Raw genomic sequence first — 72,089 nt, forward strand, 5'->3', positions numbered from 1 at the left:
TACTATAAGAGGTTTTCACTTCTGTCGGCACTCCCACGAGTGCCTTCAATTTTTACTATTGGGAAATAAGCCACAATTTAATTTAAAAATGATTTTTTTTGTAATTAAGGGAATAGAGCCAGCTACAATAAAATTCTTTCGTTGTGGATTATTTATTAATAAATAAAATCAAAGTAGATGCTGTATATGTCAATCGACAACATATCTACATAATGTAACTTTTTTTTTTCATTATTAGGTATAAAACATTGTTTAGGAGCCACGGAGTATTGTTTATATCTTCAATAGGTTTGTTCCAACACAACAAGAAAGAGTCCAAGTCACGATCACCGTCCTGCGCAGTAACATGGAACGTATTATTTCGTTACCATAGAACCCATGGAACGTTAATTACAGTTGAGTCCGCGAGTCTTTACCCGTGCGTCATCATTTAAAGCATACGAAATAAGTCGGAAATCTATTTCACGCAACAACAAGTGACAGAAAGTGGCTGCTGTTCCGATTACGGGTTTTATTATAAAATTTGACGTTATCAAATATATAGAATGTCAAATGTAAGTTTTGCTTCAAAATTTTTGTGCAGAATTACAGCTATGTTTGAAGTAGCTTAATAAATTTTTTATTATTATTGAGTAATAAATAAATAAACAATTTATAAAAAAATTCAATAACATATTTTATTTTTGTTATTTTATTCACTTTGACGGAAATCTAAACACAATCATTTCTTTATTGTGTGAATGACGTTAGCTTTGTATGTTTTAAATATTAATTGCCAAAATATAATTATTTACCTTAAAAGTTCAAAGCCAAATATAAAATTAGTTGTGAAAACAACTGTTTGTGTAATATAAAGAAACTTCAAAACGCAAAAATTCGACAAAAACCGCAAAAAATTCAACTGACTGACAGCCATAAAAGTAAACAAAGCAGAAACGTCAAACAAATTGTGCTTAAAATATGAAAACATACCGAATCGTCTTTTTTTGTACCTATCTCTTTTCAATGCACTGAGTCTAGATGGTTCATAAAAATAACATGTGTTTTTACTTAATAACAAACGGCAGCTGTTTTGTCATGAGTTTCATGCGTGGAAGAGAATGATGCTAGATAAAAAGTATGTGTTTTATCTCGCCAGGTATTAATGACGCACGGGTAAAGACTCGCGGACTCAACTGTATATAGTAACATGATCGTTACATTACGGTTCTTCGTTGTGTTGGAACAAACCTAATACAATTCTCTATTCCTTTTCTAAGATCTTTCAAATCCGCTCCAGTTTTAAAAATCGATTTTTTAAATGTGGCCACAGAAAGAAATCGCAACCCTAACAACACACAACATTCCAGGAATGTACTACCAAAGTTCTATCAATATTTGAATGTCCTGGACATTTAGGGAACATTCGGTGAACATCTGTTTAAAATATTCCTGGAATGTTACCATAAGACATTCTGTGAACATACTACCAATGTTCCTATATTTTAAGTTGCGAAATAATACATACGTGTAAGAGATACAACATTACTTATAACATACCAGACAAACTAAGTGACATTTTAGGCCTACAGTGCAATAATATGTCAAATTTAAAGAGTTTCCCAAGATTATAAACATACAAATGTAATAAAAATTATTGTTCGCGAATATTCAATTTGGAATGCGATTTTGTTAATAAAAAAATACTTATAACTTATGCAAAACCCAAGAGAGGCATTTATATTTATTTCTTTTGCGTTCATTTTCAAATTCGCCGTGCATATATTTTTGTGCATGGCGCTTGAGAGGGCATCACGTGACTAAAAACGACCAACCAACGACCTCGCTTCGGCCATCTTGGCATCTTCATCTTGGCGACCTTGCCTTGCCGTGGATTGTTTTTAGTTGCTTGTATTATTTGTGCTTTTTAAGAATATTTTTTTAATTCGGATACTTTTATAATAGCTTTAATAGTATTATTAACATAGTGCATAAAATGGTGTCCTGTTTTTAACGCAGTTGGAGTAGCAGAAACAAATGTAGATAAAAAAATCTGCAGGAATAACGTTTCAATTATGACAGAAGCTCAAAACAAATGACTGTGAATGAAAAGCCCTATTAAAAGGTTAGTATGCAAATATGTAAACGAAAGCATGCCCTGTATTTCAGAAAATAAATTAATACTATTAATACCCTAATAATACTATTCATAAAAAATCTTTTAAGTAACGTAGATATAACAAAGTGAATAAAAGGCATAAATCAGAAGAATTATTATTTTATTTTATAAGTTAATAATTGGTCATATCCATTTATTTTAATAATAATTGTGAATAAGCCACAAACTTCGCTTATTCCTAACTAAAATAGTAAATAGAGATAGGTAATAACAAAAGGATTTGTAAAACTAAAATAATTCTTTTTGCGTTTTTGCTAGTGTATGCCTTTATAAATAGGATGGTAGACCACACACTATAATATGCAGTACCAACTAATGAATACACAGAATATTATAGTCGATTTGCTAAACTCAGTCTCAGTACTAATTACTGTAATTTTGGCAAAATTGGCCAAAAACAAAAAAAATTACCTACTAAAATCACTAGCCAGTTGTGTCTGAGTTTGGGGAACCGACTATACTAATAAACAATTTCTAAGCTGTTTTATAATAATTTTGTGAGTTCATTAATCATATTTTTTATTTAAAACTAAAATTTGTTAATAATGCTTAGTAATGCATATATTTTGTATTTTTAGCTTTCCAGAAGATCCTGCGAAGAAGACATGAAGTATAGATCAGATTTGTTAATAGAGGAGTATGTTCAAAACACTTTTTAGAAAAAGATATTGACAGAACTTCACTTTCATCTGTTCGTTTGAGAGACTGTGCTGTTCCAATAGCTTATGTCACACAGGTATATGCATAACCTAATTAATAATACAGTCCGTACAATATAGATACTGTTGTAATTCATTATCTACATCGGAGATCTAAGTTGACATTGTTGCCCAACTACAAAAAATTTTTGAATTCATTTTAAGTCAAATATATCACATAATTATTGCGAAGTAGATTATACAACAAAACAGATTAATATTCAATGTAAATAAATAAAAACATCAGAAATCGAAAACAAGAATTAAGGTATAATCTTATGTTACAGTTATTAAGGTACCAAGGGTATTATAGGGATATACGTTGACCGAAAGCGTTATTATTATAATACCTGTGGTGCCTTCAACGTTTAATGCCCGACTAAATTATTCTTTATATGCGAAAAATTTGAATGAATTTTGAATTGATTAGTTTTTAAATAAGTACATTTACCAGTAACAGTAGTAACGTAATTGTGGTAACCATAGTTTTACTTAGGTTGATATTTGTCAACTTGACAGTATCTAAGTCGTTATTTAAATTTAATGCCCAAGGGCGTTATATCGTACTTAACAGACTTCGAAATGTCATTATTTGTCAAATAATGTACCAGTAGGACATTAAAGTAAATAATAAAAACAATAAATATAATGAATACTAAATACTTATTTGTTTGTGAAAAATCTATTTCTTTGTGGCTTTTTTGTAATTAATTATTCTAATGGGGAAATAAGCCACAATTTACTTGAAAAAATAATTTTATTAAGGTTTCTACTTCCACATCGGATGTCGTTGTCAAAATACAAAATGTTCATTATTATTATTTTATTTATTAAATATTATTTATTATTTATTTAAATATTATTTAATATTTATTTTTTTATTATTATTATTTATGCATATTATTACCTGTAAATAATATTTCTTCTGATTGTTAATTGTAAATATAGAAAAATTACCTTTTATTTTATTTTCTTTTAGAATCAGCTGAGAGAAGTGGTCTACAAAAAACCAGAAAGGAAACGGAATATGTGGCTACGAAAAGCAAAAGAAAGGTTTACAAAGCAAATGTGACACATTTTTTTATAATATTTAGGAATGTCAGCAAATTACATTAAAAAAATGTATATAAAGATTTTTTGCAATAAAAATGTTTATATTTATCAAGGATGTATTATTTGGTATGGCCATATATCGTCAGTGATGTGACAGTACCTCCTATCTGTTTTTTTCAAGAGATTTGTAAGATAGACTAAAAACTTGTTTCGGCCACCTCCTGTTTTCATATATTTTTTGACTTGTTTTGCAGTAAATTCAACTATCTATTTACTACAAAAAAAGTCAGAATACATACGAAACCAGAAAGTGACCTTAAAAAATGTTTTTCGTCTCCTGCAAACCTCATGAAAAAACATATAGGAGGTATTAGTCACATTACTGACGATATATTTCAGTGAATGTCTAAAAAATATACTGTGAATGTTCAAAGAACGTTCGTAGACATTCATGGAATGTTCTAACAAGACATTCAGTCTAAAAATATACTGTGAATGTCCAAAGAACATTCATGGAATGTTCCAACAAGACATTCAGTCTAAAAAATAGACTGTGAATGTCCAAAGAACATTCGTAGACATTCATGGAATGTTCCAACAGAACATTCTAAGAATATTTAAAATGCTGACACAGCACTTTCCTGGTACTTTCCAGGGACATTCGTGTGCATTTGGGGACATTCCAGGAATGTTTTCAATGTCCTGTGTGTACATTCTAGGAACATTCATGGAATGTTTTGTGTTATTAGGGAAGGAGTTAATTCATAGGATCGACGGGGGATATAATAGGAGTATTTAAACTTATGTGATTTATTGTCGAAAAAGTCCATAATAAAATTCAACTTTTGCAGCGTTGTATCAATTCGAGCCCCGTCTTGCTGTAAATATCCTTCTATGAATTCATCATCCATCAATTGATTTTTTGGATCGGTGGATAACATAAAACAATACATCTTAGTGAAAAACACTCCCAATTTTTTTGTATTTATTTAAAACTAATAAATCGATTTTTTCCACTATGTATATCGAAAACTATTAGAGATTTTTTATTGAAAATGGACATCTGGCATTCTTATAGCAGGAATATCTTAAAAAAAAACAACAGTGAAATTTGTACAATCCATAAAAATTTTATGGGGTTTTGATCCCTTAAAACCCCCCAAACTTTTGTGTACGTTCCAATTAAACTATTATTGCGGTACAATTAGTTAAACACAGTGTTTTTAAAATTTTTTGCCTGTTAGTATTTTTTCAATAAGACCCCTTTTATCGAGATGTGGTTTCTTGTTTAATATGCTTCGAAATATACCTAATAATGCAAATTATAAATAAATTTTCATATTATTACCAGGTCTCCATAATCGTACTTAACCATATACAAATATGTGGTGGATTTGTCAAATATTCAAAATATCTCGATAAAAACTGGCTTTTAGAAAAAGTACTAACGCTCAGTTTCATAATCAATTGAAGTGGCCTTTAAATTTTAAGTTGGTACCTTTATCAATGCAATTCATATGGGTAAATGTCAACTTTAAAGTGAATCACTTTAAGTTGATTATGAAACCGGGCGTTAGAGGCAAAAAAGTTTTAAAAACATTCTAATGGTAGCACAATAATAATTTAATTGGAACGTACACAAACAAAAGGTTTGGGGGTGTTTAAGAGAACAAAACCCGCATACAATTTTTATGTGGTGCACAAATTTCACTAGGTATAATAATAGTCTCCCGTTTTATACCGCTCACGTGGCTTTGGGAGTATAGCAGGGTAGTCTGCTATATCTAGGGCCTACGGTATACAAGGAAGGTAACAGGGCCAGTGCTACGCTTCAACCGCCTATTATTACCCCTGGTTTTACCCAAGGTACTCATTTTATTCAGGCTGAGTCGACCTGGGGCCTATAAACATTTTTAAAAATGTCTAGTTGTTCTTGCCGGCGGTAGGATTTGAACTCCGGACCACCGGCACGCTAGCCTAGCACATTACCACTCGGCTACGCCGGCCCATATCACTAGGTATAATTTTTTTAAAGATGTTCCTGCCATAAGAATGTCACATGTCCATTTTCAATAAAAAATCCCTAATAGTTTTCGATATATTGGAAAAAATTTATTTTCATTTTGTAACTTCAAAGGGCTGTAATTATTTTATGTACAAATTTGTACTAAGGTAAGTTAGGTTAAATCAACCTATTTTTGACCCCAGAATCTGTGGTATAATTTATGACCAATCTTTTAGGGACACCCTGTATAATTGAACGTTGTGCTGAAACGTAAACGCCAAATCAGTTATTGTCGACGAATTGAAAAGAAAAACACGTTATAATTGATCATTTTGAAAAAAAGGAATCTTTATGACCGAGCGTAATATGATAGACTATAGGATGCATAAAGTCAGGGCCCCCGCTACCATATGTGCAAAGTGTGCAATGCACACGGGCGCTATCCTTTAGGGGCGCCAAAACCCGGGGTCAAAAATTGCAAAAAAAAAACAAACGAACAAACAAGCAAAAAAACAAAAGTTAATTTTAAAATAAAAGTTGAGAAATCAAATAGGATTAAGAAGTATAAACACATACGAAATTTTATTAGTATACAGTTAGTAATGAGAATCCTGCCGATTCTCATTTGAGAGAACATGTCAGAAGTAAGGCATTTTAATTTATTTTGTTATGATTTTGTTCAGTTTGTTTCATTTTGATATTTTAGTCTACAAATAATAGTGCATTTACTCACCGTTTTTGCTGTGAATTTTAAAGAAACGCTTCGATTGACATGAAATTTGTCATACACATAGCTAATAATAAAAGAAGTGATATTGTGCCGATATGTGCTTTTGCCCTGGGGGAAAAAGTGGTATTCTCGAAGGAATACCTGGGAGTATTCTCAGGTGTGAAAATCATACGTTCAAAATAAGTCCGGAATTGGATAAACTGACTAATTCCAAGCAACTTTTGTTTTTTCGAGTTATTTATGAGTGAATATCTTCATATTTCAACAAAAAACACAGTTTTAGACAGTTTTCCGCAAATAATTCAAAAATGAATTATTTTATCGAAGAAATACTCTTAACAAAAATATAGCTTACAAAAAAGTGAAAAAAAATATTAATATATGAAGTTTGCAAACCCATTAGAAGCAGAGTTGTAGCTAATGAAAAGTCAAAGGTCTTATTCGTCAAATTCCAAATCGAATATTTCAACCTGAAATAAACAAAAAATTAAGCAGTTTTCGGGGAAAACTCATTACAACTTCTATTAAAGTGTTTAAAAAAAAGCTCGGTATATTTTTTATTTTTAAAAAAGTTACTAGCAACAAGAACAAGCAACCTTTTTTCGTAAAAAAAAATCGTAAAAATCCCACCCTAATTAGCAGTCCAAATGAAATTAATCGTTAACGCTTTACCATTTACTTCATATACTATGTATTGTTTACCTACATGATCTTGTAAGCTTCATCGGTTTAAAGTTCTCATTTTTGAAGAAATTTGATTTCAAATTATTTTTTTTAATCTTGAAAAAATTCCTTTTTTCCAAATAACTTAAAAATTATTAGTGATACCAAAAATCTCAAGCAGTAAAAAAATGTAGGTTTTGCTTTTTTGAATATTTTGGATTTTTATTTTCTTGTAAGACACAAATTGATTAAGATATGGCTGTTCAAAATTTGCATACACTCGTGATTAGTGACTCGTTCAATGCCTTTGAACCACAGCCTTTTTAAAAATAAGCACTTTGAACCGATGAACCTTCAGATTACACAAACAATACATAAAGTAACTTGTGGTGAAGCGGTAACGATTAATTTCATTTGATATGCTAATTAGGAGGTGATTTTAATGATTTTTTTACCAAAAAAAGGGAGCAACATTATTTTGAGAGTAACTTACTTACTTTTTTTGTTGTTAAAAAAAATATCGCTTCTTTTAAACACATTAAAATTATGAGGCGTATTCCCATACGAGTGCTTGATTTTTTGGTTATTTCACGTTAAAATATTTTATTTGGCATTTGGCGAATAAGAACCTCCTTTTACTATTACAGCGTTTTTTTTTCACTTTTTTATAAGCTACATTTTTTTTCGATAAAATACTTACTTTTGAGATATTTGCGAAAATCCGTCTAAATACGTGCTTTTTTTTGTTGAAAAATGAACATATTTACTCGCAAATAACTTGAAAAGTATCTATTGAAAAGTATTAACGTAGTGAAAAAATTTTATAGAACAAAAGTTGTTTAAAATTTGTCATTCTATCCAATTCCGGACTTTTTTGAACGTATGTTTTTTCACCCCCGAGAAGGGGTGTAACTCACATTCAGGGCAAAACACACATCGGCACAATATCACTTTTTTCTTTGACATGTTAGCTCTGTATATGCCAAATGTCATGTCAATATAAGCGGTTCTTTGGAGGTTTTACGATATTTTACCTTAAGTGAATGGACTATAAATATGACTTCTATTTTGGTGTATTTCAAGCACCTTCAAAAAATAATTAAAAAAATATAATCCAAAATGCCCTAAAGGGCGCTAAAATCCTTTTTGGCACACAGGCGCCAGTAACCCTTGCGGGGGCCCTGCATAAAGTAAAGTGTCGTAATATTCCTCACAGTCGGAGGTTGATTATTTTGCGCATATAGAACGTTGTTCCATGGAAAACCCACATATGAAAGTATTGGAGGCATGGCGGCATTTGCCCCCTATAATATTGGAATTTACAAAAAAATAAATAAATTTTATTACTATGATTTATTTGTAATAATTGGGAACATAAACTTTATAATATATACTAATGGAACAAAACGGTTCATTACTAATGGAACAAAATAACTACAGTGCATTTCATTGTAACGTTAGTATAGTAATGTATGTTTTTCATTTCTTCTCTTTCAAGCGCCATCAACATAAGTGAGGACAATTTCATCAGTAGAAATTCGCAGGTACCCTTCTACTGTTTTTAGCACAGAGAAAATCTTCCATTTCCATCTGTTGTGATAGACAGTGTAGCAAAAATATGCAGCAGTTTTACCCTTCTGAGTATGCCACTGGACGCTGTCTGAGAGATTCGAGTAGTGACAAAACGGAGTCTCCATCGCATGTTTGTAAATGGTTCTTGCTTATATGCAGTTGCAGATGTAGAAGTTGTACATTTAGAAAATCTGTGTATTTTTATTTTTATCCTTGCCCCTCTATAAAAATTTGAAAGGACGCCCCTGATTGGCGGTTACAACGTCGTGCCAGCATAGCTTCAATTTTTTTTACATTCTTGCGTAAAACTAGTTTTTATGACTAGTTAACAGTCGGAAACTAGTTTCTTTTTCAAAAAAAAAAACGTCGGTTTTTTTCGTTTTTTTCCTGAAGGTCCGGAAAAAAACAAAACGTGGAAAAATTCAATAATGAATTTAATTGCCGGATTCTCAAGGAAATAAGGTTGTTTTTGAATATTTTGAAAGAGTGACGTATGAAATAGAAAAATCAGGTAATAAAAAATCAAATTATCAATATTCGTATAAAGAAAACAAATATAACGAAATAAATATTATTGTCATTAAAACAAAATAAAACCAATAATTGCATTAAATAAAAAATAAAATAAAATACTGTTTCTAAATCAATACTTTTTAATCTGAATTTTCCTCTATATCAGAAATTGTACTTGCAGATTCTTCATTGCCATCGCGCATCGTCAAAAGTCTCATTCTCTTCATGATCATTAATTGCATATAGATATAGTAAGTCTTCACCTTCATCAAACTTTTGGTGATCACTTCAAGTGATGTGGCTTTTATATTTATGTAGTATTCGCAATCTTTAGTGTCATTTTTTTATTTTTTCCTGCACCGTTTCGATCCGAGATATATATGTTACTGCGAACTGCAATAAGTTTTCAAATGATGACCAATTTCTTTGACATTCAGAGGAAGTTGGTACCAACTAAAGCAATCGTACTGCAACAGGTTGCAAGGGCTGATTAGTGCAAAGACCTTGTCACCACACTAATGGTTAATGGTTGGCAGTCTATTTCTGCAACTTCCCATAAAAGAGATCTTGAGAAAAATCCTGTTTTCGATTTATACATTGCTGCATTAGTATCTAACAATTACACTTGCCTGTAGATTGAGATGAATTGCAATTTGATGAATAGCTTTCATCCAATTTAAACTCTCCTCGTCGAAAAGGCCTTCTCTAAATCGGGAATCCACAAAAGATGCAGCTTTCTGGATGTCTTTGCGGCAAAAACTTTTTCTCTTTTTAAGATAATTGATGATTATTTTGTACTTAATGATAACATTATAGGTATCTACATTACATTAAATAAATAGCAAACATGAATTTTTCCGATACAAACCGCATTTAAAAAAAACGGGTTTTTTTCCTGTTTTTTTTTTCATCGATTTAAAAAACCGGTTTTTTAAACAATATTTATGACACAACGTTTTTATTTGCACTATCAATGTGTACCATCAAATGTGTTTTCAACTCAGTTGCACTACTAAACTGCTCAAAACAAATTGCACACTTGGTGCATTTTTCCCCAAAGTGCACGTTCAAATGTTCTTTCAAATGATTTGGCTGAATAAATGGCTTAAAACAAATTTCACACTTATAAGGTTTTTCTCCAGTGTGTACCCTTAAATGATTTTTACAAGCACTTATTTCAGAAAACTGCTTAAAACAAATTTCACACTTGTAAGGTTTTTCCCCAGTGTGTACCCTCAAATGTTTTTTTAAATCACCTGCTCTACTAAACGGCTTAAAACATATTTCACACTTGTAAGATTTTTCCCCAGTGTGCACTATCAAATGTGTTTTCAAATGACCTGCCTGAGAAAACTGTTTTAAACAAATTTTGCACTTATAAGGTTTTTCCCCAGTGTGCACTCTCAAATGTGTTTTCAAATCACTTGCACTAGTACACTGTTTTAAACAAGTTTCACATTTGTAAAGTTCTATCCCATGGTGCACTCTCAAATGTGTTTTAAAATCACTTGCACTAGTACACTGTTTTAAACAAGTTTCACATTTGTAAGGTTTATCCCCGTTGTGTACTCTAAAATGCATTTTCAAGTAATATTCACGAGAAAACTTCTTAAAACAAATTTCACACTTGTGAGGTTTTTCTCTACTATGCATTACAGAATGCAGTTTTAAATTATCTGCTGTAGTACACTGTTTTAAACAAATTTTGCACTTGTAAGGTTTTTCCCTAGTATGTACTCTCATATGTATTGTCAAAGAACCTGCCTGAGAAAACTGCTTAAAACAAATATCACACTTGTAAGGTTGTTCCCCAGTGTGCACTCTCAAATGTACTTTCAAATAACTTGCTTCACCAAATGACTTAAAACAAATTTCACACTTGTAAGGTTTATCCCCAGTGTGCACTCTCAAATGTTTTTTAAAATTACTTTTTTGGCTAAACTGTTTAAAACAAATTTCACACTTGAAGGGATTTTTTCCAGTATGGATTCTCAAATGTGTTTTCAAATGACCTGCTCTACTAAACTGCTTAAAACAAACTTCGCACTTGTAAGGTTTTTCGCCAGTATGTACTCTCATATGTATTTTCAAATGACTTGCAGTAGGAAACCGTTTTAAACAAGTTTCACACTTGTACGGTCTTTGTCCAGTCGCAACTTTCGTATTTTTATTTAATATTTTCCTTTCAGCGTTTTGAGTCATATAATTTCCTTCGTACGATGAATCTTCAATTGGTGTCTCCGTAATTTCCATTTCGTGCTCGTCTTGGAGATAACCTAAAATACAAATAAACTATACTCAGGTGCAAAAAAATTGATCCATGGGTATTTTGTGATGAAGCTCTGTAGCTTCATGTGGCAATGATATTGAAAACTTATTTGCAGATCACTTTTCATCAGTTTATAGTGATATTACTTTAAATTGCAATGTTGACCTTATTCAGTATAAACTCAATATCTCATCATATCGTATCCAGATTTCCAAAATTTACGAAAAGGTTTTAAATCATCTTGGAGGAGACTACTAACTCAGTGAGAGCTTTATTAGTGGACTGTTTAGCATAGGGTGAATTTAAAATAAAAAAAAATAACAGTTACAAAAGCCGGACCTTAAAGTAAATTGCAATGGAAAGATTTCCTATCTTTTCACTTCTCGTTAAACAAGCTGGAGCAGGCCTGCTATTCTTCGTACTGCTATTGTTGAGTTGTAGAAATCACTCGCGAGGACTATATTTATTTTCAATATACTTTTCGGAATTGTAAGTGACTGCTTACCAAGAGAGTTGGTTGGCGAATTGTCTTTTTAAAAATGATACAAGTAGGTAAGTAATTATATACAAAAAACTTTAAGGTTTTTACTTGAAAAACAGATAAAAATTAATACTCACTGAATTAGGTATTGGCCTACTCGTATATACGGTGTGTCCCAAAACTAATAAATAATTAGAAACAATGGAAATAATAAATTCTTTCACTAATAATTAATTATAATATTGAAAAGAAAATTAATTAAAATATTCTTTACAAAAACAAGAAAATTAAAAATTGTTATTCCTAGTGGTGTGGACGAACCACAACCGCCCACCACAATACGCAGTATCGTTACGGCTCAAAAGGCAAATGACATAATTTTACTATAGAGCGTTTATATATACCACTATTAGTTTTCACTGTGGCCACTCTAACTATACCATCAGATCCAGGATGAACCTCAATTATACGGCCCAAAGGCCATTGTAGCGGGGAACATTATTTTGGCGGATTACTACTAAGGTACCTAGTTGGACGTTTGGAGACGGAGAATTCCATTTAGCCCTTTGATGAAGACTTTGGAGGTACTCCTTAGACCACCGCTCCCAAATCTATTGGTGCAACTTATTTAATAATTGCCAACGTTTCAACCGATTGTGCGGAACATCGAGCAACGTTTCTTCGGGCGGAGCACTCAAAGGCTCCATGGTCAAAAAATGTCCTGGAGTCAACGCACTAAGATCGTTCGGGTCTGATTAACGGGCATATTGGCCTCGAATTCATGATGGCCTATATTTGAGAAAAAATAGTGTATAACTCTTCAAAAGTTAGTACTTGTTCTCCAATTGTGCGAATTAAATGACCCTTTACCGTCTTAATATTAGATTCCCATAAACCTCCAAAGTGTGGAGAAGAAGGGGGAATGAGATGCCATTGAATAGATTCATGAGAAGCAGCTTGTGATGCCAATCTGTTAAGTTCTGCTCTGACTCCAACAAAGTTGTCCATTGTCACTATAAACATGTTGACATCGGCCTCTACGACTGACAAATCGCTTAAACGCAGCTAAAAACGCGTCAGTGGATAAATCAGATACGAGCTCTAAATGAAGAGCTTTTGTTGAGAAACAAATAAAAAGCGACAAATACGCTTTAAGAGTTTGAGACTTTGGAAGTTTGGAAGCTCTTATAGGAAAAGGGCCCGCAAAATCAACTCCAACATTACTGAAAGGTTTTAGTTGAGATATTCGAACGAGCGATAGATTTCCCATTAACGGAACTGGAGACAAAGGATTCACCTTAAAACATTTAACACATTTAGACAGTACTCTACGAATGGCTCGTTTGGAAGATATAATCCAAAAACGCTGAGAAATTAGGTATTGAACAGTTTGAAGCCCGACGTGTAGATATTGCAGATGAGTAGATTCAATAATCATTTAATTTACAACTGTTAGGAAGTAATGCCGGAAATTTGCGATCATACGAAATGGGCGCATTAGCTAGTCGACTACCTACACGTAGAATTCCCTTTACATCGATAAAAGGTGAAAGCTTTCTTAAATTTTTTGGAAGCAGCTGTTTATTTTGGATAAAATTTACTAAAGTATTAAAACCAGTAAGGAGTTATGTTGCTCCAATAAACTTAAACAACCTATTTTCAGATTACCATATCGGTTTTTGGTTACATAATGGAAAAAACGAATAATGTAACACAAACAACGAACACACCAATTTAAAGACGAATGTCGATCCAATAAAATATCTAAAAAATTATTGGGAATTTCAGCAATCAATGTGACAGTCCGCACTTCCAAATTTACATTAGTAGACTCATTTGAATTAAGTTCAAAGTACGTTAGTGGATCAGAATGTAAGAAGGTTGGCCCCGCCCACCATTTGGAACAGTTAATTAACTCAGAGGGTGAGCAACCCCTTGAACCAATGTCAGCAGAATTTTCTTCAGAAGGAACATAATGCCAACATGAAGAAGCTACTCGTTCCTGCACATAAGTTGCACTAGTTCCTGCACATAAGTTGCCTATTGCTCACAAAGGTTTTCCATTGATAAGGGGAAGATTGTAACCAATGTAATGTAACAGCAGAATCGGAATAACAGTATATTTCCTTGATTTCTACTTTATGTTTAATAATAGAAGAAATAAAGGAGACTAGTCGAGCCACTAAAACCGCAGCAGACAATTCTAATCTTGGAATAGTAAGTCCTTTATTAATGGGTGCGACCTTAGATTTAGCTGTAACAAAAGAAACAAAAGGTTGGCCTGAAGGTGATAAGCATCGAAAGTACAAGACAGCGCAGTAACCTTTCTCGCTAGCGTCACCAAAACAGTGAACTTCTAAGCGTGAAATATCGTCAATTAATAAACGACGAGGTAAATTTAATTTACTTAAATATGGTACATTGTCAATGTATTTTTTCCACAAACGGATAATTTCTTTTGATTGAGCATCATCCTAACCAATCTTTTGAGTCCATATTTGAATAAGATGTTTAATTAGAAACGTTATTGGAGATAAAAATCCAAGAGGATCAAATATTTTTGCTAAATTAGACAAAAGATGACGTTTTGTACAAGAAGAGTTTAAAACTTGAACTTTAAAACCAAATGTATCCGAAGAAGCGTCCCATTCCAACCCTAATACTTTAAGTGTTTGGGACGAAATGTCATCATTAAATGTAAGAGGTTTTATTGCTAAATCTGATACAGCTAATTCTTTTAATAAATTAGGTACATTACTGGACCATTTTTTCAACTCAAAACCTTCTTTGGCAAGTAAAGCAATAAGTTCGTCTCTTAGTGCTAAGGCATTTTCGAAACTAGGACAGGAAGAAACTATATCATCAACGTAGGTTCCAGTTTTAAGTGCCTCGGCTGCTAGAGGAAATGAATCGCCGTCATCATTAGCCAACTGATGTAGACATCTAATACCAAGATAAGGAGAACAAGAGAGACCATTAACAACTCTGTTGATACGAAGATTTCGATAAGGTTCAGAATTATTAGAACGCCAAAGTATTCTTTGATAATCTGTTTGAGTAGGATTAATTAAAATTATTTGCCTATACATTTTAGAAACATCGGCCGTAATTACATAACCATGCAATCGAAAATTAATCAAAATTGTACAGATGTCAGTCTGAAGCTTAGGACAAAATACCCAAGTAGGTGGAGGCCAATAAACTGAAGAAGAAGAAGAAGAAGCTTAGGACCAGTGAATAATTTGTCATTGAGTGAGGGTTTATTTGGAAGATGTCCGGAACCATTAAAAACGACCCTTAATTTACTTGTTAGACTTTCAGGTCTTAAAACACAATGATACGATAAATAGTAAACATAAGGTGAATCGAAGTTATTCAATGGGACAGGTTTCATGTGACCGAGCTCAACAAATTCCTTCATAAAGGTGAGGTATTGGTCATAAGTTCAGGTGATTTTTGAAGCCTTCTTTCTAATGAATGAAACTTACTAAGAGCAAGTGATCTAATATTAGGAAAGACAGGATTTTCTTCCTTAAAAGGTAGATCTACTACAAAGCGTCCTGATTGTTCACGCGTATAAGTATTCATAAACATATTTTCCACTTTAGCGTCATCAGGAGCTAAGAAAAAAACTTCAGGGACTGCTTCTAATTCCCAGAATTTCTTTATTAGCTGATCCAAAGAAACCGTATCTTTAACTTAGCAAAATAAAGAAATAGGAGTAGGTGCCTTTGAAATATTTACTTTTCCCATAAGCACATAGCCAAATATAGTATAAATTGCATCAGGTTGATCTTGATTGCCGTAAATACGTCCATCCAAAAGAATTGTAGAGAATATATCAGCTCCTAAAAGAATGTCTATGGATCCTCTATGAAAGAAGTTATCATCTGCTAACTTTAAATTAGCAATATGAAGCCAAGTATTAACTTCTAAATTACGTAAAGGCTGATCCTCACATATTTTTGTCAAGACTAACGCATCGGTTGTCAAAATAGGAGAAGATTTACGTACTGGTTTAAAAGAAATGGTAACCCCAGCTAAATTAGTGTTCGACTGCATAGAACCTAATCCTTGGATGTTAGCTGACGTTTTCATGGGACGTAAACCTAAACGTCTAAGGGTCTTTTGACAGATGAAAGACGTCATGCTTCCCGAATCTAACAGACACCTAACAGGTTGGTAGTTACCGTGACAATCAAGCACCTCAATACATGCAGTGGAAAGTAAAGTACTTTTATCAGCGGAAGAAAAACACACAGAAACGGATGATCCAGTCGTTGGATTTGAAGTGGATGCCGCCGAATCTTGAACATTCTCTTCTTTCTTAGAAGAGGAGAAACAAAGTAGTGTATAATGTTTTTTATGGCACGAGTGACAAGTCCATGTAGATTTGCATAGGCTAGAACGATGTGATCCAAGACAGTTAATACACATCTTGTTCTTTTTTATTAATTGAAATCGATCTACAGGAGATTTTGCCAAAAAAACGGAGCATTTATAAATGGCATGGGCATCATTAGTTTTACAGATACAACACTTTGGTTCAGGTTCTGTTTGAGCAAGCAATGATGTAGATTTGGAAGAATTAGGTTTTTTTAGAAAAGTTAGATTTTGGTTTGGTGTGAAAATCAATATTATCTAAAGCGAGAACTTTGATTTAAAAAATCAATCAGTTTTTTATAGCTTGGGATGGTTGAATTATTATGAAAAATCTCAAAACGTGTTACTAAAGAAACAGTTAATCGTTTTAAAATCATTTGAACAAGTATAAAATTCCAATGTACTGTGGGTAATCCTAGCTTATTTAGAGATGCCACATTTTTCGAAAATGTATTTAACAGTTTGCGTAGTTCTTTTGAATCTTCTGAAGTCAGTTGTGGTGAACTTTCAAGGTTATTCCATAAATTGGCAGCGATTACCCTAACATTATTAAACCTTTCACAAAGCAGATCATAGGCAATTGGATAATTGTTTGCTGTGATGTCAATATGATCCACAGCATCGCTCGCTGCACCCCTTAAACACGACAGTAACAAATTAAATTTGTCAATGGGTTGTAAGTAAGTAAGAGTATGAACGCGAGCATCAAACTGATCTATAAAACTTCTAAATTCAGTTATTTTTCCACTGAAAGAGGGCAATTCTGGTTTCGGTAAATTAAAATAATTTATAGATAAAGGATTATGAGACTGTGAAGTTGCTGCAGCTTGCTGACTAGATGTTGAGGATTTTGTAAAGGCTTGCATGTATGTTAATTTAATTTTATAATATAATTTGTCAAAATTACTACGGCAATCATCTTCGATTTTAAATAGCGAGTCCTCATTATCTTGCTCAGAAACTAACATAATTATTTTATTATGAAGATCATAAAAAGTGTCACGAATTTTTTCCAATCCTTCGTACATAACTTTCAAAACCGGGTAAAAATTCTTATCCTCCGCAGCTACCTTTAAAGCAACATCATGAATTCAGTCATTTGTTGCACTTCAACTTGTCTTAAAGATTGATATTTTTTAATTTTATCTGCCATTTTGTAAATTTAAATGTAGAATTAATAAATTTAGAAAAATATGAAATTTGCGTTAGGAAATAAAATAGGTTCACCACACTAAAATTAATAAAATACAACCGAACTTTTTGCTAATAAAATAGAAAACTATGTCCTCTGCTATTTGAATATTTATAGACAAAAAAAAATTGTAAAACATAAACCCTTTAAATAAAAATTACTGTGTAAAATAAACACACAGTATCATCTATAATAGAGTACAACCTGTATAATAATTATTATAACAAAATTTGTCTATTGACCGACGTTGACAATTTAATAATAATTACTTTTACATTAACGTGATCCTTTTTCACTAAAAAAAACAACATTAACTGAGGTATAGGTACCACCAACGATCGGCACAAACAAAAAACCAATTTACTAATTGAAACGTGATTTTAATTTTGTAAAGAATATTTTATCGCTTTATGTTAAAAAATAACAAAAAAAAAATAAAATAAAAAAAAAATAAAAATAAAATAAAAAAAAATATATCACTTGAGAAAGGCACTTTGCCGAAACAGCTGTAGTAATAACATAGTTGTAATAAATTTTGTGGAAGTATAGAAAAACAAACGTTTTTCAGTGTTTTATTGTGAGAAAAAAAAATAAAGTCAAAGGAAATGCGGTTAAATAACCTGAATTTGATTCTGATCTTTGTAAATTAGTGACAATAAAATCAATCAATTCAGGTTTAAAAGAAACTTTCCCAGGCTATATTACCCTCTTAGAAAAATGAAAAATGCAAGAAAAAAATATAGATATTGGATCTATCCGACTCGAAGGACCATTTAATTATCTTGGAGGAGACTACTAACTCAGTGAGAGCTTTATTAGTGGACTGTTTAGCACAGGGTGAATTTAAAATAAAAAAAAAATAACAGTTACAAAAGCCGGACCTTAAAGTAAATTGCAATGGAAAGATTTCCTACCTTTTCACTTCTCGTTGAACAAGCTGGAGCAGACCTGCTATTCTTCGTACTGCTATTGTTGAGTTGTAGAAATCACTCGCGAGGACTATATTTATTTTCAATACACTGTTCTGAATTGTAAGTGACTGCTTACCAAGAGAGTTGGTTGGCGAATTGTCTTTTTAAAAATGATACGAGTAGGTAGGTAATTATATACAAAAAACTTTAAGGTTTTTACTTGAAAAAAAGATAAAAATTAATACTCACTGAATTAGGTATTGGCCTACTCGTATATACAGTGTGTCCCAAAACTAATAAATAATTAGAAACAATGGAAATAATAAATTCCTTCACTAATAATTAATTATAATATTGAAAAGAAAATGAATTAAAATATTCTTTACAAAAACAAGAAAATTAAAAATTGTTATTCCTAGTGGTGTGGACGAACCAGGTTCCATCATTAAGTGTCAACAAGGGTCCTGGGCCTGATGGTATACCACGTAATTTTCTTAGGGAATTCAGTTTTATACTATCGCGACCTTTGTTCCATATATTCAATAAATCTTTGGATGTAGGTCAGTTTCCAGACTTTTGGAAACTTTCTTATGTCACACCAATATATAAATCTGGTAATAAATCTAATATTATGATTACCGCCCTATATCTATTCTTAGTGCTATACCAAAGATTTTTGAGAGTATTATCACTGATTTCCTCACCTTCGATAGCTCCGGGATCCTAAACTCTCAGCAATTTGGTTTTACTACAGGTAAGTCTGCTGAACTGAGTTTGTTGAGCTATGTTGATTTTCTGTTTGAAGCCTTGGAAGAGGGACTTCAAGTTGATTCAATTTATACTAACTTTTCCAAGGCCTTTGACAGAGTAAATCATGAACTCCTGATTCGAAAGCTTAGCTCCTATGGCATAAGTGGACCTTTGTTGCAGTGGTTACAGAGTTATTTAACTGAAAGATTTTGGCAGGTCCGAGTGAACCACTTTTACTCACAAACTTTTTCAGTTAAGTCAGGTGTATCACAGGGGTCCCATTTGGGTCCATTACTCTTTAAAATATTTATTAATGATATTACCAACTGTTTTCACGATTGTAACGCCTTGCTATTTGCTGATGACTTGAAGTGCTTTAAAGTTATAAAAAATCATTATGATGCTGCCATATTGCAATTAGAACTGACTAAGCTCTCTGTATGGTGTTCACTTAACGGTATGAACCTTAATTCTAGCAAATGTCATGTAATTAACTTTAACCGTACTCACCACCTAATATTATCAAACTATTGCATTGATGGCCAATTGCTCAACACTGTAAATAAAATCAAGAACTTGGGGATTACACTGAAAAATTCTCTTTGTTTCAATACTCACATCATCAATGTCATTCAAACATCTATGAAAATGCTGGGTTTTGTAAAAAGAACAACTCGTGATTTTACAAACGTATCCAGTATTAGAGTTCTTTACTTCTCCTTGGTCAGGTCTCACCTCGAGTATTGTTCTTCAGTGTGGTCCCCACACTACTTGGTCTACATTAGGAAACTTGAAGAAGTCCAAAATAGTTTCTTCCGTTACATTGCTTTTAAGCTTGCCTATCAAGATTACACTGTATGGCAGCATCAACTGCAGGTCCCCTCTCTTGCAAGCCGGAGAAAACAAAGGGACCTTTTGCTATTATTCAAGATCTTAAATGGTATATGCAGTTGTTCTCAACTACTTAATAAGGTCGCACTGTTTGTACCACCTCGCACCACTAGACAAGTGCGAACATTTTATGTACCATTCCATAGGTTTAATTATTCACTTTTTTCGTTCGTACCCAGAGTCTTGAATTTAGCAAACTCCCTTTACAATTTACAACTGTTAGACAACTCCATCAGTCGTTTTAAAAAAAATTTACATGGGATCAATATTTCAGTGAAACGTCTGTAATTTGTTAACTTTTTTTTATGTTATTATTTCCTATTACATATTTACTTCTATATTATCTTTATATTTCTGTATGTCTGTTTTTATATTATATTATGTTATTGTTTTTATCTGCACACTATGCATTTATGTAACACTTTCTGTTCAATTGTAATGTATTTTTATAGAATTGGGCTTGCCCGTAAAAAAAATAAATAAATAAATAATTAAAACGTTTAAAGATTTAACTTTTAAATCAGTTATAGATGTAAAAGTATATTAGTGCAGTCACTGAAGGTTTTCACCCCCGATTTCATTGAACCTCCATGAAACCTCCTTTCATGAAAATTGGTGAGTAGTTAGAGAATGCAACAAGGAACAAAGGTGACATGATGCCAACTTGCACTTTTAGCCTGGCGATACCCTTCTCGGGGGTGAAAATTATTTTAATAAAAATAATTCCATAAATCGATAGAAGGATAAATTCTAAGCAAAATTTGTTATAAGTACACTAAACGGAAAAAGCATCGCATAATTTTTGAAACAGGAAACAAGTTTAAAAATAATTTTTAATGTTTAGCAGAATGTTATACTACTTGTCTAACGTCTTCTTTAGGTGTCTAAAAACCCATAACATTTCAAGTTAAAGAGTGTTTTTGTCGAAAAAAAAAACAGGTAACAAAACATATTTTTTGGGGTTATATATCTTCGGTTCAAGAAGAGACAGGAGAATCGCAAATACACCAAATCAATAGTGTTAAGTTAAGCTTTCAAATGGCGTCTAAGCCATCAGGATCAGACATACACACTGCTCAGTATAGCCGAAAACTGAAAAACTAAACTTTGAAAATTTTGGTTTTTCGACAATTACGCAAAATTTAAACCTACGAATTGCGCCAATAACTGAGCGTTTATAGAAGGGCTCTAGGCGTATCTAACGGTGTATACCTAGTGTGACCAACTAGCCCGAAAAATCCGGGACATGGCCCGAATTATGAAGTTGTGTCCCGGCGTCCCGGACCAGGCTTCCGGGTCATCCGAATTTTCAATGTTTTGGTAAAATTCTATTTTGAAATTTTGAATATTCTTCTAAGAATTCATATCAAACTGAATTGGTAGAACGAAAAAAAGTCGACAATCTCGAGAGTGTAATATTACGATCAATGCTCGGGGTGAGGCTTATAGGTAAAAAACAAATAAATGGATTAGAAACAAAACCAAAGTAAAAGACGCAGGAGAACATGCTGCCCAATTAAAATAGAGCTTCGCAGGACACAATGCCCGACTGAAGGATAAAAGTTGGAATCATGAAATACAACAATGGAGACCGTGGTTAGGAAGAAGAAGCAAAGGAAGGCCACACATGAGATGGGCTGATGACATAAAGAACTTTGGAGGACACGACACAACTGGAAACACGTGGCGCAAAATAGACAACACTGGATTGAATTGGGGGAGGTCTATGTCCAAAGTTTAATTTCTGAAGGCTGAAGAAGAAGAAGAATATTAATACCACATGCAAAACGCTGCATATCGTGGTATTTGGTATGTATTATAGTTCTACAAAAACTCAAACTGTGAACTTTTTTTTTCGTTTCTGTATTTAATTATAGTCCGTTCGTTAAACTCGGACACAACTGGCTAGTGATTTTAGCAAGTAACTTTGCCAATTTGGTAAAATTGGCAAAAACATTATTACTAAATAGTTAATAATTACTAAATAGTTAGTAATTTTGTCAATTTTGGTAAAATTGGCAAAAAAAACTTCGCTACTAAAATCATTAGCCAGTTGTGTCAGTTTAGCAAACCGACTATATCGTCATTATCATTACAACCAATTGTTGTGGCTTAACCCCATTAAAAATATCATTGTCAACATAAAAATGTTTAATAAATAAAATGATGATATTGTGAAAGTTCTATATTAAAAAAATGGCCCGATTTTCATTGAAAAGTCCCGGATTTCAGGTATTTTTTTCAGCCGTGTCCCGAATTTGACTAAATAGGAGTTGGTCACACTATGTATACCTCATATCCGGGAAAAGTCGAATTTTTAAGTTATAGGGTTCATAAGTATGATCAAATCTATTTCCTATGGGAAAAATGGTTTTTCAAGCTCAATAATTCCTGTAATACCTTCAGTTATCATACTTGACCTTAGATGCATCAGATACTACTTGTCAATACGTTTCAAACTCATGTTTAGTGATTAAAATCGATGCCGTTTAGAAGTTATTAAGCTACAAAAGTATAATCCAATTAACCATTATCCTCGAAATTGTTTATTTAGTTGTAGTGGTTACGACGCTAAATTTGACCGGGCAACGGGCAATCCGAGTTCACTTACCGGCCATCCCAATATTTTATTTTCAATATATTTCGAATAGAAAAAAAATCTAGTGTACATTCGATGGACACTAGATAATTTTTGGGAGATAATGCGACAAAGGCGACCATTTATAAAGCTTAACACGTAATCGAGAAACATTACATTCAACTTCATACATTTAATTTATAAATAACTTTGAAAAACTTGTGATACAAGAATAAAAAACAGCTAAACGCCGTAAAAATAAATGGCGCATACAATATTCCAGCTACAAAAGATTTTTTCATATTATTTGCTAAATTTGAAGTAAAGGCGCCACAAAAGTGCTTCAAAATTCAAACTGTATCAAAGTTACACTCGGTTTCATAATCAGTTAACACTAGAAGCACCAGAGCGGTCATTTTGACTGCTTTCTATTTTTGACACTCTGTTTTACTCACTCATAGTTATTTTAGAAACTTGATAATTTATGACTTTTCCTAGATCTATTTGAAGATTATAATTTCTCTTTTACAGCTACTTAGCGGAATTACTTTTTAAGATATGCTAATGTCTACCTAGAAGCACCAGAGCAGTCATTTTGACTGCTTTCTCTTTTTGACCCTCTGTATGACTCATTCTTATTTATTTTACAAAATTTATAATTTGGGACTGTAATATTTATTTGAGGATTATAATTTCTCTTTTACAGGTACTTTTACAGTATAATTACATTTTGAATATAGTTGATGTCTACCTAGAAAAATGAGGTAGTAATGACAAGGTATTCTATTTTTTGTTCTACTTTTTTGGGAAGTTTTTACTTATTTTATGTATAAAATGCATCGAAAACATTTGTTATTAGGTAATTTGAGTATACTCATTGCAAGTGCGTGCTCAATATGTATTTTGATTTTTCATTGTGATCTTTCTCTTTTCTGCTGTTATCATGTCTCGTCGATATTTGACTGAGCAATAACTATTGGAGTAGTTACAGAATTTGTCAGATAACACTAGTCAACAAATAAACAAAAAAAAGTTGCGGCTGATGTTAAAATGGCTGTACCGGGGAGTTTAAAGTGTCCTGAATACGAATTCAAACACTAAAATTTTCCGCCACGTATATATTTTGTGTTATCTTCTTCCGTGCATTTCTACATAGGCGTCCACGTTACATTGTTTTGTCAGGTAAAATGTTAGATTTTGAGTTATAAAATGCATCAAATATTGCTGTTTATTATAAAAATTGTTATATGCCATATACACATAAGATCAGAACTAGAAACAAAAACTATAATAAGTCTTTTGTACACAATTTTGTGCATATCTCAATTTTCCCATAACACTATTTGGATTAACACAAACACACATTTTATCCTGTATAGTAAAAAACTAGGATAACTCCTGGTTACGGCTCCTAAATATTATAAGTTGTATTGGCTAGTAAATTCCATTAAAAAAAATCCATTCTTGTAACCTAGAACCTAGCGTTAAGCATGTCCTTTGGACAAGTGACGGTCTCTAACTAAATCATGTAATTCGGCTTGTTGGATGCAATAAGATGCTTTTTCGTCGCTTTCGGGAAAATAAGATACATTATTCTTTTCTGATACATTATCAGGTTCACTTTTATCGCCATACATTTCCAAATCTTCCTTCCAATTTGCCGGGGGTCCTGGAACTGGTAAATCTTTTCCATGGAAAACCGGTTTTATTGGTGAGGCAATATCTGGATAGTCAATTTTATACTTGCTCTTCCTTGAAAACCCAGACACTTTTGTCATGTAGAAGTAACAGCTAAGATGGTTTAGAACTATGTATATAAGTTTAAATGGGTAGGTTTACTGATTAAGGGAGCATATACTAGTTCGCTCCGGCGGTCAGATTTTAATACTCAACAGAAAAGGGCACAGGTAAATTCGCTCCAGCAATTAGAAATCAAAAGTTCTAATATAATTTATCAAACAATCATTGACATTTGTCCAAATAGGGAACAAAATGAAGTGAATATTATACTAAATAATACTAAATAATAATATAAAATACAAAAATCACAGTATCAATTTTGCCGATATTAATTCTTCTAGAACGTAGTAGATAAATATTTAATCCGCTTAACCATGGGAGCGAACTAGTATATAATTAAAAGGGTTTTTTGACCACGGGAGCGAACTAGTGTGCTCCGGATTAAGGATTACCTTTATTTTAATCTTTATTTAAATGTTAATGAGTTATTCGTAGACATTAGAAGTCCCAGAAGTCAAATTATGCACAATTTTTAGGAAAAACGTTAATTTGATAAGATCACGCCTCGATATATTACAAATAAGTGTTTTAAAAAAATTTTAGTAAAATATTCATAACTCAAAAATCTTAAATCATTTTTTTTTTTAAAATCGTAACTCAAAAATCTTACGTGTTAGGAACTTTTTATCATCATAATCATATTCAGAGACCAAAAATGAACAAAAAACAGCATTTTGCATTCGAGTCGAAAATTGGTTGTAAACTAGTGTAATGAATCTCAAGTAGAGTTATGTGATAACATGTATCCAATAATGAAGATGACGAGTATGTGCCTGATAAAGTTGATCAAGGACATTCATCGGGTAGCGATTCTGAAGATGAAGTTGAGATTGAGGAGATGCTCAGTACTTCTGCTTCAACTTCGAAGACTCCAATACCTCTTCAAGAATGATTACCAACCGGGTAAGAGGAATTCGAGGAAACAGTTTAGAGAATTCCTCCATCGTCACCATAGGATGGGAGATACTTTACAATAGCGCTAGTACACCAGGTTAACAACTATATTATATTAGTAGCTTCACTATCTTCTATTTATGTATTCACTTAGGTATATAATATTTTTGAGCATATTCTTCTTTTTGATGTGCCTATCCGTGACGGATGTTGGCGACCATCATGGCAATTTTTACCTTATCCGCACGATGTATTTCTTCTTGGGCCCCGTTTTCCAAATATTTTTCCTTGCAGTATGGCTTCTAGAAGGGTATATCTAGATTAATTTCGCATAATGTGTCCGAAGTATTGTAACTTCCGAGATTTGATGGTGGTCAGTACCTCTCGGTTCTTCTACATGCTTCTGAGGACCTCCTCTCATTTGTGACTCGGTCAGTCCACGTGATTTCAAGTATTCTCCGATATAGCCACATTCGGAATGCTTCCAATTTTCTGCACATATCTTTGTTCAAGGTCCACGATTCAACACCACAAAAAACAACAGAGAAGACGTAGCAGGTGAAAGTGAAAATTGTCATATACATTATGTAAATACAATTTGTATGGGTTTTGTACAAGCAAAATTGAAAAATTTTGCTACTGCATAAATTGTGCTTAAATAATTAAATAATTTATTTAAATTAATTAAATATGTCTTTTATTATTAGTTATTAACTCAATATAGGTTTTATCAAGTAAAAAGAATTAAAAAACGGCTGGCAATAGAAAATTCTAATACCCGTCATTTTGACCGCTGCGGTGCTTCTAGGTATGTAGAAATGCTGGTGCTTCTAGTGTTAAAGTGGACTTTAAATTTTAAGTTGGTACCTTTATCAATGCAATTCATATAGGTAAATGTCAACTTTAAAGTGAACTTTAGTTAACGTTCACTTTAAGTTGATTATGAAACCGGGCGTTACTCTTTTGTGGCGCGTTTTACTTCAAGCGAATATTATGAAATTTTTTTAATGACACTAGAATTTTGTTTTGCATCAAAATGAAAATACATTTTCGCGCCACATAATATTCATATCAGATCTTTTGTAGCTGGAATATTGTATGCGCCACTCATTTTTACGGCGTTTAGCGGTTTTTTATTCTTGTACTGAATATACGTAAAAATGATATATAACCAAATTTTAGTTTTTTCTTTGTATCAAATAAATTTTAAACTTAAAAAATTAAAATAAAAATGTATACCATGTTAAAAAATTTAAATTTTTATAGCATAAATTTTAATGATATTTCTCATTCGAGAGATATTTCTAAGTACTTTCACAAATGTTTAATACGTGTATGTTATAAAATGCACCATTTTCCCGTAATTTAAGCTTAAATACTTAGATTTGGGTACTAACCGAAAAAAATATACATTCAATTACGTAGAGCTCACTTTTAGTTAGATTAAAAGATTTTTTTTAGTCAGAAGTTTATTTCATTTTTTATTAGCTTCAATTTTGGAAATAATTACTTTTTTGTAAAACTTATAGTTTTTGAGTTATTTATGAAAAATCGGTTAAAAACATTCATATTTCTCACTAAAAATTAAAACCTTTGATCTGAAAAACTCAAAAAGTTTTGATTTATTTTAATAAAAAAAAAATCAAAAATGAATAACTATTTTTAATTTCGTTGCAAAACGAAAACACAGCCGAACCATATTCTAGTCCAATCAGAGAGTGCAGCAAGCATCTCTACCGGTTTCGAAACTTATTAGTCTCTCATCAGGAGGCACATATGCTGCTCTCTCTGATCCAACGAAAACAAACCACAGCGTGCATTCCCGGATTGCAACGAACGAAATGGCATAGATGCACTAGCGGCAACTGCTAGCAAAAAGTTTTCACTCTAATGGCATATAAAACAACCTAATGCTATTATACATCCTACCAGAATGAAAACAATGGGAACCTTCTCTGGTTACACCTCCGAGGCTTCTACAATGCAGAACAAAGGTTCCCATTGTTTTCATTCTGGTGGGATGTAGAATAGCATTATGTTGTTTTATATGCCATTAGAGTGAAAACTTAGTCTTTTTGCTAGTAGTTGCCGCTAGGGCATCTATGCCATTTCGTTCGTTGCAATCCGGGAATGCACGCTGGGGTTTGTTTTAGTTGGATCAGAGAGAGCAACATATGTGCCTCCTGATGAGAGACTAATAAATTTCAAAACCGGTAGAGGTGCTTGCTGCACTCTCTGATTGGACTAGAATATGGTTCGCCTGTGTTTTCGTTTTGCAACGAAATTAAAAATGGTTATTCATTTTTGATTTACATTTACTCTGATTGGAGTACGAAGGAAACCATTCTCGTTGGAACTTTACCGCGCTGAGCAGATGGGACGTGAATTGTAAATTGTAGAATTCCCTCATCTTCCTTAGTTTCAGCATCCGTATGGCTTGCAAATTGTAGAAGCCTCGGAGGTATAACCAGAGAAGGTTCCCATTGTTTTCATTCTGGTGGGATGTAGAATAGCATTATGTTGTTTTATATGCCATTAGAGTGAAAACTTAGTCTTCTTTTTATTTTAATAACTTTATATAACAAATTTGGTGTCGTTGCAGATGCGGTCGTAGCATTTGCGATCACGGCTATTATCGTTGCATTTGCGGTCATACAAATATGTTGATTTTATCGTTGCATGTGCGGTCATTGCCTAATAAACAAATAATATTTTTACCTTTTTCTACCACTACCACATCAATAATTCTATAACCAAATTTTTGTAAGATTTAAATAATATTTACCATAGACGTTGATAAGAGGACAAAATGCTTACTAATAATTTTATAACGACAAAAAGTATTTTGATATAAAAAAACTTGATTCTTTTGAGAGTTTAGTGAGATCATGTGCACTAACTTAAAAAAATGAAGATAGTTGGTTTAATAAACCTTAGTGTCACATAAATAAAATATTAGCGAATTGTTGATTATTTCTATATAAATTGGCTACCTTACTGTTTGTGTCAAATGTTAAAAAGTATTATAAATTGAAAAATGGGAGTTTCTTCCCTAAGATGCTTTCATGTCTTTTTTATATTTAATGTGTATTAGTTAAGTACAAACATTTAAAAAAATCCTTCACATTTTATCCAGACTTAGGACTGGCTATGATGAATCGTAGGCATGTTTATTTTTTTATCTTTTTTTAGCTTTTCTTATCTATTTTTCTGTTTTTTTATCTTTGTTTTTTTTGTCATTTTTTTTATTTTAATGTTTTTTTTAGTTAAATTTTTGAATATTTGCCACGGACACCAAAAATGATTTTATATCATAAGAGCGCTGCAATAGTTCTGTTGCACTCTTTATCCTATTATCTAGTTGAATATACATTTTCTTTCGTTTCTTATTGTCTAGGTTTAAGTCCATTCTATTTAATATATTTCAATAGACGACGCTGGTTCTGGTCCGACACCAGTTTGTAAATGTCTTGAACGACAAAGTGTAGACTTACGTGAGGCATACAAAGGAATTTCAGTTAGAAAATGGAGTCCTTTTGTAAATAGTTTTTCGAACTCTTCCCTGTAAATGTCTGGGGTTGGAGTGTCTTCTTCTCGAGCTCTCTTTTTTGAAATTTACGTAACCTTTTTTACTTCTAAGAGAGCTACATCGGGGACACAAGTGTGTTGGTTGACTTTGAGTAATTCCGTCAGATTTGTCTTCATCCTCCCTTTACAGTTGTGGTGACGTTCTTCTACACATACCCAAGTTACAACATCTTCCTTATTCTTCCTATATTTTCGATACTGATATCCAGCGTGAAGAGCAGAAGGTTTTCCCTTGGTGGTTTCAATCACTTCAAAATTTTCCATTATTAAAAGTTGTTACGTACTGCACTAAACAATCTCTCAAACTAACAATATACAAATAATATGCATTTGTTTTTATATTTAGATTTTTGTTATTCTCCCCCCAACCTTTATAATTAGACAAATACAAACTTTCCAAAAATTCGTAATGAGGGGATTATTGTGGTTTAGTCATTACTGTTCTCATTACCTATTGTTCGAAATATAGATAATATAAATATAAGCGGAATAAAAATATTTCAATAGGGTCGACCGGGTCTGCGAATAACTCGGGTGGTTACTAATTTACGACCTTCTTACCTTTCTAGCTTTTAACCCTGCTGTCCTGTTCGGGTCTATTTGACCCAAAAAATAATTTATTTCTTATTTTTCAAATTATTACGCGGCGTAACGATTTGGTGTTTCGTGACTTTATTACCTAATATGAGGTCTTTCAATTGCATATGAGATAAACATTCAACTTCCTGATTTTTTTGATAAAAATTAAATTGTTACCTAGGGTACGTTCGGGTCAATGTGACCCGCGTATTTAAACCGTTAAAAATTACCTGTGTATGTGTGTTTAGTTGGCAGTATTCTAAATTAGCAGTACCTGTGTGTTTGTCAGCCGGATACGTCTGTAAATAAAAACAGGTTTTTGCAAGTTAAAACTTGTAAAATAAACTGTAGTATAGCTGGACGATGTTGCAAACCAAATTATAAATATGACCAACATGGACGGACAGCATGTATTTGGAACCAACTGGAAAGACATGAATAAAGTTAGTTTCCAAACATACTTTGGTCTTTTATTTTTTAGCTCGAGTTTATAAGTCCCATGGTGAATCAACTAAAAGTTTATGGAATGAAGAAACGGGTCGTACTATATTTCGATCAACAATGTCGCTTGATATATTTTCAAAAAGTTTGCAAGTATGTAATACGTTTTGATAACAAAACTACTAGACAGGATAGAAGACGTTTTGATAAACTTGCGGCAATACGTGAAATTTATGAAACATGGGTAGAAAATGTAAAAAGAAATTTTAACCCTGATGAAAATGTTACCGTCGATAAGCAACTAGTTGACTTTAGATGTCGCTCTCCCTTCAAATGGTACATTCCAGCAAGCCAGCGAAATATGGCACAAAACTTTGGGGTTTATGTAATTATGAACAGTAAAACTTCTTATGCTCTAAAATTGCAGATCTATACAGAAATGCGTGCGATGTGTGACTTGAGTAGTGATTTGGAATGCCACAATATTACGTTTATAATAACTTTTTTACATCGTAAAATTTAGGACAATTTCTTCTAAAAACAAAGTAGATATAATGCCGGGGATTATAAGTAAAATAAACCGGAGCTTTAAGCAAAAATCGCGAATAAAGAAGTTCATAGCTCGTCTTTTTTGCTTCATGCAAGATTTGACAATATTTCCAAAAATAATAAAAATGTTGTTCTTATGAGTACTTTGCATCATGAATCGATGCATCATGCATCACTTTCATCAAATGAAAAAGCCCCAAATTATTTTAGATTACAATTCCAATAAGGAAGCAGTGGATACTCTAGATTAGCTTGTGGGCACGTATACATGTGAGAAGAGATAAATCGCTGGCCAATGATTGTTTTTTATAATCTACTGGACATTTCTGCCTACAACGCGTTTGTGTTATGGGCATCAATAAATATCCAATGGAATACCAATCAATTGGGAAAACGGCGAATTTTTCTTGAGGAATTGGAAAAAAACTAATGAATCCAGTCATCATTTCCAGAAAAAATATACCAATAATTTAAGGCTCTTACGAACTGGTAAAAAGGACACGAGCAGGAACAAGTAGACAAGATGGAAATGCTAGTGAACCGTCTATTAAATCTAACTCCGCCTGCTAAACGAACACGCTGTAAACTTGCCGTAAAAACGATAACAAGACTAATTATTATGTTGTATTATATCACAAACATATTTGTAAAATCCATTCTTTTTATTACTGTCTCAGTTGTAAACTGAATTAAATTTTTGTAGATATTTGTTACTAGGCTTTTTTGAAAGAAAAAAATGCCTTTTGTTTTTGTTAATTAGGTTTAATTTACATTAACAACATAATTTTGGTTTATTAACCATAATTTCTTGTTAATAAAGTTTTATTTATCACCATTAGCTTATTTTATTTCGATTAAGGAGCGTAAACCATAGTTGGGTCATATTGACCCGAACAGTACATTTGTGTAGTTGACTCGAACGGGACAGCAGGGTTAAGTAAAATGTCTGATCGCAAGTGCAACGTTACCTGCCAAAATATTTTGGACTGACCGCTTTTGCAACGAAAATTACCTTGACCGCATATGCAACGACCGCATCTGGACCCATTTCAACAAATTTGGCTTAGAATTTGTCCCTCCATGGAATTATGGGATTATTTTTAATAAAATAATTTTCACTCCTGAGAAGGGGTGGCATCCACCTCCAGGCTAAAAGTGCAAGTTGGCGCCATGTCGGCACACCCATAATTTGAGGCTTAAAAATCGAAAAAGCGACCATGATAGGTAAATGGCAAATTTTGGTCATTCTTTATATTTTCAAAGTCGCTGAAACCGAATATGAAGTTTATTTTTATCTATGATCCCAAAACCAGGAAAAAAACTAGAGGAATTAACATCATATCGGCCAATAAGTTTACTGCCTGTGCTTTCCAAAGTGCTGGAAAAATTAATAATGAAAAGCATCAAGCCAATACTAGATAGCAAAAATCTCATACCAGAACATCAGTTTGGGTTTAGACACGAACATGGAACCATAGAGCAAGTCCATAGATTAGTAAAACATGTCAGCAACGACTTTAAAAATAAGTGATATTGCTCAGCAGCGTTTCTTGACATAAGCCAAGCGTTCGATAAAGTCTGGCACAAAGATCTACTCTTAAAAAGGTCTAAAAAAAATATTGCCTCATCCGTATTATGAACTTCTAAAGTCTTACTTATCTGACAGATTCTTTTCAGTTAAATACCATTCAGAATATTCAGAATTATACCAAATAAAATCAGGAGTACCGCAAGGCAGCGTGTTAGGACCAATGCTGTACCAGCTTTTTACTGCAGATCTACCAACTTCAAGAACTACAATAACAGCAACCTTCGCAGATGACACTGCAATACTCGCCTCACATCATGATCCAGCAACTGCCTCAAGAAACTTACAAGCCAGCCTTAATAATATCCAACCATGATTTAAAAAAATGGAAAATTCAAGTTAATGAGACCAAATCAATCCATGTTACCTTTACACTAAGAAGAGGTATATGTCCAGCAGTGTTATTAAATAATCAAATGATTACTCAGAAAAATGAAGTCAAATATTTAGGTTTCCATCTTGACAGAAGATTAACATGGAGAACACATATATTTACAAAACGAAAACAATTGGGTCTCAAACTAAGACAACTTTACTGGCTTATTGCCAGGAAATCACAATTAAATCTCACAAATAAGCTCTTAATATATAAAGCCGTACTGAAGCCAATATGGACGTATGGAATTCAATTATGGGGTTCTGCTAGCAATTCAAACCTAGAAATCATACAAAGATTCCAGAAAAAAGTTCTTCGAATTATAACTAATGCTCCGTGGTATGTTTCGAACAACATAATAGAAAAAGACCTTCAAGTTCAATCCATAAAAACTGAAGTCACAAAGTACAGTGAAAAATACAAAAACAAAACTAGTGCTCACTCTAATGACTAAGTAAGTGCGCGAACTGTTTAATGTCAACGATGAAGTGCGTCGACTAAAGCGTTTTAAGCCTACAGACTTAATAAACAGATTTAAATAAAATTAATTAATATTTACCACTACATTATTAACTTTGTTTGTCAATTATATGTTAAAGGAAGCCTCTCACTGGAGAGAATTCCTACATATCATTTGTTCTTCTAATAATTGTCATAAAATTTACTTATTGTTACGAGTGACAACAGATTGTAAATTAAATGGAGCTTAATAAAAAAAATTATCTAGAATTGGTGGAACATAATCAAAAATCAAATTTTATACAAAAATGCGAAAAATCAATTTTGATGATTTTTCATATTTACCTCGCTGTATCTTTGGTCGCTGTAAATATTTCCTTTCGAAAATGTTGTGTCATCTTTAAAAGTATTTAGATAAAAGCGAGCTTTGTCCAAACTGTTTAAACAAATTAAAAGAGGAGTTGTTAATTTTTAAACATTTTGTCGCCAGATGTCGTTAGTTTCATGTTTACTTAAAAAAGTGAGTGACAAACTTTTTCGTATATAATTTTAACCAACACAGCAATAAAGTATAATCCATGAAGAAGTTTTATGGAAAATTTCAAGTCAAAACATACAATAATAAAAAAGTTATGTGACTTAATAGACGAGTGGCACTCCCCCAAAAAAAGCTTATTTCTCGAGATACAGTGGAACCTCGATAAGTCGGACTAATCGGGACCACGGCCGATTTGAGTTTCGAAAATCCGAGTTAACCGGAGAATATGGTAAAAATTAATAAAATACGGTATACTAACAGATGAAGTCCATTATAATCGCAAAAACAATAAATAGGTACATATGCACAGTACATTTAAATTACGTACAATCGTATACAGTAGGTATTGTTTATTTCTTGGTAAAAAAACTCAAAATGAAACGTCCACGTCAAAATGAAACATTTTTTGATTGTCCGATGAAAATCGGTCCGGGTTACCGCAGCCCGACTTATCGGGGTTCCACTGTACTGACCACGGTGTGGTGAATGGCTAATTTTGGTCTTATTTTATGTTTTTGATGGTACCGGAAAGAAACATGAGGTTTATTTTGAATTTTAGATGGAGGAACATTGTCAATATCGCAATTTTACCCAAAAAATAAAAAAAATGAAATCACCTTTTTCTTAAAACTAAAAGTTGCACCATTTCATTTCTATAAAACATTTTATTCTTTGTGCTCTATATTTTAACATAAACTTAATTAAAAAGCTAAATTTTAAGTTTTGCCACTCAACTTTTGCGATTAAACTTTGCAATTCAGGAATCTGCAACTTTTAACAATTCAGGAATCCCCCACGTAAAATGCAAAATAAACCTAATTTTAGTTTTCAGCGCCATCAAAACCATACAGTATGACCAAAATTAGCCATTCACCACACCGTGGTCATCACACCACACAGTATCTTGTGAAATAAGCATTTTTTGGGCTGTGCCGTTCGTTTGTAAAGTCACATAACTTTTTTTCTATTGTATATTTTGACTTAAAATTTTCCAGAAAACTTCTTCATGAATTATTTTTTATTGCTATGAATTATAATAAATTAATATCTAGTGTTTCCCTCTCGGACCCTTATAACAGCCTGTAGACGTGTCGGCATTGAGGTAATTAACCTTCTTCTCTTCTTCTTCTTCTTTTTATATAGACATTACTCTGTCTGTTTTTCAATGTGCCTCCAGTAAGTTGTCATTCCATATTTTTCGTGGTCTTCCCACTGATCGTCTTCCTATTGGGAACCGTCTCTCGCCGTCCTTACTACTCTATTTGTTGTCATTCGGCTTATGTGGTCGTTCCATTCTACTCTTCTGCTTTTCACCCAGTTAGTAATGTTGTCCACCTTGCATCTTCTTCGTATATCTGTACTTCTAGCTCTATTCCACAGCGTCTTACCATCGATTTTTCGCAATGTTTTCATCTCTGCTGTTTCTGGCATTCTTTTTGTCCTTTCTGTATCAGGTCGTGTTTCTGCCGCGTATGTCATTATTGGTCTGATGAATGTTTTGTAAATTCTGCCTTTCACTTCTTTTCCGATGTTTTTATTTCTCCATAGTGTTTCATTCAGGCAACCTGCGGCTCTGTTTGCTTTATTCACCTGATCTTCCACTTCTGTTTCGAGCTTTCCGTAGCTGCATAGTATGATGCCTAGATATTTAAACTCCATGACTTGTTCTATTATTTGACCCTCCAGCTCTAATTTACACCTTATTAGATCTGCTGTTATAACCATGCATTTAGTCTTTTTTTGGGGAAATTAACATGTTAAATTTTCTAGTCTAGCGGTTATAGAGGTAATTAACCTCTGGATATCAAATTGAACCAGTTAGTCCCATAGTACTTAATAAATTCTCAACTGGCAGCGACCACCGCATACTACTAGCCAAAATAGAAATAAGTAAACTAGAGACGCAGAAATCTAGAAGAAAACCAACGGATATTGACCATAGCAGAATAAGACAAAACGCAGAAGAATATAGACAGACTTTAAGGGAATACTATAAACAACAAGTAGCAAACGAAGAGTCAGAAATTAATAAGATTAATGAAGGAATGAAAGAAAAACTGTTGGAAGCGGGAATGAAAACTGCCAAAAAACTAAGAACATAAGAAAATAGATTAAGTAGCGGGACAGTTAAATGAATGCAAAGTAGACGAAAACTAATAAGCGAAAACAAAAGAAACACAGTAGAATACGTAGAACTAAACAAACTTATTAGGAGAAAACCCAGAGAGGATCTAAGAAAACACACTGAAAATGAAATTGAGAAAGTAATTGAGAGAAATAAGGGCCTAAAATGCTTACGACCAAATTTAGGGAAACCACTACTCATTTCAATAAAGGATGAAACAGGACGGGAAGGGAGGAGAAAGAATAAGATATCAGAAGAAGTAGAAAGGTTTTATAAAGAACTATACACCTCAAAGAAAGACGCAAACTTCAACACTCAGGAATATATCAAGAAAACAATCACCAATGTAAACTCAGAAACATTACCAAAAATAGAAAATTATGAAATAGAAGCAGCACTATCACAATTAAAGAACAACAAAGCACCAGGACCAGATGGAATCCTTGCTGAAATGTTGAAAGAAGGGAAAGAAGAAATCTAACAAACATTAAGAAATCTAAAAAAGACTAAGTTTTCACTCTAATGGCATATAAAACAAGATACTGCTATTCTACACCCCACCAGAATGAAAACAATGGGAACCTTCTCTGGTTACACCTCCGAGGCTTCTACAATTTGCAAGTCATACGGATGAGACTAAGGAAGATGAGGGAATTCTACAATTTACAATCCACGTTCCATCTGCTCAGCGCGGTAAAGTTCCAACGAGAATGGTTCCCTTCGTACTCCAATCAGAGTAAATGTAAATCAAAAATGAATAACCATTTTCAATTTCGTTGCAAAACGAAAATACAGCCGAACCATATTCCAGTCCAATCAGAGAGTGCAGCAAGCACCTCTACCGGTTTCGAAATTTATTAGTCTCTCATCAGGAGGCACATATGCTGCTCTCCCCGATCCAACCAAAACAAGCCCCAGCGTGCAGTCCCGGATTGCAACGAACGAAATGGCATAGATGCCCTAGCGGCAACTGCTAGCAAAAAGACTAAGTTTTCACTCTAATGGCATATAAAACAAGATAATGCTATTCTACAACCCACCAGAATGAAAACGCTGGGGCTAGTTTTGGTTGGATCGGGGAGAGCAGCATATGTGCCTCCTGATGAGAGACTAATAAGTTTCGAAACCGGTAGAGGTGCTTGCTGCACTCTCTGATTGGACTGGAATATGGTTCGGCTGTATTTTTGTTTTGCAACGAAATTGAAAATGGTTATTCATTTTTGATTTACATTTACTCTGATTGGAGTACGAAGGGAACCATTCTCGTTGGAACTTTACCGCGCTGAGCAGATGGGACGTGAATTGTAAATTGTACAATTCCCTCATCTTCATTAGTCTCAGCATCCGTATGGCTTGCAAATTGTAGAAGCCTCGGAGGTGTAACCAGAGAAGGTTCTCATTTTTTTCATTCTGGTGGGGTGTAGAATAGCATTATCTTGTTTTATATGCCATTAGAGTGAAAACTTAGTCTTTTTGCTAGCAGTTGCCGCTAGGGCATCTATGCCATTTCGTTCGTTGCAATCCAGGACTGCACGCTGGGGCTTGTTTTGGTTGGATCGGGGAGAGCAGCATATGTGCCTCCTGATGAGAGACTAATAAGTTTCGAAACCGGTACAGGTGCTTGCTGCACTCTCTGATTGGACTGGAATATGATTCGGCTGTATTTTCGTTTTGCAACGAAATTGAAAATGGTTATTCATTTTTTATTAATAATTCTATTTAATCAGTGTCTACATAAAGGAGAAATAGTCTTATAATCCTACTATTTAAGAAAGGCGACAGAAAGGACATAAGAAATTACAGACCCATCTCACTGCTGTCGCAAACGTATAAACTATTCATGAGGTTTATCAACAACAGGCTAACACACAAATTGGACTCGTATCAACCAGTAGAGCAGGCAGGATTCCGAAAGGGATCACCACTGACCATCTTCTAACAATTAGGACACTAATAGAAAAAGCTAGCGAATACCATATAGATCTGCACTTAGCGTTCGTTGACTACGAAAAAGCATTAGAGAGCGTGGAAATGTGGGCAATAGAAAAAGCTATAAACAACTGTAGAATAGATTCCAGATACAGAATCCTAATACATAGTGTGACCAACTAATCCGAAAAATCCGGGACATGGCCATCCGATTTTTCAAAATTTTCGTAAAATTCTATTTTGAAATTTTAAATACGTTATTCTTCAAATAATTCACAGCAAATTGAATTGGTGGGACGAAAAAAAGTCGACAATTTCTAGAGTAATACTAACACCACATCCAAAACGCATGCATTTTATATCGTGGTATTATATCTACGAAACCTATAACGGTGGACTTTTTTTCGTTTCTGCGGAAAGCTAGACTTAGAAATTGCAAATGGGACAAAGAAAGCTACGAGAATATATTATGCTATTAATAATACGATACTGGGAAAAAGGAAAATCAATCAGGAAACAAAAATAAATGTATTTATACAATCACAGTATCAACTCTTCTATATGCAAGCGAGACATGAGTTACCTACAAATAAAAGACAAGAAAGTGTCATAAATACAGCAGAAATAAAGCAACTGAGAAAAATAGCTGGAAAGATGAAGCTGGACAGGGAAAGGAACGAAAACATCAAACATGTGCTAAGACAGGAAGCAATAGAGAAAAAAATTGAAAAAAGAAAACTGAATTGATTTGGACATATAACTAGAATGAACGAGAACAGACTAGTAAAGAAGGTGACAGATGCGAAAAGACAGGGGAATAGATGAAGGGGTAGACCTAGAAAAGAGAGGGAAAACAGTGCATCAGATGAAGGAAATGGCAGGAGACCGGAAGGAGTGGAAGAAATGGGTAACAGATAGATAAATGATAGCAAAGTCTGACGCTCTTATTGGGTATAAGGACAACGAGAAGAAAAAATATTATAATCATCGTCTTCTGAAAAAAACAATGGCCCGATTTTCATTGAAAAGTCCCGGATTGCAGGTATTTTTTTTCAGCCTTGTCCCGGATTCGACTGAATTGGAGTTGGTTACACTACTAATACATAATATATAGGGTGAGGCAGATAACTAGCCTATTAGAAATATCTCGAGAACTAAAGGCAACAGAATCATGAAAATTGGAATAAAGGGGTTTTGAAGGATGATCTATTAAGGGGCCGTCCATTAATCACGTGAGGCTCGAAAGGGGGGAGGGGTCTAGAAAAAATCACGAAATGTAACAATACACGTGATGTAATGGGCCTTAAACCTCAAAATGTATCACCAAGGGGGAGGGGGGTTAAAAAAATTCCAAAAAAAAACATCACGTGATTAATGGACGGCCCCTAAATGAAAATATTTTCATCTCTTTGCAACTTCCGGTTATACCGGAAGTTGCTTATAACTTGGATTTTTTTAATGGGACACCCTGTATATTTTTACATTTTTGGATTCTCTTCGATGTCTTCTTTCTTAAAATATAAGGTTTTGTAATATTATACAGGGTATTTTAAAAGATAATTACGTTGTTTTATTAAGTTCGTAGCAACATTCACACCCTGTAGAATTGTAGTAGTTTGACATCTAAAACTCTACTTAAGTTCAAATGATTTTTAATATACTCTACTATTGTTAAGAATCATTAGTATGTCTAAATTTTTAATTTTAGTATACAGGGTTGGTCCAAACCCGGAATGAGTATTTTCTGAGTTTTCTTAAATGGAACACCCTGTATTTTTGTATTGTAGTGAAATGATATTTTATAGTACTTTTTTATTTCTTAAGCATTCCCTATACCTAACTGCTTTAATTTGTGAGTTATTGGTGATTCAAGCTAAACATTAATTGCAATAAAAAATACGTAAAATTTTATTAAGTTGGCCGTGAAAATACTCAATCCCAAATAATTTTTCAGAAATAAATACATATTAATCCAGACTGGTCCTTAAAATTACCAATAATGGTTTAGCTATCGAAATACCTACGTAGTTAAGATTGTTGGTGCGATTAACAATTAAGCACAAATTAAAGCAGTTAGGTATAGGGAATGCTTAAGAAATAAAAAAGTACCATAAAATATCATTTCATTACAATATTAAAATACAGGGTGTTCCATTTAAGAAAACTCAGAAAATATTCATTCCGAGTTTCGACCAACCCTGTATACTAAAATTAAAAATTTAGCTATACTAATGATTCTTAACAATAGTAGAGTATATTAAAAATCATTTGAACGTAAGTAGAATTTTAGATGTCAAACTACTACAATTCTACAAGGTGTTAATTTTGCTACGAAATTAATAAAAAAACGTAATTATCTTTTAAAATACCCTGTATAATATTACAAAACCTCATATTTTAAGAAAGAAGACATCGAGAGAATCCAAAAATGTAAAAATGTACAGGGTGTCCCATTTAAAAAAACGAAGTTATAAGCAACTTCCGGTATAACCGGAAGTTGCAAAGAGATGAAAATATTTTCATTTAATAGATCATCCTTCAAAACCACTTTATTCCAATTTTCATGATTCTGGCGCCTTAGTTCTCGAGATATTTCTAATAGGCCAGTTATTTGCCTCACCCTGTATATATAAGAAAGCAACAATGACAGTACATGGAAGAAACCACAAAACCCATACCAATTAACAGAGGAGTGCGACAGGGAGATGTTTTTTCTCCTAAACTATTTACATTAGCACTGGAAGATATTTTCAAAACAATGGAATGGACAAACACGGAAATAAACATAAATGGAAAGAAACTAAACCACCTAAGATATGCAGACGATGTAGTAGTCATAGCATCAAGTTTTGAAGAACTACAAACCATGCTAACCGAACTAGCAAATGAATCCCAACAAATAGGTCTAAAAATGAATTTTTCCAAAACAAAGACAATGACAAACACACAAGATAATAGAAACGTAATACTAAACGACACCACAATAGAAGCGGTTAATGATTATATATATTTGGGACAGATAATAAAAATAAATAAGGAAAACCAAACAGCGGAGGTAAAAAGAAGGGTAATTTTAGCCTGGGCAGGATTTGGAAAATTAAAATAGGTCCTTAAGAATAAAAAAATACAACAATACTTAAAAACAAGAGTGTTTGACCAGTGCATACTCCCAATTGTCACATACGCATGCCAAACATGGACCTTGACCAAGGCAAACATGGATAAAATAATGAAGACACAAATAGCCATGGAGAGAGCAATGTTAGGAGTAAAATTGACAGACAAATAGCAAAACAACTGGGTAAGAAATAAAACAAAAGTCAAAGACGTAGGACAACATATAGCCAGACTAAAATTTAGCTTCGCAGGTCATAACGCTAGACAAAGGGACAATAGGTGGAATAGCACGATACAACAATGGAGACCATGGGCAGGAAAGAGGGCAAAAGGACGACCCCAAATGAGATGGGGAGAAGACATTAAAAAGATAGGAGGAACGCACTGGAAACAGAAAGCACTAAACAGAAGCGAATGGAGGAATCTGGGGGAAGCCTATGTTCAAAATTGGACGAATTAAAGGACAAAAGAAGAAAAAGAAGTCCCATATTTCCTGAAGAGAATCTCCAACATCAGCCAAGTTTTTTGGACAAAGTACTCGTGCTCGAAGACGTCTTCCCATCATATCCCATAGATGTTCTATGGGCTTGAGATCGGGACTGCCAGCTGGCCTGTTCAGACGGACAATTTCCACCTCTTCTAAATATTCACTGATGATTCCTGCACGGTGAGGACGCGCATTGTCGTCCACAAAAATAAAATTAGGTCCAATAAAAGGAGCAAAAGGTACCACATGCTGATCTAAAATACTGTGACGAATTACCGACCGTAAATAACAGGTTCCATCTCGACAGCCAGTCACGTACGGAGACATGTGGAAGAATGACAAAGCTAACAAGCGAGGAAAGGATCTCTCGCGAATTTTCGCTGGTCAAGGCTACGGATTACTAGGGATGGGCGGTTCCGTTTTTCTGGAACGTTCAAGAACATGGCTGGTATTTTTGTATTCAATTTAAGGATGTGAATTTTTAGGAGTAGTTAGTCTATAAGATAAATTCCGTCTGTACAGTTATATAAATAAAATTGCATATAAATACGAACCGCTCGTTTCATTATAATTGTAAGTTTTTACAGTAAATATCGGTACAATACTTATTATGCATCTTGCAACTGCCATAGAACCTGTATCCACAACAACTAAATTAGTATGGGCTTCTGAACTTCATCAGCCCAAACTTATTCTGTCCGCCATACTGCATTGAAAATATCGCTTTCCTTCATCATCATCAGCCTCTCTCAATCCACTGCTGGACATAGGCCTCCCCTGTTTGTCTCCAAAGTGTTCTATCTTGTGCTTGCTGTACCCAGTTTTTTGTTGTCCTTCGTAAGTCATCTTGCCATCGTGTTGGTGGTTTTCCTCTGCTACGTTTATCGGCTCTTGGTCTCCATTCAACTAGTTTGCGAGTCCATCTTCCGTCCTTCATTCTGGCAACGTGTCCAGCCCATTTCCATTTTAAGTTACAACTTTTTTCAATGACGTCTATGACTTTGGTCAAAGACCAAAGCCAAAGTCGCTTTCATTGTCTCCTCTAAATCCTTCCTCGGCCTTCTGGTGACCTCAGACAAAATCTGGACGCATCTGAGAACAATACATTGCTAAAATCTGCATCACTCCAGTTTTCATATTCTATTGCAAAGGCAAGGCGAGCTCTGCGATGTTCTGTGGATAGTAGTGGAGATAAGGCTGGCCTTCTGGATAATAGATTACCCTCTACAAGTCGTCGATGAACTGTTTATCTGCTTACGTCCGCGTTTCTTACTTCGCTTAGACGATTTGCCAGTTCAACTGAAGTTAGATGTCGATTTCTCAAACATGATGAGAACAGAAATCGATCATCTCGTTCGGATGTTGCCCTTCCACGACATGTTCCAAATCTTCTTGTGAAGTTGACGGTGTCATGAAAACGCCGCACTGCTCTTTGAACCGCAGATCGACTAAAGGCTGTATGACACTATGCATTTTCTTGTATCATTTCTAATATCGTTTCTTGTATACATTTTCTTGTATCATTTCTTGTACGTACATTTGTGCCCTGTATGACACTATGCAAATTCTTGTATCGAAAATTGTATGAAATTCGGCACGTGATTGGTCGAAATTTTGTTCGTCACCCTGTGTCACGTTATGGTAGTACTGCATCTACAGCTACAGCTGATGTTAAAGATTTTATAAAATTTATAAACTTTTAATTAACATTTTAATGTTAACCAGAATTTTACGTTGACTGTTTGAGGTTGATTATTTGTGTTTTTATTTTGTTTTGATATTTGTGCTAAAATATTTGCATTAGAATTATCTTTAGTTTGATCCAAATAAGGAACTATTGTATTTTCGTCTATTAAAAAATTATGCACCATGAAACCTAAATTTATAGTTTGAACTTTACTAGGAGCTAAATATATGGTTATTAGTAGAACAGTAGTCCATACCAAACGGTATATTAAGTATCAATAAAAGATTTATAAATAATACCTACAAAAACACAAATAAATTCATCAATACATGATCTCATTTTCATTTCAGCCGCCATTACGAGTCAATGAGTAACAATGAGTAAGTAATTATAACATTTTAGATGTTTTACCAGCAGGTTTTACGTTTTTGCTCTTTGCGCAGAAATTGGCTCAATTCTTGTACAAGAATCTGTGTCTGACTCAAATTCTTGTATCGTTTCTGATATCGTTTCTTGTATCTGTGTATGACACTATGCATTTTTTTGACATATCAGAAACGATATTAGAAATGATACAAGAAAATGTATAGTGTCATACAGCCTTAACGCCTAACGTTTCAGCTGCATAATATTGGCTTCGAACATCTTGAATTAAAGCCACCACTTTTGCAGCAACTGTTGGAGTTAGAGACATTTAGGAAGGATAATTAAATAAAAATATAACACGTTTTGAAAATAAAATCACTACACTAGTATAGTTGTTGAACTAAAAACAACACTCAATAAATATCTACTTGCTTATCAGAGACAATTTTTGTAATTAAAAAAAAACTTGAAATACCAATACAAAAGCACTATTAAATATATTATTGTATTTCTCGTATACAAAGGTACATCTAAATTTACCTACGTAATTTAATGTCTCTAAAATTGTACAACTTCAAATAAATAAGAAATAAAGATGGATCGATTTTTTTGCACCTGAGTGTATAATATGAATATTTGAGTATAAAGGAAAATAAATGCTACACTTCTCCAGGAAATTAACGCACCATCTTAAAAATGGGTCATTTTTGATGTCTCGAATTTTCTAAACCTGTCTGATTTAAGTGATTTCTTTAACATGTTATAACCTTATTCTTTAAAAATATCGCTGTAATAATATTGTTGTTAGACAGGTAAATTGTCATTGTATATCGGTGTACCAATCAAACTGTGTTTTTTCTCAAAGTTCACCATATCCTGTGGAATCTAGCATTTTTAATATGTATACTGAAATTAAAACCCAAGTAGCCCACATAGCCTCATGTTTTCTTACCATTTTGTTTTTTGATTCATTCGCTTACGTTGGATAATAAAAAGTTAGGTACTTTAACAACTAGCCTTGTTTTTTGTCAATACAGGGTGTTATAATCGTGTTTTTTGAATTTTTGCTTTATAACTCCAAAGATTTTAACTTTACACCAAAAATACCCAAATAAAAATTCACCGTAATTAAATTCTGCACAGAGACGTGTTTTTCCCGATTTACTTCGACGAAACTTTTCCCCGGAAAATGCGGGTTTTTCCAACAAAATCTTTAATTTTCAACTAAAATTTTAGATAAGTAATTGTTTATCAATAATTAAATAACTTGGGAATGTATACTCTATAATAATGTATAACTCTTTTCGTATAGATATAGATTATAATTCCAGAAGCCGATGGAAATTAAATGAACAGTTTAGCAACAATTGAATTGTTAATTAAAAATTTACGGTCGCTATAATAACCACAATAATTATGATACATAAGAATAACTATGATTTTTGTATAAAAAGACACCGTACCTATCTAATGTACTTTACAGAATTGAAATTGGACTATTTAAGCGACCTCAGGAATATTTTAAAACTATAAACAATTTTTTGGCTTATAAACAAATAGAATATCTCGGGAAATGTTAAATTAAATTAAATCCTGAAAACGGTATTGGAAAAAAAGAGGTAGGACGCTTTTTTTAAAAGAAAAAAACGTTTAATTGTGAAGGGTGGTTCCTGAGATACAACCGGTCAAAGTTGACTGGCATTTACGGCAAAGATATAAACAGTAGGATCATAATTTTCGAACCATCACCTTTTTATTTTGTCCTATTTCTCCACACCAATTTTCATATCTTTAAAACACTCACAACATACACCCACCGGCACAAAATTCTGCCTCCCAAAATTTTTGATTAAGTTTAACAATTTATAACTTTATTATTTGTGCTCCGATTTTCAAGATTCTTGCACCAGTTTGTAGGTACATGTATTGATATCGTTTGGTATTATTCCGGTAACAAAAAAATTTGCTTGCATGGCATTATACAGGGGTGAATGGAAGCGTTGTATTTTCTCCCAACTTTAAAAAATTCTGTGGAAAAATGGAAGAGCTGATGTTTTTTCATGGTCCTGTCGTACTATCCCGGAGGCATCACTAAAATTTTGTTTTTTGAATTATCCGAATATCTTTTTTCTTGTAAGAGCTGTATACCATATTATAATTTTGTCTGACTCCTTAGCAGTATTGAAATCTCTTGGTAAATATAGACCCCCAAACATCCAAGACTGCCCATACATTTATAAAATTAAACATATTAAACAAAATCTTTTAACCAAAGGAATCAATGTACATTTTATCTGGATTAAAGCACACGCAGGATTTGAACCTAATGAGTATGTCGACTTATTAGCCAAAGAAAGCGTTTCATCCGATACCAGTATTCTACATAAAATAACACTGACTGATAGTATAATTTCTTTCAAGTCAACACTGCATTGGGAGTGGAGCTACCAGTGGAAGGAATACTCTTTTGTGAATCAAAATAGATACTCGTTAATTCAGCCCGATATTCCCAAATTTCCTTGGTACAAGTCTTGTAGAGCTTCTAGAAAGTACATAACTTCTATTATTAGAGTACGATTCGGGCACGCATGTTATCCAAAGCATTTATTTAAAATACAGGTTTTGGATAATGATAAATGTGAGCATTGTGAAGAGGAAAGTGATTTAGATCATATATTTTTTGGTTGTTCTAAAAATACAATTTACTCATCTAAATTAATAAATGATTTAATAAAATGTAAAGTAGCAACTCCTTGGAATATACTATATTTATTATCACTTGGTTCTGTAGATGTATACAACTCTTTAATTAACTTTTTAAAAGACAGCAAATTATCATTATAATTCCCTTAAACATTTTTAATTAATACCTTTGGTAGTTAGTTGTTTTAGCTGTTAAGCTTAGTGTTACTTAATACCTTTTAGTTGTTATCTTTGTTTTAAACCTGTTTTGTATAACTTGATAACTTGTATCTTATGTGTCTGGCAGTATGACGGTAAGTCTAAGCCAAAAAAAAAATAAAAAAAAACCTTCAAAGCAAGTTCTTATTTACAGCTCTTACAATAAAAGAGATATTCGGATAATTCAAAAAACAAAACTTTAGTGATACCTCCAGGATGACACAAAAGGAGTGTGAATTTGGAGGAAAGGAAGAGTCTGCCCTCCAATTTTTCCACAGAATTTTTTAAAGTTGGGAGAAATTACAACGGTTCCATTCGCCCCCGTATAATGCCATCTAAGCAAAAAAATTTTGTTACTGGAATAATAACAAACGACATCAATACATGTACAAACATGTACCTACAAACTGATGCAAGAATCTTGACAATCGGAGTACAAATAATAAAGTTAGAGATTGTCAAACTTAATCAAAAATTTTGGGTGGCGGAATTTTGTGCCGGTGAGTGTATATTATTATAATAAAAACTATCGATATTACGAGTGAAAATTGCCAAAAAAATAGCAAAATTCCAATCAAAAATTAGGTTGGAGAAAATGTAATCTCAAAGTTCAAAATCGGTATACGTTAAAACAATGCATTTTCTCGGCTTCCCATGGAGCAATTTTCTTTATTCTTTTTTTGTTCCCAAGTAACTCGAGTAGAGCCATCTAACTAACGCATCATTAAATATCAAAGTTGCTTTTGTTTTTTTACAATAAATTAAATGGTACACTTGTAGTAAGTTTATCTAAAAAAAGTCTACAACTGGAAAAAATATGTAGTTTTCTTTTCTTATAAATAAATTAATCTATTATAACAAAACAAAAGTAAGTTTGACATTTAATAATGCGTTAGTTAGATGGCTCAACTCGAGGGACTTGAGAACGACAAAAAAATGAAGAAAATTGCTCCATTGGCAGCTGAGAAAATGCATTTTTTCAACGTATACCCATTTTGAACTTTGAGATTACATTTTCTCCAACCTAATTTTTGATTGGGATTTTGCTATTTTTGGCAATTTTCACTCGTAATATCGATAGATTTTATTATAATAATATATGTTATGAGTATTTTAAAGATACGAAAATTGGTGTGGAAAAAGAGGACAAAAATGAATAGGTGAAGGTTCAAAAACTATGATTCTATTGTTTATATCTTTGCCGTAAATGCCGGTCAACCTTGACCGGTTGTATTTCAGGAACCACTCATCAAAATTAAACGTTTTTTCTTTTAAAAGAAGCGCCTTGCCGTTTTTATTTCCAATACCGTTTTCATAATTTAATTTTATTTAATATTTCCCGAGATACTCTATTTGTTTATAAGCCAAAAAATTGTTTATAATTTTAAAATATTCCTGAGGCCGCTTAAATAGTCATACACACAGTCATACATTTCTATACAAAAATCATAGTTATTCTTATGTATCATAATTATTGTGGTTATTATAGCGACCGTAAATTTTTAATTAACAATTCAGTTGTTGCTAAACTGTTCATTTAGTTTCCATCGGCTTCTGGAATTTTAATCTATACGAAAAGAGCTTTTATACTACCAAGTTATTTAATTATTGATAAACAATTACTTATCTAAAATTTTAGTTGAAAATTAAAGATTTTGTTGGGAATACCCGCATTTTCCGGGGAAAATATTCGTCGAAATAAATCGGGAAAAACACGTCTATGTGCAGAATTTAATTACGGTGAATTTTTATTTAGGTGTTTTTGGTGTAAAGTTAAAATCTTTGGAGTTATAGAGCAAAAATTGAAAAAAACACGATTTTCGGGCGCCGTTTTGCTTCCAAAAAAAGTAGCACACTATCTGCGGACTTTGCATACCTACATTATTAATATTATATACAATCATAAGATTCGATTACAGCAATAAAATTGCTGGTAAATAACTTTTTCCAAAAATGACCTATTCTCCGATAATCTGCCCAGATTATAAGCGTTATAATCCTTAATTTGCGATTAATCCTGAGTATAGAGGGCAGGTCGAATGCAGGAAAATGGCCGATATACATGGTATAAACTATAAACAAACATTCAATTGAGGAAGAGAACAATACCGATTTGATTTAAAATATTTTTTCTACAACCGTGTTAAAAATGCAATTTTTAGCACTCCATACGAGCGTTAAAAATGCTACTTTAAGGCACTAGTGCTTTAAAATTTTTAAGGCACTGCAGTTCGTATTGACCGTATAGACAATTTTGATGTAATGTCAAAAAAATATAAAAATGGAATGTCAGTCCAGTTCAAGTAAAAGTTTTTGTAGATATTGTCCTGTAATTACGTTTGTAGAAAAAATATTGTATGATATGCGTGTTAAAAAGTACATTTTTAAGGCATTAAACGTGTACTTTTAACACATATCATAAAATTAATGTAGGTACTCATAATGCTGAAATTTACTAAAAATTTCTTAATACATAGTGACCAAATTCCATTCATATCAACAATTTTCTGGTTTGTTTATACCACTTATAGTAGTTTAAATTTATTCCACCAGAGGTCAGAGACTTTGTTTTTCGTCGCGAATAAAGCACATAAAGCGTCTTTGAGTTGCACTAAAATCAATGTTTAGAGATAAGTTATTTTCTGTCCTTACAGACCTTGAACTAAAACTATTATGCTTTACATTAGTTTTACATAAAGGTTGATGAAACATTAGGTGAAGTCTGGTATTTCGTGACGAAACTGCCAAACTAATAGAGTAATACAGTAAATCTGGGCAATCAGCAATACCATTAAAAATTTTGTATTCTGTATATGAAAAGATTCTTGTTAGTCCCTACATTGCCTACGAATCTGAAGAGGAGAGAGAGAAAATCTCGTGTGAACTGAAGCATATAATATAGTTATCAGGGGAATCCAATCCAGCATTAAAGGCCAAGTACAGCAAAAATCTCGTTTGCACTTGTGTTAATTTTTGTACGTGTGGCATGTATAGAAAGGATTCCACAATGAGGAATCGTGTTCCAAAAGGGGTCTGACCAATGAACAATACAATAGGCGGATTGCTGAGAGATTTGTGAAATCTCTTGTACATCTCTTGACAAAGCCAACCATTTTAAGGGCTCTAGAAACAATTTCTGAGATATGAAATTTGAAGGATAGAGCATTGTCAAATAAGACTCCCAAGATCCTTAGTAGCTGACATATTGATCAAGATGGTGTTAGAAATTGCATAGGAAAAAGCCAAGGGGACAAGTCTTTTAATAGTAAGGCATTTGTTTGGATTTAAATCCATGCAATTTCTTTCACACCAGTCCACAAGTCTGGACAAATCTGACTGCAAGTTGATACAATCAGTAGTAGAAGAGACAGCCTTGAAGCATTTCAGGTCATCAGCAAAACATAGAAATTCTGAATATTGAAAGCAACTATGGATACCATTTATAGAGATGTTAAATAAAAAGGGTCCCAAAGGAAACCCTTAAGGCACACCAGAAGGTACTTTTATCTCCTTACATTTAAAGCATTTGACCTTTACTATTTAAGATCTATCAGACAAGTAGCTGCCGATCTAGCTCAACAAACCACCACCCAAACCTACTATCCTCAGCTTATCCAATAAAATTGTACGATTTACCTGTCAAATGCCCTAGAAAAGTCAGTATATATACTGTGTACCTCACCACTACCATCCAAAGCAGTAAATTAAGCTCAGTAGACCTTCCATTTAGAAATCCATACTGCTGGGGTATTATTGCTGATGTTAACACTGATGTAAGATATTTTGTTAAGTACTATTTTTTCAAATAGTTTTGGAATTACATTTAAATTGCAAACTGGCCTATAACTGCGCACATCAGCTCTATTCCCTGATTTGTATAGGGGGGTCAAGAAGCTAGTCTTCCAAAACTCAGGAAAATAACCAGACTCTAAAGAAGAGTTGAATATTATATAGAGACGACGAGAAAGTATGAAACTACATGCCTTTAGAATAATGGGGGTATTCCATCTGGCCCTGGATCCCGATTTTTGACCCTTCGCTTCGTTATCGATCATTCGCTATCTGTATCTATAGAGTGTACAGATAGAGAATGATCGATATAATCGATAACGAACCGAAGGGTCAAAAATCGGGGTCCAGGACTCTTGTTAGTTTTTAGATTACAAATCTCTTCATAAATAAATCATTAGATTTTCGTTGTGAGTGGACATAGGACCAGAATTTGTTCACATTACTCTCATTGACAATAGCATTTTCCGGGCTGGACACAAATTCATTGTAACAAGTTTTAGATAGGACTTTACATTGTGATCTTAATCTTAAAAAAGTAATATAATCATATCTACTCCCAAATTCTTTAAATGCTTTGTGTGCTTGCTTTTTTTAAATAATAGATAACATTTTTTAATTCTTGAGAGAAACATCTTGGAAAGTACTCTTGAAACACTTTCGTTTGTGGTACTACAATGTGTATAACTGAATAAAGAACATCGTTAAAAATATTAAGCATATCATTGAGAGTGTTTTAATAATAGATATCATGTCCCAATTAACCTCTCCAAGATAGTAGTTTTGAATAAAGCAATAATATATACTGTCTTTAACTTGACAAAATATGGTTTATAAAGATCTTAGATGGACAACAACCTTACACAAGCCGATATGTGACACTGTTTATGTTGGTTAACCATAGATTTAAATACTTGAACCATAGACGTAATACTGTTTGAGATAGGAATTTGTAGTATTATTAAACTGTTGGTGCAATAAAACCGTTTTTATTTTTTGTTGAGTTGTGATACTGTTTCGAGTCTAGGTCCTAGGTGATGATATGCAAAATACACAGGCCTGCAAAAAAATATTTTTAAAAGTTGTTTGAAATTTGATAACTGACGTATATGTACTTTTCAGTGCTGATTTCAAAAATTCAAACCATTTTTGTCTATCACGTCAGGTTTTCTCACAAATTAGGGAGTATTTCTGGGTATAGTAACAAAATGTAAGCAATTTTTCACCTTTATCCAAGGTTATAAAATTTAGTTTATTTATCAATTATTATAATATTATTATCAATACTACATTTTCAGTACACTTACATTTATATTTAAGCTCATAAGTCCTTATAATAACGCTGTTACTTTCTATCGAAGCTTCTTTTACTGCTTTTCCGGCTGTGAACCCTTTAAGGATCACCTCTTTTATTCATTCAGCAGTAGTCTGCTATCATGCTCACGTTACATCTTCCTTGGTATCTTCTTTTCATTTCATTGATGTCTTGGTGAAATATTTCACCTTGTCCTTTACTGACATCACCAAGGTTTGCCGGGAAGTAGTCAAGATGTGAGTGGAGAAAGTGAAGTTTAATGCTCATGTTGAAGCCAAGCTTCTCAAAGTTGTCGATCATGTTTGCGACGATTGTATTGTAGTTTTTATCTCTTTTGTTACTGAGCAAACTGGTAACAACTAATTTAAACGATATGCATGCTGCCTTTTCATTTGTTCCCATTTTGTCCACAAAGTTGGAATCTCTCATTAATTTTCTAATGTCCTGTCCGACAAAGATCCTTTCCTTTAGCTTTGCCGTGGATAAACCACGAAACTGTCCACAAAGATATCTGAAACAGTCTCCTCTTTATTCAGTGCCTTGACAAATTGTTTCATTAGCCCCAACTTAATGTGAAGTGGTGGAATTAACACAGGGATCCACAGGGGGAGGGGGTATGGCAAGAACAAGTGCTGACTTGAAAATAGTGCTGCTTTCTCATGATTAGGTATTCTTTATTATATCATTTTGTGATTTTCATAATGTAATTTGTGATTTCGAGAAAATAGTGAGATTTTTCACTATTTTTTCCGAAATCAGCGTTGAAAACAGTATGAAAATAACTTATTAAATTTTAAACAATTTTTTGGTCACAGACCTGTGATATTATTATTACGAGATCGGCTTATAACAAGGTAATTAGTCTGCCGTTTCAGTTCTTGTTATAGAGTGAGTCTACTGTAATTAATAAAATAAGCAATAAAAATTTAAAGCACATTTCACAATGTGAGTCTTTATGTAGTTACTATAGCTGCAAAATATGGGCCCGATCTATTGAGTAGGTTTTTAAACAATTCTATTGATTTATTGAGAAAAAAGGTAATTTTTAAATGGCTGTACAGGCACTTTGTCAATACTTAGAAGGGATTTTTTGGTCTCATTCTAATCGTAAGGTCTCAAATTTTTATATTTTTAAAAAATTATATTGTATATAAGCTGTACACTCCCGTGGAAGTTATAGCTGTTTTTCACTTTAATGATCCGTTAAGACACGGGGGATCAGTCCACTTTTCTTCTAACCTGTCTCCTCAAAGCTTCTGGTGTGTCTTCGTTTCCTTCACTACTATTCTCCACTCATTTCGGTTCTCAGTCATTTTTTTCCAGTTTCGAATTCCCATAACTCTTTCGACTTGCTGTTTCCATCTTGCTTTTGGTCTGCCTCGTGCTCTTGTCTCAAGGGGTATCCAGTTGGTAATAACTTTAATGGGATCATCTTCACTTTTTCTACTTATATGACCATACCACCTTATTCTTCGTGCTTTTGCTTCTTTCACTATGTTTTCTCCTTCCATCCATTGTTCTATTTCGTGGTTCATCCAGGGTCTTCTTTCGTTTTCATTTATTACTTTTGGTCCCAGAATGTTGCGCATTATTTTTCTTTCAAATACTTTCAGCTGTTCTTCTTCTTTTAACGTTAGGGTGTTGGTTTCTATGGCATACATTACCACTGGCCTTATGGTAGTCTTATATATTTGCATCTTTGTATTTCTGCTTAATTTTTTATCTTTTATTATTTTTTTATTTTTGTGGTAAGCTCTATTTCCTGCTTGTAGTTTCTGTTTCAGGTCTATTCTTTCATTATCTCTACTAATCATCGTTCCCAAGTATTTGATAGATAGATAGATATTTATTTATTTATCATAATAGATAATACACAAAACAGAAACATTGCACTCCACACCTGTACAAATTACATAAGAATTGTCAAGGCAAGGAGCGCTGTATAATTATCATAAAGTATTACAAAAATTTTTACAAAAATTAAAAACATGAGACTAAACAAATAAAGAAATAAGCATTGTCAAATTAAATTAATCAGAAACATTCAATATATAAATAAAAAAAGAAAAAATAAAATAAAAATAAAAACACTGGAAGTACAACAAACATTGCCAATTGGTTTCTAGGTCTTAGTTTTAATATAATGGACTAATAATCTCTTAAAGATAGTTGCATTATGGCTATTTTTAATGTGATAAGGTATATTATTGAACTGTACAATTCCTTTATGAAACAAGCTTTTCATTGAACTGGACTTGTTGGTTGTTCTAACATAAAAATTTATTGAATTTGCAGCTCTAGTGCTATGCTCATGAACATTTGCTATCGGGACCAACTGACTGTTCAAATACTCAGGCAATATTGAATGTATCTACTTCCTCAAATCTGTAATGATCTATTATCATTTGTGTTAGTCTTGTCTTCGTGAATCTGCTTGCATTCATGTACTTTGTTTTTTCCATATTTATCTCTAGTCCTCTTCTTTTTGCCCATTTTTCTATTTCAGAGAATGCCTTAATTAATGATCTTTTGTCCCAGGCTATTATAACGATATCATCTGCATAACCTACTATTTGTACTGCATTTTTATTAATTATTCCGTTATTTGTTGCTTCTTTTATTATATTTTAAAAAATTATATTCATTTTTAATTGTTTACTTACAAATAATTGATGCAGAATGAAGAATGTACCATTTTTCGCCTTATAAACAATTAAATAGGGAACTTGCACATTTTTTTTATTACATAATATTGTTCAGTTTTGTTTAAAAATGAGATTTCCAAAATTTCACGCTTCAAAAACTCATAAAAACTTATACAAATACAAATTTAAAATCTTCTGTGATATTGAAATAGTTCAAACTACCCGTGACATCACATAGTTTTACTATATGGTTATATTTAGGTATATTCTTCTTCTCCTTCTTTAGTTTATTGGCCTCCACCTACTTTGGTATTTGGTCAGCTCATCGTCGCAGAATAAGGGAAAAATATTTATATTCTAATGACATTTACTTATGTCATTGTCATAATACAGTAAAACCTCTTTTAACCGAAACATCGTTTAACCGAAATGGCTGACAGTTTCAACAATTGTGTCAATAAAAAGTAAATTTTTATCAAAAAACAGAAACAATTCGAATGTTAATCTGTCCACATCGTCAATATTTCTTTTATACAACCAAAAACGCAATTAAATATACAACACATTACCTTGATATGACAACTTTGACCAAGAATACTATGTAATTTGATACAAGAAGAGTACAAAACACAATGTTATTTTTAACCGAAATTCTTGTTATCCGAAAGGTTTTATGGAGGTTAATGGAGGTTTTACTGTATATACCAGTTTGTTGAAGTTGGAGTTTGATACAGTTTCTGAATTTCGATACATTTTTGGCAAAAATCATGTTTTTCCATTAAACTAACGCTATTATTGTTTAGAAAGTACTGCCAAAGTGTAGTAAGCCTAGAATTACTTTAAACATAATATGTATAGGCTTACTACACTATAATGTCTAATTTAAAATTATATACAATTTTGTTTACTTGGTTTGTGCAGAATGTAAACACACAACCATATTACGTCACTACGCGTTTTGGGCTAGCTGTTGTGATTTATAACATTTTTTTCGAATTTAAAATTTTATGCAAGTTCCCTATTATCTATGCTGTTTTAACCTTTACAAAAAAAAACAAAATACACGATTTGAAGTGAATACATAATGTTGTATTAATAGCAGACAACTTACAAGATACAGTTTCTATGACACATTCGTTTACACCTCTATCTGAGATAACAGGATTAAAAAAAACTTTGAGAAAACTAAACTTATGACAAATCTCGTAATGAATGGAAATATAGCTATTGACAATAATACCATACAACAAACAGACACTTCCAAATATCTGGGATACGAGATCAAAATAAGAAGAGACAATCAAACACATGAAATACAGAGGCGAATAATCCAGACATGTGTTTTGCCCATGCAAACTTATGGAGCAGAGACTTAATGGCAAAAAATCTGCGAACTCTTGAGTTACACAACGAGCCATGGTGCATGCAATGCTGAACGTGAGCCTTCCAGACCACATAACAAACCAACAAATCAGGCAAAGATCAAGAGTTCAAGACATCATCGAAAGAATCATGATGTTTAAGTGGAACTAGGCAGTGTGCTTAGCTAGAACACAAGGTGGATGGTGGACAAGACGAATCATAAAATGGAGGCCCAGAAACTATAAAATAAGAGGAAGACCATGGACTAGATGGACCCACAAGTGGCTCAGTGTACAGAACACTACTGATTAAGGCCTATGTCAGCAGTGGACCCCATTGGCTGATTGATGATAGTTAGGAGACTACTTAAATATATTACTACTAACCTTTTTCAGTATTTTGGTTTTCTTCAAATGGGTTAAGTTTACTTGCATGTTGTTCTATTTCAGTCTTTATTGAATGATCCTTTATGTCTAAATAATCATAGGAGTCATGTGAAAGTTGCTTATTGGATTCCTGCTTAATTTCACACTTACAGCCATCCAAAAGAGCATCACCCAACTCATTGTTCTCTATTTCTATTTTACACGGGTCCTCGCTAATTTCTTGTTTTACTTCCATTTCCATTTATTTATAACAATAACTACCATAACTACCGCCAAATCCAAATCAAAATATCAAAAATACAAAACATAACAAAAATGACGTTTATCCACGTTACGAGAAGCACACTTGATCCAACGTTGCCAAGTCACTAAAATCTCAATATTTGACACCAATTTGACAGTTGACAGATTCCCTTGTAAATAAATAAATAAATAGTTATAGTCAGAGTCAGTGTTCTTGGTTATAGTTCAGGGTTACCATGTCTAGGGATTTTCCCCGAATCTAGGGATTTTTTGAAGCTTTTGGAGCTCTGGAGGGATTTTTTTTGAAATCTAGGGATTTATTAAATTGTGCTGGCGCCATTTTTTGTTGTTATTAAATATATTTTTGTTCAAATAGTATGATTATTGTCATTATTTATTGTTCCCTGACATAAATATTCCTAATTAAACATTAAAACATTACCTAATCAATGATTAAAGTGGATTAAACATAGTGTTTAATAGGTTATAAATTAAATTGACAGCTGTCATCTGCCAATTTCTTCTTTTTTAGGTCAAATTAATACGATTTAGGGATTTCTAGGGGAAATTGAAGCTCCCATCTAGGGATATTCTGAAATTTCATCTGGCAACCCTGTTATAGTTATCCTAAAATCCTAACAAACAAAACAAAGTCGGGAACAATGGATAAAAGCCAGAAGGAGAACAAAATTAAAATATGAAAGAATATGCAATAAACATTGTATAAGTGGTAATTCAATTAATAAGGTTTTTAAAAAATGTCTACAATATGATAACGATGTACCTAATAAGTAATAATTCAAACTTAATTATTAGGAAAGCCAGCCACTTTAAAAAGATATTCCAAACCAAAACATGGGTTACCAAAGCAGGCAATAAAAAGAAAAGGTGATCTAGAATGCAAGAAAAGAGCTGATGAAAGAAGTAAATGTAAAGAAAATAATGCGGAGACTTCTCTCGACCATGTAAGTATAAGATATAGTTTATTACAATATGGTTAGATGCAAAGCTCACAATGTTTTAATGCATATAGCCTAAACTGTCCTTCAATCATTTTCTAATGGTGCTACAACCCTTTGTGAGTCTTGGTGTGCATAACAACATTCTTCCATTCTGCCCTGCCGGATACTTTTCTGATGTTCATGGTTTTAAGATCCCCCTCTACATCGTCTATCCATCTTTTAGTTTTATGGGCCCTTCCTCTTGTTCTATTTCCTTGGGGCTTCCATCTCTGGATTACTTGCACAGCTCGATTATCTGGCATTCTTTCTGAGTGACCAAGCCAATTTAGTCTTTGAGATTTTACAATTCCAACAATATCTGCGCTCTGCATTAGTACTATCCAGCTCGTGGTTCATTTTAATTCTCCACAAACCATCACTGCAATGTGTAGATTTGTTTTGTAGATTCTAAGCTTAGACTTAGTAACTTACTTTTCGTTAAATCTTTGTATGCATAAAATCACTTATTGCTGCTAAGAATCCATGCTTTTCTTGACTAGTGTTGTTGTTGTCATTTATTATTGAGCCTGGGTAGTGAAAATGGGAGGCATATTCGTAGGTATGGTTGTCTACCTTAAGATTTTTATGTTGATTCGACTTTGTGCACTCTATATATTTTGTTTTACTTTCATTTATATATAGACTAAACGTAGTAGCTTCCCATTTCAGATCTATAGCTTTTTCTTTTAATACCTTTTTGTTGTGGCTTATTATGGCAAGTGCCCTTATATAAAACTAACTAAACTAACCTAAACCTTATATAACTGTCCTAATATTAAAATACAGTTGTCCCTTGATAGCCCGACAGGTATGGGATCAAAAGGTCGGACTACTGAGCATGTCGGAGTATCAAGTGTGTACTGTACTTTTGTGGTACTTTCCACATTTGTATGATTTTTATGGTACTTATGTTTTTGTTTTTAGGAACAAACACCAGATATTTTAAATGTAGAAAAAGGAAAAACTGCTGGAACTTTAATTTAAAGGCTTTTGACTAGTGAAGATTTGGATAAACAACAGGAGTTACTTTGGGCTATAGCTACGTGCAAATTTATTTTCTTGTGGCTTCCTATGTTTATTCTTATTAACTATACACTTTGATATGTTTTTAGTCGCATGAAGATTTTATAGTTTATTATTTTATGTATATTGTTATATTTGTGTTGAATAAACATTATTATTATTATTACCTTAATTTCCATTAAATAAATTAACTGTAATCAATAAATCGTTTTTAATGTTAATAAATAAATTATCAATAATGATTCCCAAATATTTTATTTGTTTGACAACTTTTATGGGTCGTTGTGAGATTAATATTGATGATATTAATATTTCGTAGTAATAATCAATGCTTTGGTTTAAGAAATAGACAACTTAGAATAGAAATATGCTTTATTGTCATGGAAAATTGTACAATTTTATAGACAATGCTTACAGAGTCATAAAAAAATACAAAACAATAACAAACACAAAAATCAATAACAAGTTTAACTTGAATTGGTGTGCTACACTACAAGGATATTAGTGAATGAAAAACACTTTCAAACCCAATGATAACAAAAACTTTCCATAGAAGGCCACAATTTTTAAATCGTTCATATTTTCTTTTAATTGTAAACGGCGATCATATTCTACTTATTATTTTTTCTGTTATAACACCCTGTATAGCATATATTCAAGTATTGTTATACTTTGTATTAGAGGAATTTTTTTAAACTGTGTAATTGTTTGATTGCTCTTGACCAACTTCATGTTTGCAAAATAAATTGGGTACAACTATATACAGCGTGTCTACTTAAGTTGGAAACATATTATGGGAAACTTTTTTATTATTAATTTTACGAAAAAAAGTTATCCTTTATAAAAAGTTCTGCATGCCCCAAAACCTAAGATTCAATCATCAGATATTAAATTTTCTCAATATTATACGAGGTATGTCAAAAAATATGAATTTCGGTCAAGGGTAAAGTACCTTTATTTCTCTCAATATCGAAAATTCTTATGATAAAAAGTTGTTTAGAAATAAAAACTAAGATCAAATATGCAATTACATGCTTCTAATTGAAAAAAAAAATAAAAATTTTTCTCAAATTTATGGATACCTACCCAACATCGTTTTTAATTATTACAAATATGATAACTCCTTTATTATTCATTTTACGAAAAAAGTTATTCGTCATAAAAAGCTTTGCATTGTCTAAAATCTAAGACACAACCATGATATATCAACTTTTATTAATTTTATACAAGGTGTGTCAAAAAATATGAAATTAGCTCAAGATTATAGTACCTTTATATTTCACAATATTTCAATTAGAAGGATGTAATTGCATATTGAAACATAGTCTTTAATTCTAGACAACTTTTTTAATAACTGTTTTCAATATTGTGAAAAATAAAGGTACTTTACTCTCGAGTGAAATTCATATTTTTTTACATAACTCGTATAAAATTAATAAAATGTGATATTTGATGGTTGCATCTTAAGTCTTAGGACATACAGAGCTTTTTATAAAGAATACCTTTTTTTCGTAAAAGTAATAATAAAAGAGTTATCGTATGTGTAATAAATAAAAACGAAGTTGTATCAAAAAATTTGAGAAAAATTTGGAAAATATTTTTTCCAATTAGAAGCATGTAATTGCATATTTGATCTTAGTTTTTATTTCCAAACAACTTTTCATAATAAGAATTTTCGATATTGAGAGAAATAAAGGTACTTTACTCTTGAACGAAGTTCATATTTTTTGACATACCTCGTATAATATTAACAAAATTTGATATCTGATGATTGAATCTTAGGTTTTAGAGCATGCAGAACTTTTTATAAAGAATAACTTTTTTTCGTAAAATGAATAACAAAAAAGTTTCCCATATGTTTCCAACTTAAGTAGACACGCTGTATATGTTCATTTTATTGTAAGCCTAAGATATTGCTTAGTTTGAAAAACACTATTTTTATCACTAGGCAAATACAATTTAGGTATGTAAATTTTATATCAACTTTTACTTTTAGAAATTGATATGGTAACGACACATCACTGCCTATTGATTTTAAAGCGGGGCTTTAGAGGCAAACGCTAAATAAACAGCAAATATGTGTCTGAAGTAATATATTAAAGCTCGCTGAGTTAGGCTATCTTTAGCTTATTCTTTCCATTTCACTCCTGTAATAAATGTTGTTGCTAGTAAGTTAGTACTTGGTTCTGAATTTACCTGGTACAGTAGAACGTCAATAATCCGGATTAATTGGGACCGGACCCCATCCGGATTATCGAAATTACCTCAAAAAAAGGCCAGTATACACATTAAAGTACAACAAACGTTTTAAAATTTTATGTTTTCTCTTGTACAGTAAAGTGTCTAGAGGTGAAATTAATCAAAACATTTTTTTATGTTTAAACACTGTATTGTACCTAATTAATTTATAATAGCACCATGTGTACCGGGTGTCCCAATAAGAATGGCGCTCGGCCATATCTCAGGAACCGTTTATAGTACAGCTTTGGGAAAAAAAATTTATAACAAAATTTGCCTCGAGAAAAGCCTGGAAATTATTTTCATAATTGTAAGTCCACCGCTAGAGGGAGTAATTAAATATCAAAAATTAAAAAATCGAAATTTTACAAAATTTGCCTAATGAAAGGACACTGGAAATCCGATTATCGTATTCTTCATAAAATTCTGCGCATATTTTATTTCACAAGTTTAAGTCTACCTGTGCAAATAAGAGGTGGGGGTGAGTGGGAACATTGTTATGAAAAAAATCGCTGTAAGTCCGGTTCTGCTTAATCGATTTTTGCAAACTTGGTCTTGTTGAAAACAGCTCTTTTTCGTCAATGTAATAGTTATAATTTGGAAACAGCCTATTACGTAATATGCCGGTTAGGAGGCGCTATTCATTTTCTTTTTAGAAATCTAGTTTTCTTTGGAAAATATTAAATACAAGTATGTATTTTTTCCTGTATTACAAAATTAGACCAAATTAGCAACAGAATACCGAAAACCTCATGTCTATACCTTTTTTCTATCTCGAGATATCTTAAGAAACGTGTAAATTTTAAACAACGGTTGCTGTCATATAAGTGGAAATATATAGAAGCAAGTAGTATGATTTGGAAAAAAACAAAGAAACATTTTCCAGATGTCACCGAATATAATAAATCAAAACAAAATATGAAAAACTCTACTACTGGGGTGACGTCTTTGGGGATATTTCATTGCATATATTCTAGCCGCAACAGTTGCATTTCTTCCCACATAACAATGATGTTCGCATCATGTTCTAAGCATATCCTACCAACATTCGTCGAAGTATATCCTTTTTAGTATATGCGTAGTACAAGCATAGCATGTACCATAAAAAACATTCTAAATTTCATGTTCTTTGCATGTGCCTCAAAGAATATTCTTGCACCGAATATACTGAGCACATTCGGGTACGTAGTATCTCGGAATGTTCGTAAAAGTTTATTCTTAGAATATACCTTAATCGAATATTCTTAGTATATGCGTAAGTATATGCAAAAGTATATACTTAACACATACCTACTTGTATATACTTTTAAAATATCTAAAAAATAATATACTGTATGTACGTACCTATAGGAAGAAGAATAATGTGAGCCTATAGATTATCAACTTCGCGTTAAGAATAATTAATAAAATTTATGTATTTTAGTAGGTACTACTGAACTATCTAATTCATTTTTTTTAAACCGTTTTAATTGTATGGTAAAAAGTTTAAAACTTAATTCTATTGTGAAGAAAAATGAGAAATTCTCTTTTCGTTTTCAGTTGAAATGAATATACCATTTTGATTTGAGTTTATACCATAAGTAAAATAATTTTCGGGAATCCGGAAACGGCCATTCATTGTCATTCTGACCCTTGCATTGCATTTTATACCTGCACAAGGGAAGGGGGTAGGTAACACAAGAGCAAAATATGAAAATAGTTTCCAGTACAGAGTACAGTTATGCATTTATGTCTACGCTGTTAGGTAGGACCAAGTATTTCTAGCTACAAGGACTAAAACATTTTTAAGAACATAAAAAGCAGTTTGAAAATAATAAATTCATATTGGTACTTCAATATTTCCTAAATACCTAGTAAGTAAAAGTATGTATAATGTATATAGATACCTATAAATTTTAGTAATTTACATACATATTATAATATATTTGGCTATTATAATTAATTATATAAGCAGCATTTTTATTTTGATGTGCACATAATAACTAAATATATTACTTATATTGTAAGGCTACTTAACCATATAATATTTACTATACATAGGTACCTATATAACATAACTAAAGATTATATTTTTTATACTTACTTTTTACGTAATATTGTAGAATGTAATAACTACATTCTCATATGCAATTAGAATATGTAAATATAATATATTAGGGTGAGAACCTATAGGATGAGATTGGGTGATGTTGAAAACATACTTCTGAGAAATACAGCACATCCTTGGAATATTCTTCCCATATACTAAAAATATGTGCGATAGTACATTCTAAGTATATACATAGAAGGTATATAGCACTTCCTTGGAATATTCTTCCCATATACTAAAAATATGTGCGATAGTACATTCTAAGTATATAACTAGACGGTATATAGCACTTCCTTGGAATATTCTTCCCATATACTAAAATATGTGCGATAGTACATTCTAAGTATATAAATAGAAGGTTTATAGCACCTCCTTAGAATCTTCTAAAAAGTATGTTCTTGGTATATACTGCAAAGAAGTGCGGTAGTACATTCTAAGTATATACATAGAACGTTTAAGTACTGTAATGTAGTATATACTCAGTATATGCTCTGCACATTCGCAATGGTAATTACGCATATTCTAAGTATATACTTTTTCTGAAAAGTATGTTCTATGAATCTACTAAGAACATGAAATTGTTATGTGGGTTATGCATTCAAAGAATGTGGCTATCATGTCAAATGCTTCCTAGTTTGTAAGAATCATCTTGAATTTCACTCTGTATAAATTTTATATAAATTTTAATAGAAACAAACCGCAACAAACCATCAATGAACAAATTTTTATATTTTACTGATTTGACATAATTTGACACATGATGACTTTTTGAAGTTAATACTTCTAATAGTTCTATTTTTTCCATAGCACACTACTTGTTTCCACTTTGACTTCTTTAACTTAGTTTACCGGTGACAATAACAGTTATGTATTTATCTTAGTTGGGAATAGGATAATTGATATTAAAATATAATGAAATAAAAATTAAAAAATTTGTGTAGAAAATCTGACGTTTTTATATTTTCTACGATTCATCGAGATAAACGCAAATGCGCGGAGGCTTCATAAAAATTTACATATTAACGCTATTTTTTTGGTATTATTTTAAGTATTAAAATTAGTGTAATATTTAAACAAAAATAAAATTAAACTGTTTAAAATATATTTATTTCGTTAAAATCATAATAGTAGAAGTATAACTTCTTACTCGCGTACAAAGTACACACACTCTTTTTTTGTTATATTTTATAGTGTTATTTGTCTTATTGTTGTTTTGATTCATTATATACGGTGACATCTGGACAATGTTCCTTTGTTTTTTTTTTCATAGCACACTACGTGCTTATTTCCACTTATATGACAGCAACAGTTATTTTTAAAATTTACACGTTTCTTAAGATATCTCGAGATAGAAAAAAGGTATCGACGTGCGGTTTTCGGTATTCTGTTGCTAATTTAGTCTAATTTTGTAATACAGGAAAAAACATAAATACTTGTATTTAATATTTTCCAAAGAAAACTAGATTTCTAAAAAACAAAAAATAGCGCCTTCTAGCCGGCATATTACGTAATAGGCTGTTTCCAAATTATAACTATTACATTGACGAAAAAGAGCTGTTTTCAACAAGACCAAGCTTATAAAAATCGACTAAGCAGAACCGGACTTACAGCGATTTTTTCATAACAAGGTTCCCACTCACCCCCACCTCTTATTTGCACAGGTAGACTTAAACTTGTGAAATAAAATATGCACAGAATTGTATGAAGAATACGATGATTGGATTTCCAGTGCTCATTCAATAGGCAAATTTTGTAAAATTTTGATTTTTTAATTTTTGATATTCAATTACGCCCTCTAGCGGTGGACTTACAATTACGAAAATAATTTCCAGGATTTTCTCGGGGCAACTTTTGTTATAATTTTTTTTTCTCAAAGCTGTACTATAAACGGTTCCTGAGATATGGCCGAGAGCCATTCTTATTGGGACACCCGGTACAGTAAAAACATCAGACACTATTTGGGCTTTTAAAAAAATGTGTAAAATATTTTTGAACTGCGGTAGAGGTTCGTTTTTCGCAGCGAAGTTCTTAATTTATTTTAAAAGAATCATATATATTTGCTAGATACAAATCCGGATTATTGACGGTCCGGATTTTTGACGTCCGGATTATCGACGTTCTACTGTATTTACATTTGACCCAGTATCTTACCAAATTCTTTCCCCACTCGGGCCGACAATTTAAAGTGACCCTCTGTTGGGGCCCAACAGAACAGGCCATGTCTAAAGTTACCCCTACGAAGCAATCTTAATTGCCGCTACGAAGCGATCTGTTTGTTTTTTCTTCGTTAGTAACTTTCATAAAATTTCTTACATTGACTGACTATCTTTAATGATTAAATTAATATATTACTAATCATTATGATTATAATTATGATTGTGTGCTGGCACAATGCATCGTCTTTTTTAAATTTACCGCGCATTGACTGTTACCCGTACGATTGGCAACGTTGGATCAAGTGTGCGAATTAGCTTCTCGTTGTCTTGCCTCATGAGTAGTCATGAGCAGGGACAGCAGGGTTGCCAGGTCAGTGTTTACTTTTTCAGTAGCTTTGCTTTCAAAAATCAATAGATTCTTTTAAAGCCCGTTTCATAAAAATTTACCTGTTGATAACGGCCAATATATTATTATGTTGATAGATTTCATTGGAATTAAAATCAGTAGGTCTACTGAAAAATCAGTAGACCTGGTAACCCTGCTCATGAGGAGACGCAAATCCGTCGTTGCCAGATTTTCTTAATTCGATTTTAGCGCGATTTTTGAATGCGTAATAATCCTCCTCCGGGAATACATCGTAACCATCAAAATGAAAATTTTACAAGTGACGATTTGTTTTGAATAAAGTCTTTCTTCCCTGTTATTAACAAATAAATAACATATTTTTGTAGTTATTTCAGAGTGTCGCGGGTAGGTTAGGTATGGTTATTTCTTAAAAGAAATACACTGGGGTGCAAAATTAACCGGACACCTTAAAAACGGGTAATTTTTGATGTCTCGAATTTTCTAAACCTGTTGTCCGATTTAAGTGATTTTTTATTATGTTTATAGCCTTATTCTTTAACAATATCGCTGTAATAATGTTGATGCTAAACGTAAACTTTCATTGTATATCGGGTGTACCAATGAAACTGTGTTTTTTTCTCAAACTTCGCATCACTCTGTGGAATATCCGAATAGCGTTTATAAAATACTGAAATTAAAACCCAACTATAGCCTCATGTTTTTACAACATTATGTTTTTTTGACTCATTCGCTTATGATGGACGGTAAAAAAGTTAGGTACTTTAACAATTAGCCATGTTTTTCATCAATACAGGGTGTTTTTCAATAAATATGGCTAACTTCAAGGGGTGATTCTACATAAAAAATAGTGACAGTTTGCTTTACAAACCTATGTCCGCAAATGCTTAGTTTCTGAGATAGATGGTGATAAAATCTCTCTTACAAACTGAAGTTTTATTTATTGCTTTAAAACCGGTTGAGATATGAAACGGGCTGTTCTATTCTAATTTCTTGGGGTTGAGAGCGGACTGTATTTCTAATCGGTTGGAACAGCCACGGTGAGCAGACCTAGAATCACTATTCGGTGTAGGTATCTGCTCGTTTGGGGTAGAATTAAAAAGATGGCTAAATATTATGCCGTTTTAATCAAGCGAAGAAAATTATGACAATCAAATCCATTTACACCGCGTCGGCCAAGGTTTTTGTTTGTATTGAGCGTTGCTATGGGACTAAAGCCGCGTTCGCTCAGCATGTAGGGACAACGCATTAACCATACCGCCGCCCTTGAAATAATCTTGGATTATTTAAATACATTAAGTTATTAAAATAATAGATGGGACAAAGTCTTGGCTGAGGCTATGCATATCAACTATAAAATAAATAGAACAAATTGGTTATAAGCATAAAAAACAAGGTACGTTTACAAAGGAAACAAAAATGAATAAAAAAGTTCGTTTGATATAATTTAGTTATTAGAGAGTGTCAGTGTCCATTTCGATGGGTAGAGGACAAACTTTAGTTACACTGCGTTTAACTATTCCATTTAACGTTAATACACTAACAACGCGCACAACACCGTCCTTGCCAGGATGAAGTTCACAAATACGGCCTCGAGTCCATTGATATACAGGAGAATGTTCGTCTTTTAGAAGAACCATGTTCTTCATGCGGTGTGTCTTTCTCAAAGCGCCATTTGTAGCGTTGCTGTAGTGTATGTAGGTATTCTGTTTTCCATCTAGACCAGAAGTGCTGGAGCATAAGCTGCAAGTGCTGGTAGCGGGATAATCGGTTTATGGATCCTTCTAACTTTAGATCAGAGACCATGTTTATAGGATGCCCAATTAAAAAATGTCCGGGCGTCAAGGCTTCCATATCGTTAGGATCATTGCTCAGAGGAAACAGAGGCCAGGAGTTCAGTACTCCTTCAATTTGCACCAACAAGGTATACAATTCCTCGTAAGACAATGGATTAGTATCAGTTAGGATTCTACGTAAATGAGTTTTTATTGACTTTACAGCACTTTCCCATATACCGCCAAAATGAGGAGATTTTGGGGGAATGAAGTGCCAATTAATTTTGATTTCTTGGGAGAAGTTTTTAATATTGGAATTTGTTAAAATATCATTAATCTTTAGTAGCTCGTTGTTGGCTCCAACAAAATTACTACCGTTATCAGAATAAATATCGGTGCACAACCCGCGTCTAGAAGTAAAACGCCTTAGAACGCTAATGAAACATTCAGAGGTTAATTCGCTAGCTAGCTCGATGTGCACCGCTTTTGTAGCCATGCACACGAACACACAAATATATGCTTTACTTAAGCGACGATTACGAAACTTTGATTCTCTCAAGAGAAAGGGTCCAGCATAGTCTACGCCAGAGCGGGTGAAGGAATGAGACATGGTGAAGCGAGAAGGGGGTAAATCTCCCATTAGGTTTTTGATAGTTTTAGGGCTGGACTTAAAACAAGGAATGCATTTATGTAAAACCTTTCGAACGGCATTTCTTCCATTCAGGGGCCAAAATTTTTGACGAACAAATGATAACGTTGCTTGAGCTCCTGAATGAAGGTTTCGTTTATGCTCTTGGGAAATAATGAGTTCAGTAAAGTGGGTTTTGTCAGGAAGTAAAATAGGGTGTTTGGAATAGTATTGTAGATCGGCATTTCGCAATCTACCACCAACTCTTATAATATCATTTTTGTCTATAAAAACATGCAAGGAGCTAAGTTTACTGGAAGGCATCACTTGACCTTGCTTTTTTAGGATTTGAATATCTTCAAGAAAATTGCGAGATTGAATGTGCTTTATAAGAAGTATTTTTCCCTTTTCGATTTCATGCTCGGTCAGATCACCAAACATTCTAGACTCTTTGGCAACCTTGAGGTTTGATATAAATCTTAGACAATATGCGGTTACATTGATAAGTCTAGAATAGCTGGAGATTCTTTCGATAAGCAGGGAAACTATATCAGATTTGATTTCCTGGGTGGACAATATAATAGATTTTGGATTTATTTCTGGTAAATCCTGATCTAAATTTTTTGTAAAGTTAGAAATGTGATTAATTGTGGACCAGGTCTCATTTGGTTGAGATAAGAACGTGGGACCATGCCACCATAATTCAGAATTATGTAGATCAGTAGGGGTGGATCCTCTGGATAAGATATCAGCGGGATTAGAATCGGAGCGTATATGATACCAATTGACAATGCTTGATAATTGTTGTATCTCTGATACACGGTTACAGACAAAGGTTTTTAAAATACGAGGTTCAAGAGATAACCAATTTAAAACAATTGTGGAGTCGGTATAAAGGTAAGTTCTTTGAATATTGAAATCCAAAAGATCAGTTATCTTTTTAGCAAGACGAGCAAGAACAAGAGCGCCACAAAGCTCAAGTCGAGGTAATGAAATCGCCTTTAAAGGAGCTACGCGTGATTTAGCGCAGAGTAAATTGCTGAGTATATAGCCTTGTGGACTAACGGATCTTATGTATATGCAAGCGCCATATGCGTTAATCGAACTATCTGAAAACCCATGAAGCTCAAAGTTTGAGGAATTTTTTTAAACAACTTGTCTTGGAATATTATATGCATTTACAAGTGAAAGATTATCGATAAAATGTTTCCAAGTCTTATAAATCTCTGAGGGAACCGGATCGTCCCATGCAATTTTAAGGATCCATAATTTTTGCATTAAAACTTTTACTTGGATAATCATGGGTCCAAGGAACCCCAGAGGATCAAAAATTGATGAAATGGTTGATAAAATCGTTCTTTTTGTTACTAGAGTTGAAGGAGGTTTTATTTTAGATTTAAAATTAAACGAATCGGCTTGAGAGTTCCAAGATATGCCAAGAGCCTTATTATTGGGTGAGTCTGATATAATATATTCAGCGTTAGAGTTTTCTAACTTTAGATTGGGCAATATAGCGTCACTATTGGAGACAAATTTCCGTAAAACGAAACCAAATGAACCTAAAATGGAGGTTAGATTTTTACGAATTAAGATTAATTCCTCCTCGGTGGAGGCACCAGTCACTACATCGTCAACATAAGTATCGAGTTCTAATATGTTACTTTCAATTGGAAAATCGTCTTTTACCAAAATTGATATTTCTTTGAGACACCTTGTTGCTAGGTAGGATGAACATGCCATGCCGTAAGTTACGGTATTTAGCTGATAAGTGGAAAGTGTTTCCGTAGGAGTATTTCGCCATATTATGCGTTGAAGATTACGTTGTTCAGGATCAATCAGTATTTGGCGATACATTTTCTCAATATCGCTTGTTAAAACAAAATTATGTTGTCTAAAACGCAGTATTATAGAAAATAGATCGCTTTGTACAGTAGGTCCTATCTTGAGTATATTGTTCAAAGACAACCCTGTTGAGGTGGGAGATGATGCGTCAAACACGATACGGGTTTTGGTAGTTATACTTTCTTGCTTCTCGACAGCATGATGTGGTAAATAATAAGATATTATCGAACTCGATTTGTCCGTCTGTAGACCAATGGGAGACATATGTCCCAAAGTGATGTATTCTGACATAAAATCGTTATATGCTTTATTTAGCAAAGGCTTTCTTTGAAGTTTCCTTTCAATTGACAAAAATCGTTTTACAGCGGAATTATAAGATTCACCAAGTTGAGTAATTTGAGGTTTAGTGGGCAGGCTCACTTGAAAACGACCCGTGTTGTCACGTATTGTGGTAGATTTGAAGTAAGTTTCACACTCTTCCTCTTCCTGAGTATACTTAGAAGAAGAAGACAAGTTATAATTTTCTTCTATTTTCCAGAAGTTTTCAATGCTAGATTGGAGCTGGTCATTAGAAGATGTTAATAAGCAAGAGTCAATAGTTGTGTTCAAAGAACAAGCACTCGGTGGGACGGGACCGCTAACAATCCATCCCAATTTGGTTTGTTGCAAAATTGGTTGATTTTTATTACCCCTGATTTGACCTGAGCTTAAGATATTAAAAAACAATCCTGCTCCTATGAGAATATGTACTTCAGAGGGGTCATAAAAATTGGGATCAGCAAGAACAATATTGTCAGGTATATTTAAATGAGTAGTGTTGATATAATGTTGAGGCGTTAAATCGGTAATACGATCGATAACAAGAGCAGGCATTTTAAATGTATAATCACCGCTTAAGGATTTTACTTCTAAATTTACTCTTTTGGTTAAGGAAGTAGTTGATAAATTAATTCCCGAGATTGGCAAGTCAACATGTTCGAAAGTAAGATTTAATTTTTCAAAAAGTTCCTGCGTTATAAAGTTGGATTGACTACCACTATCTAGAACTGCTCTGGTTAGTATAGGTTGACGATTTTTGTTAAGTGTTTTCACAACGGCGGTTGATAACAATATAAACGAATTAGGGCTTTGATTGGTTGAGTGCAAGTTACAAGAGGATTGGGAAGATGTGGAATTATTTGGTTGGAGAATTGCATTTTGCGAGGTGGATGCAGAACCATTAAAGTTGTGGGTTGGCGAGGTTTCACTCGTGCTACTGATGACTTTATTTCTATGCAATAGGCTGTGATGTTTACCCTGGCAGGTTTTACAAAAGTGGGTAGATTTGCATTCACTAGATTTATGAGAAGATCGTAAACAGTTGGTACATAAAAAAGCCTTTTTGGCCTCAGAAAATCGATCAGGTACAGACATGCTATGAAACTTGGTGCAAGAATAAATGAAATGGTTGTCGGCACATAAAGGACATTTATTTTTGTTTTGAGCTAAAAGTGAATGGCTATTCGATTTAAATGACTGTTTAGGAATTTGATCGTATCTTTTATCATTTCCCCTTGAGTTTAGCTTACATTCAATAGACTCCAAAAATTTACATCTATCATTTAAAAATTCAGTGAATTGACTAATAGTAGGTGATTGAATATTTTTGGTAACCTTTTCCCATTCTTTACGAGAGGTTAAATCTAGCTTTGAGGTTAAAAGGTAAATCAAAATAGCATTCCATTCGGAAACTTTTTCTCCTAGGTTCTCTAATGATTTGTAGTGATTTATAAACGTGTCTGCCAATTTTCTTAGAGCGTGAGATGATTCATTCTTAACAAGGCTTAATTCAACAATGGCCTTGATATGAGCATGAGTAATGGCTTTCTTGTTCTCGTAGCGCTCAGTTAGTAATTTCCAAGCGACATCGTAGTTTTCTGCAGTAGCAGAAAGGGACTTTATGATTTGAGCTGCTTCGCCTTTTAAACTACCTTTGAGATAATAGAATTTTTCAATATTCTGAATATTAGAATTTTTATCGATTAATGCTTCAAAGGTTTGTTTATAGGTTACCCAAGTTTCATAGCTTCCTTGAAATTCAGGTAAAGGAATTGGGGGTAAATAGGTATTTACATGATGATTAGGAGGAGTGATTGAAGAAGGCTGTGCTAATGGTGGAGCTGGGGGCTCAAGAATGAATTTTGCTTTGGCCATAGAGGCATAATATCTGGTTTCGAATTCATTTCTTTCATCTTCTTGAAGATTAATTTCAGGAAGATCACTTGTTAAACAAAGCTGTTCAATATCACCTTGTATTTTTTCAAATTCTAGAGGAAGGTTTTTTAGAGTATCCAAACGAATTTGTAAGTCAATACGACTGGTGCATGATAACGGAGTAACGCATTTTTTTACAAAGTTATCAAATCTGGTTAAGGAGGCTTTAATTATACCACGACGAGCTACTAAATATTTAAGCTTATCTTTAACGTCTTCTTCTGCCATGGTTTGACTAATTTAAAAACGTTAAACAGTAAGCGTTAAGTCGTAATATATAACTTGATGACCCTGTTTATACAAATCAGGTACGCCAATGGCAATCAAATGTTAATTTAATATTACAGTTTTTATTAGAATGGTTTAGAATTAAAATTAAAATATTTTTACTAACCTTGGGAAAGTTTGGTTGCGCCTATGGCGAGGCAAAATGAATTAAAATACTTTAATCAATTTTAAAGGAGGTTGGTTGCGCCTATGGTGAGGCAAAATAAAATTTAAATATTTTAATTAGCTTTAAAAGCGTTTGGGTGCGCCTATGGTGAGGCAAACTAAATTTAAAATATTTTAATTAATTTAAAATAATTTGGTTGCGCCTATGGTGAGGCAAAATAAAATTAAATATTTTAATTAGCTTTAAAAGCGTTTGGGTGCGCCTATGGTGAGGCAAACTAAATGTAAAATATTTTAATTAACTTTCAAATAATTT

At 32.9% G+C, this 72,089-nt stretch overlaps 1 protein-coding gene and 2 long non-coding RNA genes across 3 annotated transcripts; 2 read left to right on the forward strand and 1 right to left on the reverse strand.

The window, feature by feature from the left end:
• The first annotated feature begins 1,320 nt into the window (after nucleotides 1-1,320).
• LOC126889859 (uncharacterized) lies at nucleotides 1,321-4,017 on the forward strand. Its single transcript, XR_007700197.1, has 3 exons — nucleotides 1,321-2,104; nucleotides 2,737-2,894; nucleotides 3,836-4,017. It is a non-coding gene; the product is annotated as an uncharacterized LOC126889859 (long non-coding RNA).
• A 5,421-nt stretch (nucleotides 4,018-9,438) lies between these two features.
• Nucleotides 9,439-56,141, reverse strand: LOC126889851 (zinc finger protein 234-like). The gene is made up of 2 exons (XM_050658542.1): nucleotides 55,769-56,141; nucleotides 9,439-11,668 (listed from the first exon to the last, which is right to left on the reverse strand). The coding sequence occupies exons 1-2, from the start codon at nucleotides 56,007-56,009 to the stop codon at nucleotides 10,335-10,337; spliced, it is 1,575 nt and encodes a 524-aa protein (XP_050514499.1). The 5' UTR covers nucleotides 56,010-56,141; the 3' UTR covers nucleotides 9,439-10,334.
• A 174-nt stretch (nucleotides 56,142-56,315) lies between these two features.
• On the forward strand, nucleotides 56,316-58,201 carry LOC126889855 (uncharacterized). The gene is made up of 2 exons (XR_007700193.1): nucleotides 56,316-56,976; nucleotides 57,937-58,201. It is a non-coding gene; the product is annotated as an uncharacterized LOC126889855 (long non-coding RNA).
• The last annotated feature ends 13,888 nt before the right edge of the window (nucleotides 58,202-72,089 follow it).

This window comes from Diabrotica virgifera, chromosome 8 (assembly GCF_917563875.1).
Source record: "Diabrotica virgifera virgifera chromosome 8, PGI_DIABVI_V3a".
NCBI lineage: Eukaryota > Metazoa > Arthropoda > Insecta > Coleoptera > Chrysomelidae > Diabrotica > Diabrotica virgifera.

Bases quoted from the DNA above. Each gene is read 5' to 3' on its own strand.
- LOC126889851 (XM_050658542.1), bottom strand. From the start codon at position 56,009: ATGGAAATGGAAGTAAAACAAGAAATTAGCGAGGACCCGTGTAAAATA. The intron at 11,669-55,768 runs GTTAGTAGTAAT...TTTGTATTTTAG, and splicing joins AAACCAAAATACTGAAAAAG to GTTATCTCCAAGACGAGCAC.